This window comes from Aulonocara sp. 'chitande type north' Nkhata Bay, linkage group LG9 (genome assembly GCF_057382095.1).
Source record: "Aulonocara sp. 'chitande type north' Nkhata Bay isolate Kocher_YH1m ecotype deep benthic linkage group LG9, A_spYH_male_GT1.1, whole genome shotgun sequence".
NCBI classification, from domain to species: Eukaryota; Metazoa; Chordata; class Actinopteri; order Cichliformes; family Cichlidae; genus Aulonocara; species Aulonocara sp. 'chitande type north' Nkhata Bay.
The window spans coordinates 5,439,351-5,499,526 of NC_141352.1; the positions used below are offsets into that span (position 1 = coordinate 5,439,351).

At 41.5% G+C, this 60,176-nt stretch overlaps 2 protein-coding genes and 1 pseudogene across 2 annotated transcripts; 1 reads left to right on the forward strand and 2 right to left on the reverse strand.

Annotated features, from left to right (window-relative positions):
- Nucleotides 1–1,013: 1,013 nt before the first annotated feature.
- On the forward strand, nt 1,014–19,933 carry vopp1b (VOPP1 WW domain binding protein b). The gene is made up of 5 exons (XM_086305399.1): nt 1,014–1,283; nt 7,821–7,879; nt 10,223–10,300; nt 12,478–12,611; nt 15,773–19,933. The coding sequence occupies exons 1-5, from the start codon at nt 1,233–1,235 to the stop codon at nt 15,976–15,978; spliced, it is 528 nt and encodes a 175-aa protein (XP_086161525.1). The 5' UTR covers nt 1,014–1,232; the 3' UTR covers nt 15,979–19,933.
- Nucleotides 19,934–21,190: 1,257 nt separating this feature from the next.
- lancl2 (LanC lantibiotic synthetase component C-like 2 (bacterial)) lies at nt 21,191–58,013 on the reverse strand. Its single transcript, XM_086305400.1, has 11 exons — nt 57,720–58,013; nt 56,745–56,947; nt 53,531–53,648; nt 52,560–52,767; nt 50,338–50,485; nt 43,509–43,655; nt 41,023–41,205; nt 38,617–38,793; nt 37,543–37,615; nt 28,683–36,212; nt 21,191–23,057 (listed from the first exon to the last, which is right to left on the reverse strand). Exons 2-10 carry the CDS (start codon nt 56,907–56,909, stop codon nt 36,136–36,138), a joined length of 1,296 nt encoding a protein of 431 aa, XP_086161526.1. The 5' UTR covers nt 56,910–56,947; nt 57,720–58,013; the 3' UTR covers nt 21,191–23,057; nt 28,683–36,135.
- On the reverse strand, nt 23,051–28,687 carry LOC147321475 (histone H1 pseudogene; annotated as a pseudogene).
- Nucleotides 58,014–60,176: the final 2,163 nt, after the last annotated feature.

A 60,176-nucleotide genomic window follows, 5' to 3' on the forward strand; every position in this document is an offset into this window, starting at 1 on the left:
GGGAAACATGTAATAAGAAATAAGCAATCTATATGTTGGTCAACTATTAGTGAGGTATTTCAGTATAATTTTGAAAAAATTAGCTATTTTGAATACAGATGCAGATTGTCGGGGACAAAAAAAGCCACTGTGAATGGATCCAAAATCAGATCCTGATGGAAATGAACTGAATAGGACCTGGACCTGATCTGATCTGAGTCTTTTTAACCCTGTCCCACTGTGCAAGTGTGACCAGTAACTTTACAGCTTTGCTTTTATGCTCAGCTTTCTCCTCACTACAACAGATCAGTACAGTATTTACATGACTGTGGACACCATCCCAGTCCAGCTGTCAATCTCATGTTCCATTCAAGCCATACTAATAAACGCCACTTGAACTTCTCCACCTGGGGCAGTAACATCCCTAATCCGGAGTCGCACCCACCCTTTTCTGAAAATCAAATAGGTCCCAGAATAGAACCCTGTGAGACGCCTTTAGTTAGCTCAGGAGAAGATGTCGATCCTCCATGTAATCACTTCTGGAAGACAGACTTTGTTTTTCATCATGACGGTGATCCTAAACACACTGCCGGTGGAGTGAAAGACACACAACTGAACACCATCACTCATGCACTGCCCTAATCATTGTGTAAGTGTGGGATCATCTCGACAGAGAACAGAAAACAAGACAGCTCCAAAGAACTGTTCTTCAAGAAGCCTGGAGAACTGTTCCTGCTTAAAGAAATCACCAGAAAGCTTGCTCAAGACAGTTCCGGCTTTTGATGTATATTTGCAGATGTTTTAGAGTACTGCATCTATTTCTCTAGTAAAGTATGAAGGTGACTCGAAGCTTTTGCACTGTACTGTACATGTGTTGGATATGAAGTCATAGCCATTGTTCTAATATTCTCCGGGGAAGTGTAATGTCCTATGAAATGAGGAAACTGTGTGTGTGTGTGCGTGTGTGTTTGTGTGTGTGTTTGTAAGGCAGAGTAGGGGGTGGGGGGCTGGGAAAGGGGCGTGGAATAAACCAACATCACAGGCTAATGCAGCTTCCCATCATGCCATTTAATCTCCCTTTTTGGTCTGTTTGACCGTCGCCCGGTTTGCCTTCATCCGTCCTGTCAAACCGACTGGATCTGCTGTCTGTGTCCGCCAGCGGGATGAAACCGACATAGTGATAACGGAGCATCCCCCCCGCGTCCTCCTGTCCACGAGCGGAGCTTTGCTCCCACTCTCCTACCGACGGAGATATGAGACATCCACTGCTCGATGCAGCCCTGACATTGTGGCTATTTGTAGAGGTGAGGTGTCCTCCGGTGTTACTGTGGTATTAATAGAGCTGTGACGGACAGGCGCGGGTTCTGGGTGACGCCGCTGGCTGTACCTTTATAAGGCTTTCGCTCGTGCCTTGTTGTGCCGGGGCTGACTGTGATGTAGTTCCGATACAGACAGACCAGACCTAACAGAACCCGGCATGCCCGGCTCAGTGAGAAAGGACCTCCGCTGTACGTGCGGCACTCTTTGTCAACTTCATGAACGTCACAGCGAGAGACGCTCGAATATCTGTAAAAGCTCAACGTTAAGCTGGGATATGGCAACAAAATCAGAAATGTGGAGAAATGCGAAGCTGGTGGGATTGTGTTCGTGCAGAATAAAAGAGTGTGGAACAGTAATATGGCTTTTACCCCCACATGTGCAGTTTGAGTGGGTGAGCTACCTGTGATTCTGCCATCCTTTGTCTTTGTGCTCAGACCCCATAACTCCTCAGTAGGTTACTGGGCCTGTAGGACACACGGCAGCAGTCTGAATCAGTGTGCACGCAGTCACATTTCTTTTTTGTGGTGTTGGTCTTTTCCTCTGATGTACCCTTCTGCACTTGTTGGGGATATAATCATTTAAAAAGAGGTGAAAACGAGCTCCAGTTTAATTTTACAGCCTCTAAATGTAGCTCACTCTTTCTATCAGCCGTGCACTGCTGACACTCCTGTCTATTCATGTAATATTAACCCTCATCATTACTATTTTATTTCATTCAGCAGATGTAGTGAGCACACATTCATTTTGAATTCAAGCAGGCTGCCTAGAAGGAGTCAAGCCCTCAGACCTTGTGCTGCTCCTGCAGTGTCCGCTTTGAGGACGGGTCCTGACAGCTTAGATATTTAGTGTCACTTATAACAGTGTTGACTCACAGAAAGCACGCTTTAGACCCTGGGACATGCTTCCTCAGGGGGGAATAATAATCCTACAAACAGTGGTGCTGTTTAGTTTTCTTCACTTATGTACAAAGTGATAGCAGAGCTGTAACATTTTGGTTTTTACGAAATCCCTGAAAATGGAAACAAGCAAGCTAACTTCCTGCTGATTTCTAATTCAATAAAACGTCTTTTTCATGGATGCACGCATCATTAAGAAGAAGAAATTGGGCTGTTTTTAGCTCCCAGTGATGCCAGTGTTTGATTGACATTGGGAACCGGAAATGGCAGCATTGGGAAACATTTATAAAATAAATATTAGGCAGCAGTAAGCTATATTAAGTACTGTTTAGTGGGTTTGAAGCACTGTTTTGCAACAGAAGCAGCAACTAATGAATCCTGTTATCTTATCGGCTTTCTGTTAGATGAAAGCAGATTAGGAGGAGTCACCGTTTCACTGTTTGCTGGGCCTGAAAACACTAGTAAAACACAGACTCACACAGTGTGAGACTCACACTTTGACACTGTGTAAATTCACCTGAAGAGATATTAAAATGTCCTTAAAGCGGAAACGAATTCATTCTCTCATCGTGGCCTGTGGGGCCTCACTCATGTGCTCTCTGTTGGATGGTAGCTCCTGATATATGCACACCAGATGACAACAGTTAAACAAGGCTCTGCTTCAGGGCTTTTTTCTCTTTTTTGCATGATCAGTGCTTGTAGGGGGTTTAAACTTTCTGTATGAGCTATGAAGCCTGCAATAAATTATATTTACCATTATCAGGGACATTATAGTGGTGCTTTGGCAGTCAAACCAGTTCTAACTGGTTCTTTATTATGACATTTTAATTTTTTTTACTTTAATAGAAAGGCCAGAGTGAAGGGTACGATGTACAGAATATGTTCCAGGGCAGACTCAAACCCAGTGAAGTGAATTATAGCAGTGCAAGTACCAAACTGATTTTAATGTGCCTTTTACTGACTATATCAAGATTAACAAATAGTCAGATTAAAGCTGATTAGTGGACCCATCAGAGGCTTGTTCAAGCAAATTAACTGCTCAGTTTTCCTGTCTAGTTGTCATATATTGCCTTAAGTTTCCAAGAGGACATTACTTACTGACAATGGAAAACATGTCTTCAGAAATGTGATTGAAGCAATCGTCAAATCATGGCTACACTTAAAATTTCTAGAGAGGCATTGCATAGTACTCTAAAACACTTTGTGGGAACTGGACCTGTTGTATTCTTGACACCAAACGTGAGGACACCATCCAACAACACAATGGGCTATGTGACATTTCCTCCATCTCTGAGCTGACTCCATCATGGGCAGAGACCCCATTCTTCCTAAACATGCTCCATCTTCTGGTTTGCATATTTGTGGAGAAAGATTCATTATTTCAGTGCATGCCCTTTCATGGAAGTACTTGAAGTCTGGCAAAGCTCAAATTTCTGACTTTACAGTAAGCTCTTTCTATGTAAATGAATTACACTAATTGGCAGTTTAGAATCACTAATGAATTTAGTTTAGAAACCAAGACAGGAAGAGAAGCCTCAGTGTACACACAGGCAGGCCTCAGCTAACCAAGTGATCCAGCCCGAGAACCCTCTGAAGTGAGTGTTCCAGCCTCTACACCGTGGTGTCAGTGTAGCACAAATGTTAAGTTGGCATTAAAACGGCAGCAAACCAAACGCTGAGTTAATTAATTAAAAACACAGAGCTTCTCAAAGTCCTATGACTGAGGTTTTCAATAATATCACATGCAGTACTATGCATGACAGACAATTTGATAGTGGCCTCAGGGTAAATATAAAGAGGTTGGTATTTTGTATGGTTCATCTGGTTTAAAATGTTTGGCATGATACTCAGAGGCAATAGAGCAATAAAATAGAAGCTACAGTTTGTCTTTGAGGTTAATTGATAAGTGCTGTTGTCTCCTTAAATGCTAACAGGGTGGGGTTTGGGGGCATATTCTTAAATCTGAAAGCTCACTTTGAATGTTGTTTTCTCTATTAAAATTAATATATTATGGGTTTCCAGTAATATTACACATTTGTTTTATTTGTTGTCTCGAGTCTGGGTTTTCTCATCAGGTTGGTAGTTACTGACTGTGTAACGTGGAAGTTCTGTGTGTTCATCTGCCACCCTTTGATTGATATTGCTGTGATTTGCTTGCAGTAGAATAATCTGTCCACAGTTCTTCAAATTATTATTACTGTAACTGTGGTGCCATCAGGTAAACAGCTGGTTAGATACAGCACCTTCTTCACACATCTGGAATCTGTCGATGCAGCAAAAACATCCCTGAGACTATCAGCTTTTTAAGAACTACAGCAGCAGGGTAATAATAAGTAAGCAAAAGCCTGGTCATCACTTTTTTTCTTTTCATACTCCTGTAGTTAAGCTCAGTATTACCTAACGGATTGAAAACTTCTTGCTTTGAGTTGAGTTTGTTTTGTGGATTTCTGGGAAAACCTCGAGCTCCAAATAGACTATATTAGTCTATGTAGAGTATTTGGACCGTAGAAGTTTCCTCATGTTGCCCTTGTAAACCATCAACAATATTGCAAGTCATACAAATAATTGTAGAAACTAACATACTGTAATTTCTTGCCAAACTCAAAAGTTTATGGATGCAAAAATTCTCCATATTCCCATTATGGCTCATAGCTTAACTTCTTTGGCCATGTGTTTACTCATACCTCAGTTTTATTTGGTGGGGCGACATAAGCATCGTCTTTAACAAAAAACTGACAATTCTGCTCGTGTCTCCATATCTCTGCCTATCCTGGAGCATCTCTACACCATCTAGTTTTTCAATTAATAGGCAAATTTCCAAGTTTGTTTTAGAAAGAGACCACGTGTTGATCAGAAAAGGATTTATCTGTGGCTATAATAACAATATGAAGGCACTGCCACTCAGTTGTGTGACACATGGTAATTTCACTTTTCTTCTACAGGAAATGCTTAGAAACTAATTGTGACCTCTATTGTTGTATGATGTTCAGATTTGAGTGGGCTTCACGGCCTTTATTGACATAAACATAAAGAAGAAGTTAAACAGGTGTTAGGTATGAGCAGTTGTTGGAATTTGGGAACAACCAAATGGGTGGTACCAGGTTCTGCAAATATCAACTTTGAACTGGCACAGTTAAGGAAACACCCGTGGGGTCAATACTGTTGATTGATGTAATAGGACTGCAACCAGATCCTAGACTTAGCGTTCTGATTGTTGCTAGTTGTTCACAATAAACTGACAAAGATAAGTACTTCAACCCCAGGTTTGCTAACCTGGCACTTTTAGGCACACTTTAATAGTAGTTAGTTGGAGCCCCCTTTTTGTCTTTAGAATTGGCTTCATAGCATAGATTTAAAAAGATTCCTCAGAGATTTTACTTTATATGACATGATAGTATCACTCAGTTGCTCCAAATTTGTTGACATGTTGAGTTTCATGTTGGTTGGGTGCATTGGATTAGGGAACAGTTCAACTGGTGTACCTAATAAAGTGGTTAGTGAGTGTAGAAATGATGGCTCCTTATAGTTTTGGGTATATGATGGAGATGGGTGCAAAGAGCTTAGTACAGACTAAAACAGTAAAAGTCCTCAAGTGTGTCATGCGGTGAATGATATGTGGACCCCAATGTGAAGTGGCGCTGGAAAAGGTGAAGTTTGAAATGTTCTTTTTCTACATTTCACATGGAAACCATCTCAGCTTTAATCTTCCTGGTTCCCTGACTTCATCGGACTTCAGTATCTCGTGTCCTTGTGGAGTTTTCTGCTTTCCCATGTGCTCTGAATAAATGCTTTGGATGGCTGACAAGCTTGACTTAGTATCCTGTGTATATACAGGAAAAGTTGTGCAGAGTAATATAGAAATTTAGGTTTATCAAAACCTAGTAAAAGGTCTGGTTCCACAAAGAAGCCTGGGTCTGGACCATGACCGAGGACATAGAGGATTAGAAGAGATGGAACAAAATATTAGATTTAATTAAATAGTTGAAAAACTGAAGACAAGTATGACTATTGCAACAACATTCATAAGCTCTCTGTGGCTATTTTCATATCAGTACTGGAAGAAAGTTTTTCTTGCTTTATGTCTAATCAGGAAATTTTTGCAACACAGTCCGAGTGAGCAAAATTCAAATGAGATTGATGGCTCTGTGTTGGAGCAAAGTGGTGTTCTCGGATGTCCGACTGTTGCAGAGCTCTTCCCTTCCTGATCATCCCGAACACTTTCGCTGCTTCTAAAAGCTTTCAGTGCAGCATACAACCATTTGAACTATTCATCCTTCCCGGCGTCCTCAATCCAAAAGCCATCTGAGCTGCTTTTAAAGCAAGAAAACACATCCTCTGGTTGCGTAATGGTCATTTTTGTCCTGTGGGAGCACAGAGGGACTCTTTTCTCCACTGTCAGCTTTTCCAACCAGCTCTAATTAGAGAAAGACAATGAACAGAGCTGGATTGTATTCATGGCTGGCAGAGGGTTGAAGACAGGATGAGAATTAGGTCCAAATACAAGTGAATAGATGGTAACAAAGTTAAAAATTGTGAAATTGCGCATTTCCTTTTCCAGCAATATCTTAAATACACTTTCAGATTGATAATGTCATAAATTGTACTGTAGTTTTCTCCTGTTTCTTCCATTGTACAGGATATAACAGTGGAATAGTTCTGTTATTTCACACTCATATCCCTCATGCCAGAGGTGACTGACATTGCTTACTGAGTCATAAAGGCTTATGTTGTCTAGATGAATGTGAGATAAGAGACAGTTTTATTTATATGACACCAAATCACAACAACAATTGCATCAAGGCACTTTGTATTGTAAGGTAATAACCATACAATGATACAGAGAATACAGAAAAAACAACAATCATCCTGTGAGCAAGCATTTTGGCGACAGTGGGAAGGAAAAAATCCCTTTTAACAGGTCCGACCGATCTCAGCCATACTTCCTCCCACCCGCCCCTCCCAGTGAGCCAAGCTGGCGCCCGTGTTTCAGGTTTTTAGTCACAGTGAAAATGTCTCTGCATCTTTCATCCACAATGTGTATACACAGAGTGACTTTCTTAAGCTGTTTTTGAGAAGCAGTTTCCTGGACTCTATTTGAGGTTTTCTTTGGACGGGATATGCAAAGGCTAAAGATATTTTTAAAACCCTCCGAGGCTCTCTCTTTCCACTACAATTTAAAATGGTTTTATTCTCATGGGAAGAGCAGGAAATGAGTCCATGAACACACTGGATCTTTTCTAGGGGTAAGAAGTTTTACCCTAGCATGAGAGTGGAATATTCCACGAGTAAAGCACCAGTCAGTGAATCTGTATACTAGAACCCATTTTACTTTGCAGTAAATGGAGTTCATTATAAATCATTTTATTACCTTTTGATTTTTTATGTTACTAAGCCCTCATTTGTCAGCTATTGGCTGGAATGTCCCAGCTACAAACTTCTTTGTACTGCTCAGGCAACATTAATTACCCCCCTGCTCGACACCACACATAATACACTCCCGATCAAAGGTTTAAGACCATTTGAAAAATTGAGAACCCAGCAAGAGCTGCTGCTGCTAACTGAGCTTCATTTTGTGAGTTGGAAAGAGTTGCAAGTTTTTAATCATCACCTTTTTCTCTTTTACAGTGTGTAGAGGCGAAAAAGTACTGCTGGTATTTCGAAGGTGGATACCCCATCTACTTCATGTAAGTTTTTAAACCAATGAGCTCAACCCTTGGATGTCCACTGTGGTCACTGACCATCCTTTTCATGTGTAAACGTTTTGTAGGTCTGAGATGTTTGTAAAAGAATGAGATGAAAACATGTTAGTAGATTAAATGTGTTACCCTAAAATGAGTTTCTCATGCATTACTGTTTTTATATAATAAAAAATGAAAATGACTTTGGGAGAATATTTGACAATTAGGACTTCAAAACTAAAACTCCACTTTTACATCACAAGTCATGGCGTGCATGGAGAAGCATGAGGCAGAGGCGTGGCATGTGGTGACTAGTTCTTGCTGATGTCCTAAAAACTGTGGAAATCCAAGCGATTTGACTGTTCAGCAGAGAAGCAGTAACGGCTGCAGTGGCTGTGCATGCAGCCCGAGCACCTCGCTGCAGCTTTGCAATCATTTATTACCTGGGCTGTTCACTCCATTAATTTCTGTTCATCGAATGCTATCTTATTATGTTTAATGATGTACTGTCATCGTTTAACAGCCACTAATTTCTATACAGTGGGATTAATTGTAAATGAACTGCCTCTCTCAGACCGGCTCTGGCCTACAGATTTGATCCTGATGTTATGTTTCCTGTTCGCACCTCTTAAATCTTTGTGGAAACTGTAATATCCCTCAAACCTTAACAGAATGATAACTGAAGTGTCAACAATAATAATAATAATTAGAATATTTTGATGTGATGGAATCAGTATTTTTGTAAGTAGTGATGCAAAAACCCTTTTTTAGGTAAAATGTTTTGTGCCAATGCATAGAGAGTATAAATATTATGCTACCTACACACAAGGAGTGTGACAGAAACTGGCATCAACTTTATCTGGTGTGATGCAAACACTGCTCGCTGCATGCTTTGCAGCACCTGCGGACATTGATTAGCCTCCCAGCTCTAGCGCTGAAATGCTAGAAGGGCTAGGAATGGGAGAGCCCAGCATGAGAAGTCATGCTGATTTGTCCATAGTCATCTATCGCACACACACATGCACACACACGCACTGCAGACAACTTTTTTTTTTCCAGCTGCATTAATTCCAGTTTCCTGCTGCACTTCTCAGACTGGTCAACCACAGTTGGCCTCTGTCCTGACTGTTCCCAGGCTGCTGGGTTGTCAGTTAAAGGGAAACTTCTTTAAATTTTGTTTACCAAGCAGAAAGTGTGATTAATGCAAAAATACACCTGTGTGTATTGCAAATTATGGTGGAAATGTCAGGGAACTGTAGCGAGACTCTCTGTACTGCAATAAAAAAAGTATGTTACTGTACATACAGACTAATGTAATTTACTGTGTGTGGCAGGACAGTTTTTCCTCAGCTCTGTAGTACACTGAGGTAAAAACAGTGTTTAACTGTCTTGCAGTTGAACAACTAAAATATCTGGCACAGATGTTTTTTCTCTGGAGTTATATGGAGTTTCTCTGATGTCCTAATTACTGGAGACAATAAGCTCAAAAACACACAAGTTCAACACAAAACCATTACAATAAAAAGGAAGACATTCCATCCATCATCAACTTCCTTCTGTACTTGCAGAGCTTTTACCCTTGAAAGCAACTGCTTGGCTTCTAAGTCTGAATAAATAATTGATTTCAAAGAGGTGAAATCTGTCTGTAAGAGGAGACTTTTCTTTTTTGCTGATGGGCTCCACCAGTGTCAGACTGAAAACTATGGACTCACTCACCTGTTGAGAAGAAAGAATGTGAGCTGGCTAAATCGTATTTATCTTATAACTCGAGTTGTTGTTCATGACGCCAAAATATGTATCGGAGCGATCTCTTCTTCCTGTTAAAAGGAAGATTTTCCTTCCCACTGTCACCAAGTTCTTGCTCATAGGAGGTCCTTGGATTGTTGGGGCATTCTCTGTATTATTGTAAGGTCTTTACCTAACGGTTGAGGCAACTGTTGTTGTAATCTGTTGCTATATAAAAAAAATTGACTGGAAGTTAATAATAAGTTAAGAATGATATTTCCATCTGTAGTAATTTATATTTGGTGGCATGGTTCTACACTCTACCGAGGCCATAAATGAAATGTAGAGTTCTTCTTCTCACCCTTCCATGGAAAGCCAGAGTCTGGGAGAGCTGCAGTAAAATCCTGGAACAGATGACAGCAGATATATATCTGAGGTCAGATACAGCAAGAAAGAAAGAGGTGGGTTGCAAAGCAGCTCGCAGGTGCAGAAAAGAAGGAATAGGATAATGTTCTTAAAACGTTAACAATAATTCACCACTCCCAAGTAGCTAAACAGTAAAACAATAACAGAGGCTAACTGCTCCATGCTGTTGCTGACTCATTGCCGTGTGACTTGCTGCAGATGCCGTTCCTACGAGGACTGCTGTGGGACTCGCTGCTGTGTGAGAGCCCTGTCCATCCAAAGACTATGGTACTTCTGGTGAGTTACTGTGTGTTGGGTTTACTATGTGTGCACAGCTGTGAAAACGAGCAAAGACCAAACAAACAAATAACACAATCATAAACTTGTGCACATTTTTACCATTTTGTTTTGCAGGTGTAGCTACATTAAAGAGCTTTACCCTGTGGTTACACTGAATGTGCAGCATATGTGGACTGAGCTTTCTTTCAGTGGTGACTTCTGGCGCACACATTCGACATAGGGCTGACTGAATTACAGGCAAAACAAGAGGCTGTAATTTGTTTTTAGCATCATTTTGTGTCCTCTGCTTTTATTGAGCACAGTGGGTAGAACTTCACACTGGGTTTGTGTCATTTACAGACTACAGTAGACTGTGTAGTTATTTAATTATCAAGCAAAATTCAGCAGGTACTCATCACTGTTAGAGTAATTTCTTCTACACTGGTAAAAAAAAAGTCTGTTTTTAACTTTTGCACATATAAACACCACTTATGTGTACAAATATACTGCATGCTGGTCTCATTCAGCAACCATTTCAGTGGCTATTCTGTTAGCATAATGTTGCAGCAACTGCTTTGCAAAGATGTGTTTAGCTCCAAGGTTTTTGAAAATGAGAAAAGATCAAAGGTCTCGCTACAAACTTTTTAGGAGAAAGAAATCATTTTTTAAATAAAAGTTAAAAATAGCTTCCCATTCTGAAATTTGACTTCTTAACATCCGCCTGATTGCTGGCGAGCTGTTTAGACTTCCATCTATTAACTCTATCCCTAAGTGATTGGTGGATGCTAAGAGACTTAACTAGATGTTTTTCCAGTGGCTAAAAAAATCTGGCTATTATAAAACAGCTCTTAGTTCATAGGATCAGTTTCCTCAGTTTTACTGACAAATTTATGGTGTTTTCTTATTAAATACAACATGATAATTGTTTACATTATGACCCCCTTAATGTCCACAGTGATAATAGTTACAGTTCCTAAATTCATGGCTCGAAAGGACCTAACACACAAGATGCCAAAATGCTGTTCTGGTTCAACAAACTTTTATTCATGAAAGTGTGATTACTTATAAAGAACGAACATAAGTAACAGAGTTGGGAGGCCCAGCAACAACAAAGCAAACAGAAAAAGGACCAGCCGCACTTTCCGTATTACTCTGTCGGGTGTGGAGAGTCCACTTTGAGGATCTCCTTAATCCCACTTCCATACCTTCTGTAATGGAAGCAGAGACTGGGGATGAGGGGGATGACTTGCCTGTCACTGGGGGTGAGGTCACTAATGTAGTTAAAAACTGCTTGGTGGCAGACACCCCGGGGTGGGGGAGGTGGTTCTCCCTTAGTCCCTTGAGGCTTTGGGTGTTGTGGCTTTATTTTGGCTGACAAGTCTCAGCACCTCTGGTTTGGCAGACTGAGGTGGTGCCCCCCCTTATTAGAAGGGGGGATGGAAGGTGTGCTCTATCTATAGGGGGAGTCGCACTTCTCAGCCTCTCTGGTCTGTGCCAGGATACAGGAGAGGAGAGTCCATGAGTTAATTGAACGTAGGAGTCAGGAGGACTGGACCAGCTCAAGGATATTTGAGGGTGTTTTCCTAACCAGTCTGCCTGTGTTTTGTGTTCCTAGTGCCTCTATGATTTTGGACCTTTAGTGGTTATTTAAATATTCTGTCTCCTAGCCTCCGAATATCTATTTGCTAGTGTCTCTATTGTTTTTTTTTTCATTATAGATTTCTGTTAGTGAAGTTATTGTTTCCTTTGTATTTTGGAGTTATTTTGTATCCTTGCATCAGCCTTTATTTGTCTCCTGTTTAATCTTGTCTGCCTGTGGGAGTCTGTGAGTCTGCTCGTGGGTCCTAATCGCCACCATCAGCTAAATCACGACAGTAAACAACTCGATGTCCCCCCCGGATGAGCTGCAAGAGGTGGGTGGGGTGAAGGGAGTCTGGGTTTGTCTACTCAGACTCCAGCCTCCAACCCGAATCAGCAGAAAGTGAATAAATGGAATGATGACCGACAACATATTCATAACATCAGAGATGTCTTTTAGAAACAGCAAATGTAGCTTTCATGCTTAATAACATTTTTTGGTAGCAAAGTCATGTCAGTGTTGACATGCTAGCTGGATAGTTTGCCACATAACGTCATCATTCTGATTTTAGCCGGAACTCCTGTAGTTACAGTGATATGTTTTGTTTTCTTCTCAGGGTGCTGCTGATGATGGGAGTGTTGTTCTGCTGTGGTGCAGGCTTCTTCATTCGCAGAAGGATGTACCCGTCTCCTTTGAGAGACGAGCCAGCCTTCAATGTCTCCTTCACTAGGCACCCTGTTACCACACCAGGTACAGTAGGCTGTGACAGGTGCACAGACAAGAGTGACAAACTAAGATGCAGTAAAACTTCATATTAAATAAAAAGAAAAATTAAAACAGTGTGAGATTTGTGTTTACCATGGAAAACCGTTGAGTTGAACAGTGTAAGAAAGTGAAGTCAGAAGAAGAAGACATGGTTGCATCAAACGTACTCCAAAGTACAAGGCCCACGTTTTGAGGACCAGCACACTTAACTCAAACATTCTGCATATGTTTCTTTTATTAAAGTTTGGCAGCCGTGTGGCTCTGTTTATGAACGCGGTGGTGTGACTAACATGTACTTATGCTAACATGTAACTGTATTACTCTATGAGCTCTAAAGGCCATCGTAGATAAAAGCCATCTGGACTGCCGAAGTATGCTTTATAGTCCGATATGAGGGAAGTGGATATGACAGGCACCCTAAGAACTGAATGTTTGCATAAGAGACAAACAGGCACAAACATGGTTTCCTTTTTAAAAGCTATTCAGGCAGACATCACACAGTATGTTATTATTATTATTGTCATTATTAATAAAATAATAATAACAAGATATAGAGAAATTCATTTGTATGTGGAATATTTTAAAAATCAACAAAGTAAAGTAGAAATAAAATGTTAACACTGATGTGCTGCACAGTGGAGGAACGTTTCTGATATCTGTCCTTATCTTGTCCAGAATCACTCTGTTAGAAAACGTGCCGTGGGTGGTCAAGCTTGTCCAAGCTAACAGTTTTGCCCTCCTCACCACCGTTTACAGCGAATCATCCTTCCTGATTAGTTCATTCAGTCTCTGGGTGCTGCCAGCTGTGATGCTAGACACAACAGACTGATAGAAAATCTCCAACATTTTTACTGCACATGTTGAAGTACCTCAGCTTCCTTAGCAAAGAGAGTCTGCTGATCTCCTTCTTGTATGCAGTCTGCGCTGGTCTTCCAGTGAGCGTCCAGGTACTTGTACTCACTCCTTCACCACATCGGCATGGTGTTCAAGGATGCATGCTAGCTGGCCTCTTACGCATCTCTTTGAAGCATCTTTTTGGTCTCCTTTACATCGAAAGAAGATCAATCCGGGACCAGGTCGAGGGGGCAACAGCCTAAGCAGAGAAGCCCAGACCTCCCTCTCCCCAGCCACCTTCTCCAGCTTGTCCGGGGGAATACCAAGGCATTCCCAGGCCAGCTGAGAGATATAATCTCTCCAGCGTGTCCTGGATCTGCTCCGGGGCCTCCTCCCGGTGGCACATGCCCAGAACACCTCACCCAGGAGGCGCCCTGGAGGCATCCTTGTCAGATGCCCAAATCACCTTAACTGGCTCCTTTTGATGTGGAGGTGCAGCGGCTTTACTCTGAGCCCTCCTGGATGGCCGAACTCCTCACCCTATCTCTAAGAGATCATGCTGTGATCGAAAGGAGATTTCTCCTGGAACACTTCATGAAATCACTTTGGTCCATCAAATCCAACCACTGCAGAAACAAACCCTGGCGTGTCCCATTTATGTCCCCTAAACTTTTCTAAGTCTGTTCATTATGCTCAACATTATGTCCATTATGTAGTTCAGACATGAGACTTTGGTTGAGAGCAGAGCAGCTGTTAAAACTCTTGTCATAATTTTACATGGATGGAAATTTACTTTCCATCCATGTATGGATCCATGTCCCTTATGGACAGGATTTCTAGGCTTCATCGGGTGAGGGCCTCCAGCTCGCACTGGAACGGTTCGCAGCCGAGTGTGAAGCAGCGGGAATGAGGATCAGCACCTCCAAATCTGAGGCCATGGTTCTCAGCCGGAAAAGGGTTGAGTGCCCACTCCGGGTCGGGGATGAGTTCCTGCCCCAAGTGGAGGAGTTCAAGTATCTCGGGGTCTTGTTCGCGAGTGATGGGAGAAGGGAGCCGGAGATCGACAGACGGATTGGGGCTGCAGCTGCAGTGATGCGGACGCTGCACCGGTCCGTCGTGGTGAAGAGGGAGCTGAGTGTAAAAGCGAAGCTCTCAATTTACCGGTCGATCTACGTCCCTACCCTCACCTATGGCCACGAGCTGTGGGTAGTGACCGAAAGAACGAGATCGCGGATACAAGCGGCAGAAATGAGCTTCCTCCGAAGGGTGGCTGGCCTCTCCCTTAGAGATAGGGTGAGAAGTTCGGCCATCCAGGAGGGGCTCAGAGTAGAGCAGCTGCTGCTCCACATCGAAAGGAGCCAGCTGAGGTGGTTCGGGCATCTGACAAGGATGCCCCCTGGGCGCCTCCTGGGTGAGGTGTTCCAGGCATGTCCCACCGGGAGGAGGCCCCGGGGCAGACCCAGGACACGCTGGAGAGATTATATCTCTCGGCTGGCCTGGGAACGCCTTGGTATTCCCCCGGATAAGCTGGAGGAGGTGGCTGGGGAGAGGGAGGTCTGGGCCTCTTTGCTTAGGCTGCTGCCCCCGCGACCCGGCCCCGGACAAAGCGGATGAAGATGGATGGATGGATGGATGGAAATTTACTTTGTGTGAGTCAACCAAGCAGAAACTTAAGTGGAACATTCCAATAATAGCACAGCGTCAAACTCTCTGAAAAGGTGACCCGGAGGAGGACGTTTTTACTCGTTTTTCTCTCTGATGAACTCCAAAGTAAAGTCAGCATCTCAGCCTGCTTGTTCTAATCTTCTCTGACACCCTGTTTGTTTAAGGCTTTGGGTTGAAGGCAGAAAGATAAATAAGGAATCAGTGATGTAACTGTGGTAGTGAAAAACGATCGATGGAGAGGATTTCTGCTCAGTGAGTAATAAAGTGGTATTCAGAGGTACTGGCAGTCTATCCTTACTGATTATCAGAGAGTTTTAGGAATAACAATAACACTGAAGATTTTTACTATAAACATGAGACCAGTTTATGTACTTGTACCTGTTATATTTTAGTTTTGATTTTTAACAAATTTTCAAGAATTTCAAAAAAAAAAAAAGTCACTTTCTTACCATGATTATGGGGCATGGATAGATGCACTGTGTTCTTTGATGGCTGAGCTCTACTGTTTATAGTAAATGTGAAAAAGGTTTTGAATATTTAACATATGAATACCAGAATGAAATCGAATGCCGTCGTAACAGCCTATTTTTAAACTTGAGATTTTAAAGGAAAAGCATTTGAATCATTTCTTTTCTCTTTTCCTGCAGTTTCCCAGCAGCCAGGGAGCATGCAGGGCTTCGGGGTGAATGGATTGGCAGGAGGTGACCCAGGGGTTACCATGACACACCCGCCGTACCCGCCACAGCCTGGCTCCACCCACATGATGATGGGTTCCTATCCGCCACCTCCGTCGTACTGCAACCATCCTCCACCATCCTACGAACAAATATTTAAAAACAGCGACAAGAAGTGATGTCTGCAAGGACTCGAGGATGAAACGAAATAAGGGAATGTGGCACTGAGGCTGAATCATCAGGATGTTTAGACACACAGGGACACGTGCCAGTGGACAGCGGTTTTTTGATGTAAAAACTGGAAGACACACACTCTCCTCCCATGTGGAAAAGACTGAAAAAGCACAGTAACCAGTCACTCATTCACCATTTCCTTTCTAGCTCACACTACACACAAACACATTCATCTGAGGCCTCCTTTTTCTGAATCCACATGTATGTACCAGCTTTCTGAACTGACGATAAGTGAGGATGGACGGAGTAAGTCGGAGGTTTCATTCAGTATCTCGCTCAGAAAAAGAAACTGCCATGTGATTTTTAAAGGTTCTTCTTCTATTAGGAAAACTGAAAATACTGACAGCGAGCTCCATAATTATAAAAAGGTCAGTTAGAAAATGCCTTCTGTAGCCAGCATTGTAGTGCAACAGCTCTTTACATAACGATGAGATCACGATCCATTTTATGTTACAGATGTTTTTCCCAGTCATGTAAAGACATAACGAGCAGGCAGTGGCTCATTTTCCTGAAAGCAGTGACCGTTTCGCCTCAACACAATTTATATTGTCACTCTTTTCATCAGCGTCAGATTTTGATTCTTAGTGCGAGGACAAACGAGAGGGCGTGTCACTTCTCTGAGTTTTACTGAGATGAGCTCTTTGGGTACATGTGTGTGCCTGAGAGGCAGCACATGTGTAAGAACAGGAACACCTACTGTTGTTTTGGGAGCAGTGTTTGTGTACTCATTCAAAAAAGTCATGCATCACATCATTTGTCATGCTACTCGCTACATTAATTTTGCATTACTCACCAACATGGCCTGTAGTACACCATTAAGTTAACATATATACCTTTATACCTATATATATACCTTAGCCCGCAGTCCCACTGACACAAGAACACACAAGGTGTTTTTTTGTTGTGTCTGACTGCTCGTCTGTGCTTTTGTCGAAGTCAAAAGTCAAGCTTGGTTGGGGTCAGTATGCGTTCAGTTTTACATCATTCTGGGTTCTGTTGTTTTGACTACATTTATTGGCCTTTCTTTGTCAGGTAATTAAAACAGTTACATCCCAGTTTAAAGTAAAAGTACTGTGTGTGTCTGTGGGACAGCAGTGATATGTCTTTTCCATCCTCGTAAAATTCAGTCTAGCCTGATTTCTTACAGACTGTCAGGTTGTCAGACAACACAAAGGCAGATTTAACAGTGTATCAGTGAAAGCAGAAAAACTTATTCAGAAGACACAGCAGCACACCAGAACACTAACATAACCACTGCAACAACATATGCCAGTTCAGAACTGCTGAATGCAGGATGTGGATGGTAGCATTTTCCATGGCTGTGTGACGGATGGTGCAGCGTCGGAGATGCAGCAGCGATGCTCTTCTATCCTCTGTCAGACCTGCTGAGTCACTGTGTGTGCAGAGCACAGGCACATCTAGGAAACCATCACTTGCATTCATCTTATTTGAGGATGTTAATGGTCCATATACTCTGCAAATGTGACCTTCCTCTATTTAACAAGCTTTTTGCTACGATGCTCATTTTTCCATAACATTGCTGCAACATGCATCAATCCTTAGTTTGCACATTTTTATTAAAACCCCTAAAATTAGAGCTGCAGATTTATAAAATACATGGACCTAAATTATTATTTAGCAATTCTTGATTATTTATGCGCAGTAAAATTTGATTTGATGCTTGTTCAAATGATTTATTCTTGCACAACCTCTGGTACCTGATGATGAAGATAAATGGAATTATGTATTATTGATGCTGTGGTTTTAATTTATTTACTGGCTCAGTGTGTTTGCATGAGAGTGGCGGGCAGATCTCAGGCTGTCTCTGAGTGTTAAATAGTTAAATGCTGCTGAATGTCCATCAGTCCTACATGTTGAAGCATGCATGCCCTGCTAGTGTTATATTTTTTTAATCAGGCAGGGGATCTGGACACTGTGTTTCATCTGGTTATTTCACACTGAGTGATGTTCCTTTAAAGGTTGTATGTGACAGTAAGTGCACGCTAAAATGGGACGTTAGCAGTATTGGGGCACAGTGTACAGGAACCATGCAACATTATATGCTGTAGAATGCATCGAGCTAAAACCACGATGGTCAGTAAACCTCAGAGCCAGCAGCAGCACAATCTGCACACAAAGAACATAAAACAAGTGATGCTCTAAGTAGTGTTTTGAACACTGGGACATGCTCATTAGTTCACATGAACCTGTCTGTGAGCATAATATGGTTTGCCCATCAGTGTCAGCACTGAGCAGGGCACCACGATTTGATCTACAATATTATCTGTCCAAAGTCATGTTCAGTGTAACACACAGTGTCACAGCACTAATTCATGATTTGTGATGACATCAAAGACATATTGTACATTTACAAGGATAAGAACCTTTCCTTATTGCCTTTTGTCAAACCATTCACTGTTCGGTATGCTAATGATATTCCAGACTCACTGTATACATATTCTGACACATACTCTGAGTAATTATGGCTGAATATAACGAAAATTTGGAAAAGGTGATTTTTTTCCCCCCCCTTTTTGGTATTGTAGGTACTCTCAGCAGAGTATGTACTGAGGCTGTAGCTCATTCACTGCTGAAGAAGCAGGAAACCCACAAGCACAGCAAAAACTGCAGTAATCTACTTTAGGTTGTTTCAGGTAGCGACACACATTTGATTTGGTGGGCCCCAAACAGTTTTGTGTATTTTCTCCCAGGATCAAACTTTTGCTTGACAGACAGATGCGTAAACCACTTTGACATGGAGCCACTGTAACTGGTTATAGTGGAACTAGAATTCTGAAAAAAGTCAGAATTCTGTCCTCAAACTCGAAATTCTGAGTTTAAACTCAAAAAGTCAGAATTCTACGAGTTAGAGTTGTTCGTGGAATTTTTAAGAGGGAAGACATTTCACAAACTGACTTGTTGCGCTGGCATCCCATTGCAGTACAATGCTTGAATTCGGGAGCTCTTTAGATCAACCTGTTCTTTCACCTGAATTCAAACGTTAACAGGTGTGGCCTATTTTGGACCAGGTACTGAATCTAGTGTTTAAGCGATTCAGCTTCTCAAAATTATGATAGTTGCTACAAAATCTGAAAGTTCATGCATGTGGAATTACAAATAAAGCGAGGAGAGGCACAGATCCACAGGACTTGCTTGCTTTAATGTAAAATTGTCCTTAAAGATATAATAAATATCAATCGATGACGATAAGTGATGTGTGGCCCACCAGGTGAAAAATATGACATGAAACTAAAGTGAATCACTGTGATTTTACTGTGTTTATTGTCATGCTACACTCTCACTTTTACAATGTGGATCCTTTGTTATTTGTGATGACTGATAAAAATTGTAGTGTGGGATCTTTCTTTAGCTTCTGAAGGGGGGCAGGTCTGAGAACAAAATTACTGCAGTACAGTAAGTACTCGTAGCTGCTGATATTTTGTCCCCCTCCTAGATAATCATACCAGCATAAGGTAGCAAGGTTTGATCCCTAGACAGGCGTTACCAGTCCTTGCTGTTTATGAAATTGGTCAAAAATCTGCACATAAAGACATTTTTAAACATGGTTAACCAGCAACTCATCACTTGAATAAAGCATTGTATGTTTGTGCGAAATTAGAAACCATGTGTGATTCTGGGAGTGTTGGGCTCCCACAGGTAACCAGGAGCAGGTTTTAGATTGACTCTGGGTTGTTTCTGGTGTCAAGCAGTTGGGCTGGGAATAGGGAGCACAATATTAGAAAGGTATTCAGTTCAATCATCTCAAACTATGCAATAGATACTGAAATAGGTGAAGCATTTTGATCCTGCTTTTCTCCTCCCACATTTACCTCTTTTTCATCTGCTTTCAGACGTACATTGTACATTGTGAAATATGTAAATAAAGGTCACTTCTAATGAGATGGTATACTGACCTGTTTCTTTGAATCTTTCTTGTTATATACCACAGTGACATCGCTGAAGGTGATGACTCCAATAACAGAATATATACAGTTATGTGCAAAATAATAGCAGTGTGTTAAAGCAACAGATGTTACTAATAGCACCTATTTCCATATATACTGTTAAATAATCCAATTCTTTGATCTTTGGGCTAAAGGATGAGCAACACTCGGTGTATAAATGCTCAATCAACAATTACTTTCATTCATACAATTCTTATTATTCCATACAAACACTTTTGAGCATTAACCATCTGGAGGGGAAATGAGCACGGTGTCCGCCTGATCTCAACGTGTCTGACCGTTTCTCACATTCTTATAGCTTCAGCCCCCCTCCAAACTAAGCATCCACATGCTTTCTCTATTATGGCGCCTAAGTGACGGCCTTCTCCTGATGAGATGGGGCAGAAAACCTCTACGGTATGTTCTGTTCTCTTTGTAATCAGAAAAATAAGGCCATGATTCTCTGAAAACAGTATTTCTTATAACTCAGCAGTATCATGCATCATAAAACAATATCATTCATTCACCATAAACCAGCAGTCTAATATAATACAAATCAGTCTAATAAATCTAATAGTTATCACCTCTTCAGTAAAATAATGCGAACTAAAACTACATAATAATTTCACAATCTTTAATTAGGGGTATAACGTGGCATAAGATAATATAATAATCTCACAGTACAAAGGCACTGGGAGCTGTGCACATTCAATCCCAAATGTAAACATGAACTGTTTTTCCTTTCTGGAACATTTACAGTATAAACTGAAAATGAAATGAGGCACTTTGCTGTTTCCAATCAACCTTTTGATCAAAGTTCTTCTTCCCTCAGTGCAACTGGAACGACCCATTTTACTCACTGAGCAAAGGGCTAAAACCAGCAGGTACAGCATCTGCTGCCTTCCTTTCTTAAATAAGGGCCATAACTGACACCCATTTCTTCACAGATTGAATGACCTCCCTAACTTAGCTCCACACTGCTATTAATTTGAATACATCCCCAATTAGCAGCATGCATGCCATGTGCGTTAAGTCTGTTGGTTGGCTATTACTCTGCTACACCTAGTCATGAATTTGTTCCCATGTTGTTTCATCATTTCTGCCAAAATCAGTGCTTAAACACATTAGTAATGTTAAACTGCTATAATTTTGCACATAACTGTACATATAAAAGATGGGCAACCACTGTGCAATCACTAGGGTTTTCCCTATGTTAGGTTTGTAGCATAAACCTATTCGCTGGAACGTTAAGACAATATAATTACACTGCAAGCAAGACGCAAGTAGGCAAACTTCTTCATGTTACTCGTGCACGGGAGAGAACCGGACAACCGCTTGACTCCAGTTGGTCTCGTCCGTTCTCCCATACACTGTCCTTTTATTGAGGTTACATGAATATGCATAGGTTCATTAACATACGACGTCTACATACAAACAAAGAGTACCTTGCCTGTGGCCTGTGTGTGTGTGTGTGTGTGTGTGTGTGTGTGTGTGTGTGTGTGTGGGGACTGCTGATCAAAGGGTCAAACATCCTTGGTCAGGAAGAGGGTAGCCTCCCCCTCACCCTAGATGGTTCATCCTAGATAACACGGTGAGGAAGTCCTGCAGTTCATCTAAACAAAGAGCACCTAGACTAGAACAGACGTAGCTACGTTAATCCTACCATAAAACAATAAGACACGGTATGACCTCTCATGCTCCCAAAGTGCTGTCTAATACACACAAAGTTTGCAGACTATCAAGGATCAAAACCTCTACCAATCTACAACTAATTACAAAACTCTAAGCATATATAAGTAAATATTTCTAAGCATAAATGACAATCAACAATACAAATCTAACATTTCCCCCCTTTTTGACCTTTATGCCTGAAAAGTTCCCAGGTATGAATACGTCATGTCTGACAGTTTCAATGCAAACCTTTTTATACTCAGCATATGTCAAATCACCCTAAATTACTGAAAGGTACACAGTTTAATAAATGTATTAGCAATTACCCCATTCATTGAGCTCATCTCATGGCAAACTGCATCTTACGAGCAACCAAAGAAATTGTTAATTTAATAGTGAAACTAAAAAAGTAACATTTTCAAAAACATCTCAACTTGGTGGTGCTTCCTCCGGGTGTGCACATCACATGTCTCTCTGCAGAGTGGTTTAAGCTCTGCAGGGCGTCATGAATGTCTCTTCCAGTTGTTTCCATCACTGTCCATAGGACCAGAGTCCAAATGTATGTAGAATAGACATTCAAACATACTAGTTGGTTTTGTGGTTCGTCAACATGGGTCTCAGCTATTTCCAAGCTGCAGACCTCTCAGCACTCTAGTTTTATGGCCTCTTACCAGCCCCCATCACCTGACTTCAGACCTTCGTCTTGTGAGGGGGATATTTATGACTCCTTAATTGTCCACGCTCTGCAGAGAAACACCTCTGTGGAAAGGGTGCAGGGTTCAGTTGTCTTACTGCTGTTATGATCCCAGCAGCCTTCAGAGTGTCATCGTATGCACAGTATAGTGGCACAGCATTAGGTGATGTTCATAGGAAACTGCTGTCATCACCACCATAGCTTCTGGTTCCTGTGCTTTCACAGAATCATGATGTCATCCTCGAACTCCTTCTGCGCTGTCGATGGAGCTTGGCACGCTCCCCTCATCCCACGAGTTTTCATGTTCCAACGCTGCTGAAGGTTTAAGGCAGAGCACGTCGTACACCTTAGTTGTCTTCCTCAGCGTCAATATTGAATCTTTCATTTTATTTAAAATCTTGCTGTGGGAAGTCTCCTCTTGATTTCCTGGAAGCTTAGTAGCACAGCTCTCTGTGTGATGTCTGCTGTGCTGAAGATGATCTCTGATCCTCCTGAAGCCTCTCTCCCATCTTGTGGACGATCCTCTCCTCTATTTTGCAGGCAGTTTCATGGTCCTTGCTGTGGCTCCAAGGTCTGATTTCATGATGGGCCCCAACCAGCTTGACCTTTGACCTCAACCACTGCCTGGCTGTCAGCTATGCCTGGAATGGTTCACGCTTCTCACTGGGCCTCTGAAGATTTCTCAGGAGATTACTGCTGCACCTGTATTTCCTTGCTAAGAAGAAAAACTTCTATTTGGAGGGCATGTCAACAATCATCAAACCACATTCTTTAGTTCAGTGAACTTCACTTATAGGCCATCAAAGCCTCATCTGAACATGGATGCACCACTTGCATAGGTTTAATATTTGTAAATAAACGGCTAATCACACAAATCACTGCAACAATAATAAAAAACATTGTTTAATGTTAATCCTTGGACCCCTCCTCTTGACGCATGGACACACCCATGCGTCAACTCACCAAACCTGGATTCCAGTCTTAAAGAAAAAGATTAGCTAGATCATATCCCAGGCAACATCAGGGCATCTCCTCCCCTGGAGCAACACCACCCTGGACCTATAATCCTGCAATGAAAATGTTAGTGTGCTTTGCATATTAAGTTTGCTTAACACCTGGCTCTCCCAGGAGCCTGCATACACACCATCATGGCCTGGAAAACAAAATCTGGAAGTAAAATCAAACTTCATACCTGTAAACAATTGTATCATAAGAGTAATAAGCATTCAACATCAGCAAGACAAGTGTCATGTGCAGGTTTTCTCAAAGCAGTAACTACAACTATTTTCATAAGTCGCCTCAGACATGGATCATCCCATGTACTCAGGCAACATTAATGTAATCGGTGACTGCTCTTAAGCAAAGTCACTCCACTTATATATTACTATGGGCTCAAAAGTGGCCAGCTAATGAGCCCATATCAAACTATCCCAGAAACACTGTATCTCTTATTTGTTTTACTCATGTCACTTGTCCGTTTCAGCTGAACCTTCCACAGCATTCTCAAAGAAATTAACATTAGCAATACACATTGACTGTAGTCAGACAGAGGTCAGACACAGGTCAACAGGTTCCAGAGGTGCCATAAAAACACCATAAAGTCAACCCTAGCTGTGGAAAGAAGTAACACCAGTTCTCAACACAGGAAATTTCACACAGGTTATTCACATTATCAAAGTAACCTTCACATTTTCCCATCAACACAATGCAACAGCATCACCACTCATAACCTGTAAACACAGTTTTCCTCACACATAAACCCAGAAATCCTGTAGTAGGAAAAAACATCAACCAGTTGTCCTGGTATAAATCGCATCATCAATTCACATGAAGAACTGGCACGCTGTAAGAAAAGAAAATGCAAATATTAGCGCTTGCGCAGGCGTATGCATACTTTGTCACAGATATCTCTGTGAGCAACTCAAGCCTATGAATAACACACCTGATAAATGCACAGACACAGAAAATGGCATTTAAAAGGTTAAATCATCATGCAACCTCGAGTGTTGCTGTCATCTTTCTGCTCCTGTAAAAGGAAACACATGGGTTCATCTGCACCTTTGTCAGGTGGGGGTTAGCTTCACACAATCATGTTCAGTCAGTCAGTCAGTTATTTTAAAATTCTTACTCATTCACTCAGTGGTTCCTTCTTTTGCTAATTGTGGAAATTATCATCGCATTCGTTTCCACGCTCAGCAAAACGACGTTATTTCAAAAAGAAAAATAATTTAGACTGGATTTCCTCGTTGAATCCTTTTTGGGGGGGACTCTCATTTCCTAATTGTCCCAAATAAGTGGCTTTCTCCTGAACCCATTTTAAATGTGGAGAAACTCACTTGCAACAATTTTCTTGACGACGTGTAACGCTTTTAATTCCCGACTTGCAGATCTGCTCAAAGAAAAGAAATTCACAAGCAAAAATCAGTGCTTGTTCAAAAATGAAAAATAAAAAATAACAGAGATTATCAAACCAAACTCTCAGTGCACTGTGAAAGTATCAAAATAAAAAGGCCTTGTTAAGTCATGACACAAGCTCCTCATCTCAGGAGGGTAAATCATACCATTAGCATGGTTTATCATACCATCATACTAATCGGCAGGCTCAACTTCACAACAAAAGAAAAATCATCAGCTAGATTCACTCCAAATCAACCATCAGCTGCACAACACACAACATAACCCTAATGTCATATTAGCTATGAGTTTAATCACCCGGTCTGTGCTCTTCACTCATTTAAGCCACAGATCTATTTTATTCAATTTTTCCTTTTTCCCTTCATCATAAAACATGTGACATGCTGTCATGCACTTCACAAAACAGTCTGTTCTGACGTATTCAGAGTTGTGTATCTAAATACAGGATTCACTCGCACATCAAAGCAGGAAACTCAGTGTTTTAGAGTCTCTACTCAACACACAACAAACTCCAACACATCTCATTCACTCGTGCTAGAATTCAGTCACCTTTCATTAATCTAAAACCGATCAACTAATTTGCATATCAGCTATTAACCCACTAAGTTGACAGGACGACAGAAAAGCATGTTCAAAATAGTATCACAAAAGACAATTTCCCTCATACAGTAAATTACTTATGCTGCCTCAATCAAGCAGGAAGCTTCTCCCAATTTACCATTTTAACAACTAAATTTATTGTCTGATCACTGGTTGGTCAAACCAGGATCTTTTTTTTTTTTTTTTTCCCACAAAAGTTAAATTGTTGTCCTGCAACTTGGAGAGTCAATTTTTTTTCTTTAGGATAAATTCAGCATTTGATAACAAGTGTCTGCTAAATTGACACTATTGTAACACTGATGAAAGATAACAAGCTAATTTTCATTACATGTGTTTGTGTTATTAGGCAGGTCTAATGCATGTCTGTGGAGCTGCATCTCCAGCAGAGCATGTTCTTAAAGCTGCCTTTCCTACACACTTCTCTGCTATTATTTAATCATTTCTTAACTAATGTGCTATGAGTCTTCATGAGTCATTTTGTGTTTGGAATTGTTAGTAGGGTTAATGCATGTTCTGCTTGTGTGTGTGTGTGATTTTGTATATGTTTCTATTTTCGCAATGTTTCAGACTCCGTCTCAATTTTCCAACTTAAGCAGTCAGTTTTCTTTTCCCCAGGTTTGCTAACCCAAATTTTGATTTCCCACATTAAATAATTCCTATGTGTTCTCACCTAGTCTTCTCACTCTGTTGTCCTCTCACTCTGTTGTCCTCTCACTCTTTTGTCCTCTCCCTCTTCAACAGTCCCGGCAGTTCTCCTTCAGCTTTGTCCTGTCTAGTAGCTGAAGTGCTGCTGCTGCCTTCTTGGGCGACTTCTTAGCAGCTGCTGCCGATTTCTTGGCTTTGGCCGCGGCGGGCTTCTTGGCTTTGCTCTCAGTAGCCTTGTTCATCTTGAAGGATCCGGAGGTCCTGGTGCCCTTGGTCTGCACCAGAGTGCCCTTCGCCACCAGGCTCTTGATGGCGGTCTTGACACGGGCCTTGTTCTTGTCCACATCGTAGCCTCCGGCAGCCAGAGCCTTCTTGAGGGCGGCCACGGACAGGCCGTTGCGCTCCTTGGAAGCGGCCACGGCTTTCACAATCAGCTCGCCCACGCTGAGGCTGACCTTCTTGGGCTTGGAAGTCATCGTCTTCTTCTTCTTGGCCTGAACCTCGGTGCAGGGCGCAGGGCGTGTTTATGATGGAGCCTTTCCCACCACAGCGCTGGCACGTTGAACGCATCATGAAGGGTCCATTTCTTTCATGTCGCTAGCCAGCATGCTAGCTGCATGTGGCTTGCCCGAGTCACTCAGTCCTTTTTGAGCATTTCAACATGCTGCCACCGCCATCTTGCTCGCCCCTCCGTGGAATTCATCCAATCAGACAGGAAGATGGGTTTGCTTTCTTCTGCTGCTGTTTGTCCACATTGCTGCTGCTTTGCTGGGACTTTTTGTGCTCAGGACTTGCTGCTGTCTCTTTATCATGGAGCTGCATTCCTTATCTTCAGGGAGGAGTGAGCTCGCTTGTGAGGTTGAGAAACACATGGCACTGTAAATAAGTCAGCCAGAAACTTGGCCTGCATGTTTCCAATGATGTTAAACTATAACTTTCTTCCGACCGCTGCATGTGGAAAATTGATTCAGGTCTGCTTTTCACCTGAAAGTGACAAACTAAAACATGTTCATTATTATCATCACTGCTTAATCAACACACATCTCTCTCTCTCTCTCTCTCTGTCTGTGTTTGTGTGAACAATCCTTTCTTAAAAGCAGAAAATGACATTGTAGTTGTTTTTCGGCTGATCAACACAAAACCTTTTTCCTATGATTATTTCTCTTCGTCTACAATGTAATTTGTCTCTTTTTCACTCTTTTTTTTTTTCTTCACAATAGCTGGTGGTCTGCAAAATCACCGCTCTCACTCACAATCAGAGGCAATCACTTTTGCACAGTGCACAAAAACACTGTGATGTCAGACACATTCACACTCACTTTTTCATCTGCATAAATAAATCATATGGCTGGAGATATGTGCCATGGTGATCCATAAGCATGATCACCAGTTTATTTAATTATTTTTAATCCAACAAAACAAATAAACAAAAACATGATGCTGATGCTACACACACACACGAGTCAAGGAGCAGAAAAACTGCTCATGGAAACGCTGCACACTCTCTGTTTCCCTCTCTTTGAGTAGTTCTCAGACAGCTCTTGATCTGATAATGTGTAGTTTGCTCATCAGCTCAAAAAACAAAAACAAAACTGCAACGCGACATCACACAGTAGTTGCATGCTCTGCCCACAGTGGCAAAGTCTTACACTTACATATTCAACACAGCTTCTCCATCATGTATTTTTAGATGTTTCATACAGGGTTGAGCATATTAGTTGTTTTCACAGATGTGCTCTATATCTCAACAATGGCTCATAATAAGACGACAGTCTTCCACACAGGTCAAGTGCCTCTATGCACTTCATGAGTTTAAATATTTATCTATATCCCTTCACCTCACATGTCATTGTACTGAATTTAAGCAACCACAAGCTTAATGTAGATTACTTTTAACAACTATCCACCTCAATTAAATCTATGGTCTGGCACACAGGCTGCTGTCGATCAGGGCAAGCTAAAGAATAAACATTGTGTCAGCAAGGGGTGGGGGGAAAGCCATTCACCAGAGCATATCTTAAGTGCTGCTGATGTGGGCTGGCCTTCTCCACAGCTCTCCAAGGCTGGTGTGTTTTCTGAAAACTTCTAACATTTGAATCTCTTCCATTTATAAGCCTGCGATTAACCGCACGGCTCAGGTCCGCGTGACCGCGCTCGCGTGAACCCGCGCAGCTGTGGAGCCGTCGCTCTCTCTCTTTTTTACATAAATACTTTGTGCTGCCAGGAGCAAAGTCCAGCACAAACGTCTGTCTCCCTCCGACTCACTCTTGGTTGCTTAGAAACCCATGATAACAACAACAGTCGGTGTCACAGACCACATGTTCTGCTCCGCACACACAACAACAACAACAACGACGACGACAATGACAACAACACAAAATAGGCCTACTGTCCAGCACAATCTGGACCCCGCGGAACTTCTCAACACCCCACTGAGCGGTGGAGAACTCACTACAGTACCCCACACAGCGGTCTGTATTTCGCCCCACTAAGACGGCGAACCAAAAAAAGTTCGAACTGCGCAACTCTGCGACTTAATGCTTCTGTACAAAAAACCCCACTGAGCGGCTTTGTACATCGCCCCACTTAGACGGCGAATTTTAGCCCCACTAAGCGGCCACGGACAACGCCCCACTGAGCGGCGAAGACGTACAGTTATAGAGTTGGACTCTAAACTTACTCGGTGTTGCTTAGCGTGTAATATCAGCCTCGAATCCCGCCAATCGCCATTCATCGAGGAGAAAAGACATACAGCGAATCCACAGGAACTTCCTGGCTGACGTCAGTCTTTCAGCGTGTCCCTCCTCCCCTCGGTGAATGCGATTCCAGGGCTCTGGCATCGAAGGACCAATTAATGTTAGGTTTGTAGCATAAACCTATTCGCTGGAACGTTAAGACAATATAATTACACTGCAAGCAAGACGCAAGTAGGCAAACTTCTTCATGTTACTCGTGCACGGGAGAGAACCGGACAACCGCTTGACTCCAGTTGGTCTCGTCCGTTCTCCCATACACTGTCCTTTTATTGAGGTTACATGAATATGCATAGGTTCATTAACATACGACGTCTACATACAAACAAAGAGTACCTTGCCTGTGGCCTGTGTGTGTGTGTGTGTGTGTGTGTGTGTGTGTGGGGACTGCTGATCAAAGGGTCAAACATCCTTGGTCAGGAAGAGGGTAGCCTCCCCCTCACCCTAGATGGTTCATCCTAGATAACACGGTGAGGAAGTCCTGCAGTTCATCTAAACAAAGAGCACCTAGACTAGAACAGACGTAGCTACGTTAATCCTACCATAAAACAATAAGACACGGTATGACCTCTCATGCTCCCAAAGTGCTGTCTAATACACACAAAGTTTGCAGACTATCAAGGATCAAAACCTCTACCAATCTACAACTAATTACAAAACTCTAAGCATATATAAGTAAATATTTCTAAGCATAAATGACAATCAACAATACAAATCTAACACCCTACATTTCCTACCCTCCACAGGAAATGCTCTCAGCTGTAGGCCACTCTCCTGGTGCCTTTATAAGTAGTGTATTATAAGGTTGCCAACACATGTGACACACATCTTTGTGTTGTGTCAGACTCTACATTTGAGCATTAGCACAGGCCTGTGGTACATAGCCGATTATTAGAGACAGGTTGATCATATTTAAGATTGAATCATTAATTAATGGCAGGACTTCTTTGAGCATTCTTGCAGGAACGGGGTCTAAAAGACACGTTGATGGTTTGGAGGAATTACTGAAGTTAACTCAGAAAGATCAATTGGAGAAAAAGACAAAAGAAAAAATGAATATCAATGGTACTGAAAGTAGCTGTAGATAATGTTACATCTGTGAGATGATTGAGCATTTTTTTCTCTAATGGTTAAAAATTATTCGTGAAAAAGTTCATGAAGTCATTACTAGCTAAAGTGTAATGTAAATTTCTCCCTTTATCAGATCCAAAATATATATACATATATATGACTAAATGTGTAAAAAAAACCAAGGAAAATTTTAAAAAGGAGGTACACAAGCTCTATTCAGCTTTATTTTAAACAAAATCACAGACAATTCTGTCACTTTGTAAGCAATAACCTTAAGCAGATTAAAACATTTAAGACATTTGACTTGCTGCTAAGTCACTGAAGTCCAGGAGTTTAATGAGGAAAAATAAACACAGACACTCATATGAACACTAATTAGAACGAGGGCAAATAAATCACAAACACGTGTCTAAAACTTTGTCTCTTTCAATGTCCAGTCTTCAGCACACACATAATGAGCCTAGACATAGGAGCCAGCGAGTGCAGACACACACTGACACATCAACACAAACATTGTTACAAGTCAGATTTTCATGCAATGACATTCATTTACAGATCTCTGCGAAAAATGAGGCATTTTATGTGCATTCATGTGCTGTCGGGATCACTGGATGCCTTATTCCAAAATTAATTCAGTTCATTTTTTACCTCAGGTTTACACACAATAACCCATATTGACAAATGAAAAAATTTGTCAATTTGTCAAAAAAGTATCAGTGTAACTCCATGTTGGTACCACACAGCCCGAGACTTAAAGAACGGTGAGGAAAACAAAAAACCTGAGCTCGTTAAGGACTTTAGAGACAAAGTTAGAGATCTACATCACTTTTATCCAGATATATTTAAAAAAATATTAATTTCCAATGTTCATTTTTAAGTACACATATTCACTGATTTGTGGGCTGGGAGATGCAGGCCTCAGTCTGATCTCAACACTTGATGTGCAACGTTTTGTTTTCTACTTTTGTGACATGATGTAGATCAAGTTGTAATGAAAGATTTTTAATACACTGGGAATCACTACGGACCCATATATTCAACTTCTTGGATATTTAGTGATTGTGCGGGTATTCATGTTTCAATTTCATAATTCTGCTGTTTTTATAAAACGTACAAATATAAACCACCTCAGCCTGGGTTCCTGACATTCCTCAATCAGACCACTGATGTGGGTCTGATTGACCCACATCAGTGGTCTGATTGAGGAATGTCAGGAATTGTGGGGCGACCGTGGCTCAGGGGGTTGGGAAGCGTATCTGTAACCGGAAGGTCGCCGGTTCGATCCCCGGGCTCTCTGTCCTGGTCGTTGTGTCCTTGGGCAAGACACTTTCCCCTACCGCCTACTGGTGTTGGCCAGAGGGGCCGATGGCGCGATATGGCAGCCTGGCTTCTATCAGTCTGCCCCAGGGCAGCTGTGGCTACAACCGTAGCTGCCTCCACCAGTGTGTGAATGTGAGAGTGAATGAATAGTGGCATTGTAAAGCGCTTTGGGTGCCTTGAAAAGCGCTATAGAAATCCAATCCATTATTATGATCACCACACTTTACTGGTACTTAACAACTTTGTTGCTTGAATGACGACTTTTTCCCCCCTGCAGTCTTTGTTCTTGTTGTCCCATACGAACACCTCAGGGCAAGCCACACCCTTCTCTCTCTCGTTGTACTTCAGAACTGCAGCACCTACAGTGCATTGGGAAAGTGTTCACGGCACTTCACTTGTTCCACATTTTGTCATGTTACAGCCTTATTCTGTAACATGACATACCATACCATCTGAGAGATGATCAGAGGAAACAGGATGTACCTGAGCTCAGTTCTGAGTGTCATGGCAAATGTTGTGAAAAGTTATGTTAAATTTTAGTTTTTTATTTTAAATACATTTGCAAGAATTTCAAGAAAACTTTTTTCATTTGTCAATATGGGTTATTGTGTGTAAACCTGAGGTAAAAAATGAACTGAATTAATTTTGGAATAAGGCTATCAAATCACAAAATGTGGACAAAGTAAATACTTCCCGGATGCACTGTAGATTGTTTACTAGAGGGTTTAAGGCATGAGACTTTCAGAAGAAGTCTCATGCCTTACTCCTGCAAATATGCAAATATGTGATGTCTTGATAAATCGAGCAGATATTTGAAGTTTACACAGCACCATTCTGGCATGAAAATATCTTAAAAGTTTGTTTTGTGACCCAGAAAGAATAATATTTCAAACTCCGCCACTCTGTGTTCCTCCGCCACTGCCTCGTTTGAGTTTTGGACGAAATGGATTCCGAAATGGAGACCAGAACAGCCAATCAGATTGTGCCACAAAACCAGCGTAGAGAAAGAGTTGAGCGCGCACGGGCAGAAATGTTGAGAGCGCGAGCAACAGCAAGCGCAAATGCAAAACCAGAGCGAGAGGGGCTGCTATTGTGTGTGTGTGTGTGTGTGTGTGTGTGTGTGTGTGTGTGTGTGTGTGTGTATAATAGCAAACACTGAAATACAGTTTTTGCATGCAGCAATGAATTTTGTTCAAATTTTTCTTTTCTTCGCTCAAAATAAATTTCTCCTCAAAGTGCAACACTTGCACCTACAATATTTTTTTTTTACGTGCGCTCAGAATAGCGGCACAAAAATAACGCCATAGACACACCAACACCAACCCTATCCCGGGCAGGGTGAACTGTTCCCTTGATTTTATACTTATAGGGGTCTTCTGAATCGCTCTTTGTCTGGTCCTTCACCCAGGACCAATATGTTATGCGAGACCCTACCAGGGAGCAAAAGCCCCCCGACAACATAGCCCCTAGGATCCCTGGGACACACCCCTCCACCACGATAAAGTAGTGGTTCACTGGACCAGCTCTTTGCCCTCTAGAGGACACTTGAGGGTTCATGGGAGTTTGCCCAACCAGTCTACATGTGTTTTGATGACCTGGAGAAGGCACTCAACCGTGTCCCTCAGAGTGTCCTGTGGGAGGTGCTTTGGGAGTATGGGGAGTCTGGCCCACTCCTACGGGCCATTTGAGCCTTATACAACTGCTGCTTGGTCTGCATAGCGAGCAATAATTCGGACTTGGTTCTGGTGGGTGATGGACTCCGCCAGGGCTGCCTTTTGTCAACGATTCTGTTCATAATTTTTATGGACAGAATTTCTAGGAGTAGCCAAGTGGCGAAAGGCTTTCACTTGGGTGGTCTCAGAATCTCATTTCTGCTTTTCGCAGATTATGTGGCTCTGTTGGCTTCATCGGGTGATGGCCTCCAGCTAGCACTTGAATGGTTTGCAGCTGTGAAGCAGTGGGAATGAGAATCAGCACCTCCAAATCTGAGGCCATGTGTCCTCAGCTGGAAAAGGGTGGAGTGCCCACTCCAGGTCAGGGATGAGTTCTTATCCCAAGTGGAGGAGTTTAACTATTTCGTGGGTCTTGTTCACGTCACTTGTTCACAAGTGACGGGAAGGGAGCGGGAGATCGACAGACGGATTGGAGCTGCGGTTGCAGTGATGCAGACGGCGCACTGGTCCGTTGTGGTGAAGAGAGAGTTGAGTGTAAAAGTGAAGCCCTCGATTTACCGGTTGGTCTACGTCTCTACCTTCACCTACGGCCAGGAGCTGTAGATAGTGACCAAAAGAACAAGAACGCGTTACAAGTGGCGGAAACGAGGTTTCTCTGAAGGGTAGCTGACCTCTCCCTTAGAGATAGGTTGAGAAGTACGGCCATTTGGGAGGGATTCAGAGTAGAGCCGCTGCACCTCCACATCAAAAGGAGCCAGTTGAGGTGATTCGGGCATCTGACAAGGATGCCTCGAGGGCGCCTCCTAGGTGAGGTGTTCTGGGCATGTGCCACCGGGAGGAGGCCCCAGGACAGACCCAGGACACGCTGGAGAGATTATATCTCTCAGCTGGCCTGAGAGCGCCTTGGTGTTCCCCCAACAAGTTGGAGGAGGTGGCCGGGGAGAGGGAGGTCTGGGCTTCTCTGCTTTAGCACAACCCTGGATCAGCAGAAGAAGATGGACTGAATTATATGGTGTTCAACTTTCAACCATTTGAACCTTATAGTCATGCTTCTTCCAACAGATCCATTACCAAAATGAAACCAGTGCTGAAAGAATTGTGACCAGGAACTGCAAATCATTTTTTCTTGTATAAATGAAGAAGTAATTTTCATCCGCAATTGGTTCAAAATGCAAAAAAAAAAAAAAAAAGAAAGGTTTTTAAGACCATAGCAAAGTGGATGTGATGTAGTCCAATTGTTTGAGCTGATTTTTGAATCTATAGTTCTTTAATAAATATACCTGACTTGTATAACTCAGATCCGAAATACACTTTTTCCTGAACACAGACTACTAAGTTGTTCAGTGGTGTCAAACAAAACCAGACAAAAAGAAGAAACCACATACAGCCAGTCGCTAAGAGGAATTGAAGAGGTTTTGACACTTTCATTAGCACTGGGCTGAATAATCCAAGCAGATGTTTGAACATTTTCGAGCCAGTACATACAAGTTTGACCCTGTTTTTATTTCACAAAAACCAAATTGATTCAGTTTTGCACTTGGCTCATGTTTTTTCCCTCTTTGAGATGTATGCTAGGCAATTATTCAGCCTTTAAAAAGATCGAAATTAGTCAAAGCCCAGTATTGCCGAAATATACAGTACATGTTATGACATCTATAATTGGAACATGTATTTTTATAACAGAAAAGCTGCAGACAGACTTTACAGCTGACGGTCAGCTTGAGAGCACGGAGCTACTTTATACTTGTTAATAAAATAAAAGAGGGCAAAGAAACATGTTGCCTACTATGCGATCAACACATGAAGAACTGAAACAGCACACCTAAATACAGGAAGAATAACTACTACACTGACACACAATGAGGCACCAAAAGCCAATAACAGTGAGCATGCCACAACAGCTTTAGTTCATTTGACAGAGATGCACATCTTCACACATACACACACACCCACACTTGCTCTCTTGGCCTAAGTGCTACAATATTAAAGGCTGAGTGCTTAGAATGTGCTCCTGTGACCAAGCCCAGCTGGCAATAATGTGTTGATGGGGAGCCATGAGGTCCATGTCTTTTTCTCAGCACATTATAGGCGAGTTCTGACAGCGTTCCAACATCAGATCCAGTGTCTATCTTCAGCAAGAGAAAAAGAGGCAATACGATGGTCGCGCTCCATCGATCTACTGCTTCTTTTATTTTTACTACACCTCCATAAATGAATGTGTAGTTTTGTCCAAAAACATTCTCTGTACATTTTTAATCACAGAAAAGCTAACCATGTCTTTAATCCAACAAATAATTAATCAGTTGCACTTATTTCCAGTTTGAATGTCTAATATTGGTCACTACTTACGCATGACCAAGGCTGAAAGTTTTATCAAAATACACTGCTCAAAAAATTAGGGGAACACTTTATGATCTCAGAATAAAACAGTCAATTAAGCTTCAAGGATTCTTGGAAGCATAAACTATGGTCAACTAATTTCACCTGTTTTGGTGCCATGAATGTGGCAACAATGGAAAAGCAACAAGAAGACAACTCCCAAATGGGAATGGTTTTGCAGGTTGCAGCCACAGACCAATGCTCTCCTCTTAATCCTCATGACTGATTTTTCTCAGATACCACCGAAACTGGGAGGTCTCACACTAGTGCCCTATGATGACAGCATGTTCACATGGGAAATAGTGAAACAGACCTGCATGTTTGGTATCAGGATGAAATCCACATATCTAATGTCAGACTTCATGCTGGAGCAAGCCCTGGGATCCTCTTGGTGCACAACAATGTCTGTCCTCCGCTGGCGAGAATGAAGGCAGTTCCTGGATGATGAAGGCACTGACGCCAGTTATGAAGATATGAAGATTCTCAGGAAAATTATGCACTGGTCCATCGAAACCCACCAAACAGTGCCACACACTGTCCAGAAGTTTACTGGTGCCTTGATCCAAGTCCAGAACAAGATTTAAAGACATCAGCTAAGAGCGCATGTAGGGTCATGGGGACCACACATACTGCTGAGCCACACTATGATGCAGGTCAGACGAGCCTATTTTTAACTTGGATTTTTGGTGTGGTTTCTAAATTCAAACCCTTAAAGGGTGGATGATATTGGTTCTCACTGTTAGTAGATCATTTTGTTCTCAAGATAATTACAAAATTTATGACACTAAAGATTTTCAGAGTGAGTATTTCATTTATCAAGATCCAATGTGTGATTTAAACGTTCCCCTCATTTTTTTTGAGCAGCGTACTTTTAAAGGAAAGTTAACTTGAAAATATTAAGCCTCCCCTTCGTAATCCAAAGTCAGGGGCTGTCAGGTCAAAGTTCAAAGGCAGGGAAACACGAAGCTTCGGGGTTTTCCATCTCTGATATGTAGTGGAGGGCTCCTGCCATACCTAAGTGGAGAAACAGTCATTACTGCTGGATACACATTTCACCGTATGCCTTTTTTTTTTTTCCTTTTCTTTCTTTTTTTTCTTCTCTTTATCTCTTTTTCTCTTCTTTGCTCTCTACCAAAAATCCACAAGGGCAATGCCCGGCCATCAGTCCGTTCCCCTGAGCTCAAGCTCACTCGACTTATGCGGCAATCCAAAACACACCAGCAAGTTGAAGTGACCAATCAAGTGACTTAAATCAGGTCGAGATGCTTTGACTTGACCTTAAACATACTGTTCATGCTTGAAAACCGTCCGATGTAGCTGAATTAAAAATCTTCTGCTAAGAAGAGTGAGCTGAAATTGCCATTTTTGCTGTTTAAGTGAAAGGTGAAAAGCAATCTGCTGAAGTTACTGAAAAAGCCGTGTCCTCTACACCTATTTTTGGTTGGAGAGCAAAGGAGTGCTCTTCTGCCTTCAGACCTCTGAAAGCTCCACAGACAGCCAACAGATTAAAACCTTTTGTTATAATGCAGCTGTGCTAACACGCTGCAATAGATCACAGTAACTTCTGATCGACCAGAGGCTCGTAGAAATAAGCTTAACATGCAACACACGATGAGACAGAGTTTAATGAGAAGCATCATATACTGTACATCACCTGGTACCTAGAGTGGATGTTGTGATCTAATCATAACTGTTTCACAACCAAATAACCAACCAACTGCATGTGGCTACGTGTCAGACATCTACTAAATTACAGACCTCCAAGCAACAGAAAATGTTTATTAGGTAAACACAAAGGCTTATCTACTGAGGAACTTTTATTCATATACTGCATTTATTCTTTTCTATTCTTACTGACTATGCAAAGCACTTCAGATTACAAGTCACATTTAAGCATAATTCATAATATTGAATTTATTTATATTTTTATTTATATACTTTATATTATTTATTTTATATGTATTTTATATTTATTTTATCTACTTTAAGCACTTCATCTACCTCTCATCCATGGGCAGTTTAGATTCACAAATAAAACCACTGTCTTTGGACTGTGGGATGAATCTATAGCACCTGTGCAGGCACAGGAAGAAGCACCACATCTCCACACAGGAACCTTTTTGATATGAGGCCATAGTGCTAACCACTTCCACACTGTGCTACAGGGGTGAATGGTTGAAATAAAGTCATATTCCATCATTCCTGATGTAACATTACACATGTGTGGAAATGTAAGGAAAATTTCACCCATTACAGCTGAGTAGTTGCTACACAGACAGAAGAAGATGCAGACGAATATGACACAGACAATATGTGAAATATTAAATCAATACGAATTAAGTACCTTCAAAAAGGGAGTATGGTCTGTCTGGGATACGACACCCATGTGTCCCGTAGTCCAAACACCACTCAGCAAACTGTTAGAATATAAAAACAGAGCACACGTGAACATCATTCTTTCTTAAAAACAACAAAATAGACTTCCTTTTATAAGTCTTCAGTGTTCAACCTTCTGCCAAATGTGAGGGGCACACATGAATCATGTAATAAAATTGGCTCATTAAGTTGGTTGTCAACAAGTCACTTTAAAAACATGTCAAAAAGCCCAACTTTCACAGTGCAAACAAACATGTTTACAGTCTGGTTGCTATAGTAATGACAGATGCACTGAGCTAACCAAGCTAGGTAAGAGTGGAAAGACTACATGATAAATCCCATGCTGGATCTCTGTTAGAAAAAGCTCACGTGAGACAAAGACAGTGCAGTATGACCAAAAATCTGTATGGTAACATTTCCATGGCATTGTTAAAGAGTCCTGTAGTTCCCCAGTACATCATGACATATAGTGAGCCGTAATATAAGAAACCAGGAATAAAAAAACTCAATTTGGACTTGTTTTTTCAAAGATAGTGGCACAAGATTTCCTTTTAAGGCAAAACATGTCAGCTTGAGGCCACCCAGTTCCCTCTTATTTTTAAGAAACCAAAACCTCCAGAAAGGAGACGCAGCTCGTCTCTTAGCCACAGATCAGCTGTTAACAGTCTATTATACCACCATGCTGCCTGCTGTGTACTTTTTTACATTTGCAGTTACTGGTGTTTCAAAGCGTATACGTTTACCACAACTACACACATTGAAAAGCTGCTGTGTCATATGATTAGAAACACGAGTAAGAAGACTGTACATTACAGGTCTCCTCTCAACAGGCTTCACGGTGCTCTGGTGTCCAATACGAACATACATTTAATGCCATGACCAACGTTATGTCTGTTAAACAGGGCAGCTTAAATTATTCAGAAAAAATCATATCATGCATGAATCCACAACAGTTTTAACCACGGCATCTTTAGAGCCACTTCTTGCTTGTGCATATTTAGTCTACTACTGAGAATCTTGTTTTGTTTACCCTCGGTCTTACCTTGCAGGCGCGGTGCAGGTATTTCTTCTCCTTGGTGAGTTTGTAGAGAGACAGGAAGGCGTATCCGTTGCCAGCGGTTCCATGGCAAATACCGTAGCCTTTTCTGAGCAGGCCCCGCTGCCATATCACCTCGCCGCAGTCTACAGCCTCCTTCAGGTACTTTTCTTCTTTAAAAATCTGGCAAGGCACAGGATGAAGCCGACAGGATAGTCAAACCTTGTCAGCCATTCAACAGCTACTGCCAACTCGTAACAGATGCAGTCAGCATTTTGACATTTTTTGTTAAATATCGTAGCAATTAAAGAAAAACAAAACCCAAACTGCATTCTGTATGTGAAAACACTTCATAAGCTGAAAGCATCGTCAACTCAAGGCAACCAGCAGTAAATGTAACCCCTGTATCAGACAGCCCATATAATATCTACAAACCTGACGCTGTATGGTCCTCGCAGAAGAGATAAAGACTCTGCCTACATGAAAACTAAACCACTCATCCAGATCTCATTTCAAAGAAATAAATTAATCTAAAGCGAAGCGACTTGAACTCATAACTGAGGTGACAGACGACCTATCAGACAGGTATGAAGCTGACAGGACACAGTAGGAGTACAGTGCAGACCTGACAGTGTGCCTGATTGGATGTGATTATATAAGCCAGTCTCCCACAGCTGTGTGAGGTCCGTGATGGCGTCAAGCAGGGAGCGCTTTGAAAAGCTGCATTCTACAGAGCTGCCATGTAATGTAGAAGAAATTGTATCCGGCCCCACCTCTCTCTATTATTATTATTAGCTTTTAGCTGTAACACAGAAACATCAGCTACAGGAAAGGAGCAGGAAAGAAACAATCCACTATTAAGAACCTGCGCTTTTTAAAAACCCGTCCCAGTGACAGTTCCTTCTGTTTCCACCTGAATACACGGAACCAGCCAATCTTATAAACTGCTGCTGCGCTCTCATTTCAAACACACCAGCAGCTCACGTTCTGTTTCAGAATTCTCCTTTTCCTTTGAAAGCAGAACCATGTACCCTCGCCTTTCCTACTTATCCCGAGAATTCCTCTCACACAGCAAGGCACAAGTCACCTATTACAGCTACCAACTAGATCCACTCCTACAACCCGACCATATATGACATGCAGACGAATCCTTAGCTACATGGTTAAAGTAACTTCAGCCATGTTGATTTTATACGAGCTCATGTCTCTGTGGTGAACTCTGATGCTGCTAAAATTAACTCATGATGTATTCTTCCACTGTAACCTGCAGGGGTGCTCACCAACACTCCACTAGGGGTGATAACAAGCTGGAAAATACCGGCTATTTTAGGAAGCAGTGACCCCTGACTGTCTGAAAACAACTTAATGTCTGTATGGATTTAGTGATATCAGTTGATATCATCGAATATGGAAGGCTGTCCATGAACACGATGTTTTCTGTATGGCAGCATCTGTTCCTTTAAAAGCCGCTGATGGTGGCTTGCCAACGTGCCGGTTCCATAGGCGCTAACGCAGCCCTCCATCAGAGGCAGTGATGCATGTCGGAGGTACCTCTCTTCTTTAGTCTAAAGGATGTGACATCCATTTTTTTCAGTCATCAGACTGCAGAACAAAGCAGTGTTTTCTGGATCATTTTGATGTATGGCTGCTTCTTTGCATTCAAGCAACACTGTCAGAGCCATAAAATAATGTAATAGGTCTTGGTTGAGACTATGAATATGACACAGTATGCCTACTGTTGTCAAATAATTGCGAAATTAGTCCAAACATCACATTTATGGAGATCCAGCACAGTGAAAGAGAACTTCAAGCCCTAATAATGGAGCATCCCTCTGTGATAATACATCACCATTATTCTGCCTCATGAACAGGATCGTATTTTCTGAAATCATTCAACTTGCCGTCCATTATTGTAAAAACACAACTCCATCAGTGGGAGCACAACGTGTGCATGCAGCATAGTTTCAACAGCCGACCTGAAATCTGCCACTAACAAAACATGTGGCAGTTTAAATGTTTAAACGCGTGACACAAACGGCACAGTTGTTGTGTTCTGTTAATAGCGGAACATTGTTAAGTGCAGTGCTTTGTTCACTGTGCCAAAACAACAGCAAAAAATAAAAAGCAGAGTCTCATTAGTAAGAGCAAAATGCCAGAATGGCAGCATGTTGGCTGTGATGTAGCTTCCTAATGGACCAAGAAAAAAAACGAAATCAGCCAAAGTGTTAGACGCCAGGCGAAACAACATCCCATCAACAACATGATTTTTCTTTGACGTGTCAAATAATACATGCTTCACAAATATGTTTAACACAATAAACTGTTCATGCAGTGTAGAGCTGTGCCACAAGGTGACAGTGTTGTTTGTGCGTGTTAGACAGAGAGGGTGGCTGCTGACCGCAGAACTCTCACCTTATGGGCCATGATAAGCATATGGATAACACCGGGCGCTCCGTGGCACCAGTGGACCAGCCGGTCGCTCTCGTTGCTCAGGGATGAAGGGAAGTTTCCTGAACGAAACCTCTTGTGGCGGACGTAGTCGATGCTGGGGCGAACCAACTCTGACAGGATGTCTGGATGGACTTTTGCTCCAGACTGAAAGGGACAGTGTTTAATTTCAATTGTACTGTTCAGCTCTACATTTACAGAATTCTCTTTAAATGCCCCAAAAGGAGGTGACTATCACCTTTCCTAATGGCAGCAGAAAAGCTGGTGAAACACAGCTTTTCAGAGCAGATGTTTCAGAGCAGATGTTTATAAGATCTAAATGGACTCAACACATACTTTGATTGCTACAGTCATGAATTATTCATACAGAGAAAGATGGATTCTCATGTGTTAATGAGAACATCAGTGAACAGCAGAGAAAACACAAAAGTCTGTGGACAGATTTCAGTGAGCTACTTTAAATCAGGCTTTTGTTGTTGTTATAAATCACAAGATGAATAATGAAATCATCTTTGTTGCCATGGCGATCTGCTGTGTTGCCACCCATCTTTTTGTATTCTTACTGAGTCAGATTTTGCTACTTACAGTTTTTTCTGATTTATTTTGGCCAAATGAAATGTTTTGCCTTTATCTGACAGTGAAAGCAAAGAGTGACAGAAAAACTGGAAGAGGGAGAGGGGGGCAAAGCGCTGCTCCCCTGCCAAACGGCACATGGCTCACCCCTTGAGCTAAACTGGCACCCCACAGGTACAAACAATTACATTGTAAGGGAAACAATTTGAGGTAAAGGTGAGTGTACAGCAATGAATTTTCAAACAACAGCACGTCCAATAGATTTATATAACTAGCTGGAACAGTTTATACCTTCACTACAAGGACATGTTAGTGTGCGGCCGTCAGGGTGCGTACGACTTTTTGTCGGTGTGTGCCAATCCCTGGCCAGCACCAGAAATGCTGAAAATCATGTGATTCCAGTCCCTGGCTGGTCGCTCATGTCTCTCTACGGTCCAGACCTTATCTGTATCTTTGACCTTTTATTGTGCTGACATTAGTGTCAACTTTTATCATAATTAGAGTATGAATTCTTGTCTTCTGGTCAAACATGTTTCATTAGGTTACTTTAAACTTCTGACTGCCAACGTCTAATAAGTCTAATAAGTCTAATAAGTCAAGGTTTAAGTAAGCATTTATAGCCCATACACACACACACACACACACACAATACAATCTCAAGACACATCTGAACTGAGCAGTGTGGCTGCCCTGTTAAGTAATGTATTTGTTGTGACTATTTTCAGAATTACATTGCTTGAAAATTGATAAATGATGACTTTTCCCATAATGGTACATGCACACAGTAACATACTGTATGCATGTGACAGCTGGGATAAGCTCGAGTCCTTCTGTGACCATGAATTTGACATGCGTGCATATATGAATATATCTAAAACACATTTCTAGCTGCTAACAATACCCAGTAGCATTTGAATGCACAGTGGGAACACTTTGGTCGTTCTTTGTAGGCCATGCTTCAGCAGGATTTCACACAAAACTGCTTCATCTTAGCCGCCAACAACACTTACAGGATGTCTGCCTGCAGAAAGTCTCAGCTCCTCTACTGGCTTTAAGCCCAGAACAGTAAGAAACAACAGACATTAAGCAAACCTTAAATCAATGACTTACTGATTGCCAACACCACTAATCAAACAGTTCTTCTTCCAAATGCCGAATACTGATAAAGAGTCTATCTGCCCAAATCTATAATCAATAACAGATTTCAGCCCATTCTGATATAACAGCACTAAGGAAAACATAATCCTCCAGCTAATAATCCTTCATTCTTTCAGGTAAAGTAAAATTCATACTTGGTGCTTTTATTATATATTTTTTTCAGTAAACATATACATAAAAAATGAGTACAGAGAAATCTGGATCCAGTCTCTGGCCTCTCTTCATTGTTTTTTCCTCAATAATTAGATTGCAGTGCTCACAAAGAAGGTGGCAGGTGGCTTGCAGCACGGGCTGCAGGCGAGAGCTGTCAGCAAAAATACAGATTCAACAACGCTGACACTGCAAGCACATTACCTGGATTCACTTACATGGATGTCACTTTGTGCATTTATGCGTGTGTGTTTGTGGCTACAGTATATAAATGCGTGATCTTATATACAAGTGATATTAAATGTTACTCTAGAATGAAAGTCAGTCTATTTGGAAAAAAACATCAATAAGAAATACTTTCATTTCTCTGATGTAGCAAAATGACACAATTTATTGTGCATCATCAACCAGAAGATCAGAAGCTTCGAGTGTTTCTCCATAAATAACTACATGACAGATAACATTAGCTTTAGCAATACTTTCGAACTTATTTATATAGAGGAATAAAATAATCTTTCGTTTTTAAAAACCCACTGACTTTAAACAGACCGCGTTCTGTTTTCTCCTACCTGCATCAGCATGTAATAGATGCCGGCCAGGCCGTGGGCAGCACCGATGTACTGCTTCTTGTGCCACTCATAGAGGAGTGGACAGCGATCAGTCTTCTTCTGCTCTGCTGACATGTTCTTACCAGATTCCACAATGGCTGTGACCACCTGACGTTTGGAGAGAGAAAGAGTGGGAAAAATAAAGGAACCTTTGAGCTCACATTTGAATCCAAACACACAGTTTGGCAGAAACTGATATAACATCTTTACTACAGAGCTGAGAGAGTGGAGTGTTAGCATTCAGTTCAAAATGACAAAGTGAGAAACCTACAGTTTCATTATAAAACTATAAGAACAACATGACCTGGGAGACACCATTTCTACTGGTGCAAAACTATACTTTTGCTTTATTATTTGTCTGACAGCCTCATGGATAGAACGACGGCAGAGAGAGGGCACAGTAGGCGACTGGATGAATGTATCGACTATGAACGATAGGCTGAGCCTTTTACCGATCGTTTTTACAAGAGTGATTCATTTTTTTGCCCCTGGGTAAGTTTGCTAATAATGTTGGTTGAAGAAAGAGAAGTGGTCAACGGAAAAATAATAGCGCTGTTTTAATGACACCCTCCTCACAGTGCAGCGATTTGTTTTCTCAAACTCATAACAGAAAGAAAGAAAGGCAGCAGCCTACATTCAGGAAAAAACGAAAACATTTTATTTAAATAAAATAAATTTAAAAAAATAATGGTGGGGAGGGAAACAGAGACACTGGCTTCTTTTTCCCACCGTGTTTACAGGCTGTTCCAGTGTTTATCTGTCTTAAACACTCGACAAAACAACAAATACATAATTGAACAAAAAGTAAGTTTAAAATCAAACTTTCTCTTCCAGCGAACGTTAAAAACCCCAAAACAAAACAAAAGAAAAACTCTGATGTAATGTTGTTTTTTGTGCGATTTGGCACATCTCAAATAAATAAATGATTAATCCACAAAAAGTAGCTATATTAATAATGAAACAAACAAGACAAGAAGCTCAAATATTCCCTCCAAAAAAACTGTATAAATTCTAAACCCGCAAATCAGTCTGTGGATGATCACATTGCTCCGCCCATCAAAGGGTCACCTGCGTGGATATATCACCTGTCGTCAGTTGGAAAATTTTTACATGTCTCCCATGTGAGATGGTAGGCAGGTTAAACTTCAGGCAAACCTCTCATCTTCATTTCTAATCAAACGTAGGAAACAAACATGACTAAATTCTCTCGATTTTAAATGCTTTGATCACAGAGCCTCCCATATGATAAAAATCTAGATAAATGTGGTCTAATTTACACTGTGCCAATTTACAACAACCATCTCACGTCACTTAACAAAATTCCCTTTTATTAGACGATTAGCCTCCTTCACAATAAAGTACGGATCCATTTAAAATCATTTGATGCATATAGGACAATCTTTCATCACAATAAAACATAACACAAAATAATACTTTAAATAGGACAAGCAAAAAGCAGACAGACATACAAAACGACACACACATCAGCCTACAGGGCACAGATGAGGATGGGCAATGGATGGCTAAATGATTCCGATGACAGGAAGCTTTTTACTGCTATTTCTTGTCAGAGTGTCTTGTCAAGAGAAAAGAGAGGATAAAAGAATAAAAATCACAGTCTGAAAATAGAAAATCGTAGAACACAACAAGCCTTTGTTAGCTTCTTATTTTAGAATATTAGGATCACTTTTTTGGAAACGTGCGTTTGTGCGTTAGTGGTGTCAGTTACACTACACAATCAGAAACCCTGGAATATTTCATCTAACTATGCTTGTATAACTAATTCTGGCCACCGCTCTCAGTGTGTCTATGACAACAACATTGCATGCCTGACATTATGACTGTGGGTGTTGCATCTTATGTCTTGTCTGCAAATACTTCCTTCTGAACAGAAAGACAACATCATTTATCAGCTCACTAATATGACACAAACCTCTGAGAGCTAAAGAATTATCCATAACATTAAATCTGGGTTAGATTAAGAGGTTGAGGGATTTAAATTCAATGAGACTGCTGCACACCAGCTACTAAGGTTTATGTGCAGCAGGGTGTTATACGAGGGATTTCTTTATGCTCTTCCATTTAGGAACAGCTATAAGCTGGAACACTTTCTCCAAAGCCAAACAACCTGGATTAAACTGAGGCGTTGCCATGTGGAAGGAGCAGAAGTTTGTCTTCCACTGATTGGTCGAGCAGGTGATTAGGATGACACGTGGCTGCTCGATCAGCCTCAGATATGTTTCTGTTTACTTTCTTTAAAGGAGAGAAGACACATTTACACTAACATGAACACCTATGTGTTAATCTTCCACCTTTAGGTGTACTGGCTCTTTTTTTTTTACGTCTGGACACCCTGGCAGAGGAAGAGTTACAATTTAAAACAGCATGCTGTGATTTGCAAAGCTCATAAAGCCTTGTTTAATTCACTACCAAACATAGAAACCATATCAAATGTTTAAACTGAGACAACTGGGACTTATTGTTTATGTTCCTCAACATAAAACTGTGAAGACTGAATATGTCAGTAGCTACGGTGCATAATATCATCAAAACAGCAACATTTCTGCAGAGGAGGCTGAAATCAGTACTGGTTGCTTGCGATCTCTGGAACTTCAGGTGGTCTGCCTAAAAACAAGCATGATCCTGTCATGGAGATCACTCCATTGTGTATGAAACACAGAAACACAGCCACCTCCTCGGGGCCAAAGCTCATTTAAAATGGACTGAGACAAAGTAGACGACAATCCCAAATCTGAAGTTCTTTTTGAAAACATGGACACAACATCCTCTGTAGTGCATCCCATCCAGATGATGTGTTTTTCAGGGAAGCGCTTCCATATTTAGAATTGAAGATGGATCCCAAGTTAGCTACACTTCTGCTTGATAGGACGAAAACAGCAAAAAAGCATGGGGAAGGAACCTGGAGCTTGTACTCAAACTTCACAGTTCAAAATTGCAGCTTTATCATAACCATCGTAATATTCAAATGCCTGCACCAAGCTGCACCAACACAAATGGTCTAAACTGCTTAGAGATGACGATTTCTCCTCATGGTAATAATCACATCCCAAAATTGTGCTGAGGATATTTGACAAGCTACTGTGTTTTTCTATAGTCATGTTTTCTGGACATTCTGCTTAGATATATGCAGTAATACACAGTAGCCTATATGTGGAACTGAAGGGGCTCGGGGTTCTGAGTCAGCAGTATATCATGTCCCCAAGCAAGACAGAGTGAAGAAAAACAGTTCTGCAGCAGCAGCACTGCCTCCATCATGGCAGGACAGATTTACATCCCCTGTTCATTACACAGGGAATGTGTTATACATTACACAGATCTATGAAGCTCCATGAAGATCTATACCACTCATGTGTGTCATGTCTGCAGCTGTCCATTTCCCTGTGGCAGAATCCTTCCTATTATGGAGCTGACCTTACGACTGACTGGTTTAGCTTAATAATTTACCACTGCTACTCTAACAGGGTTCTCAACCCATCTTGTAATTTAAATTATTTTAACATCGCACTATAAAGAACAGAAAACCCTGACAGGCTGGCATTTGAAACACAAACACATGCACACTGTTGGGTATTCATATCTTGTGGGGACATAATGCTTTCCCTAGCTGCTTACCCTAACCCAGAAAAATGAATGCCTAACCCTTACCATAACCCAACTGTAACCCTGTCACTAAAAACACATTTTGAGTCTTAAAAATGCCTTCAAACTTGTGGGGACCAGGATTCTGGTCCCCATAAGGGCTGCTGGTCCACACAAGTATAGTAAACTTTGAACTTTGGTCCCCACAAAGATATGAATACATGCTCGCTCACACACACACACACACACATTTACTCAGGGAATCAGTAAGGGGGAAAAAACGCATAACTAGCAAACCACAGAGACCTCTCTAATAACTGATACACACAGAGACAACAATGCAGCAGAACAAGATTGAAAACAGAGAGCAAAGATCTGAGCACGAGAAAAAGAAATAAAAGCATCTATAAAGCGGGTCCTGGAGGAGAGCCACTGTTTGGTAAAGCCTCCAGAGTGCTGAGTGTTGTTGTGTGGTGACAGGTATACGAGCACAGCTGACAATGAGATGAACAGCAGTGCAGCACTGCAGGAAACTGGGTGCTTTGGGGCATCCGATTTCTATTCCTTATTTGGCCATGAAAGTACTTTTATCTACCGGTTCTGAAAACAACGATAGCTTGTGTGCGTCCGCTACTGCCCACTCTCTCACCCCTTTCCTCACTTTGTGTGTGTATTTTAGGGCTGAACGATATATCGCATTTGCGATAATATCGCGACATGATCAAGTGCAATTTTCTAACCGCAAAGGCTGCGATTATACTCTGGACATGTCCAAATTCGTGGGCTGCATCCTCCTGAGGCCGCATTTGTAGACCGATTACGTCACAGCGACGCGCCGAAGGCTGTCCAAATTACTACCATATCCCAGAATTCATAGCGCGGCCCAGCCAAACTCCAGTTTCCAGCAATGGCGGCCGCTACTAAGTTTTAAAATTACTCATACTAATCTTTCAGGGTCACAAAATAAACTTTTAACATATTTTCAGGCGAGAAAGTAGTTGTGTAAACATCAAATATCTGCTCGGTTTATCAAGATATCCCATATTTGCAAAAGTGCTTCGACGTTTTCAGAGGCGTCTGCTACCCACCAGCTCGACAGCTAGCCGGGAGCTCGAGGGTTACTGATGCGGCCGAGAACGGCACAACTCCCGGCACATCATTTTCAGATCACCGCGGAGTTTCGCTGCTCGGGTTAAACGTAATATATAAGTCACTTAGACAACCTAAAAATGTTATTGTTGGGCTTTTTTCAGTGTTTTGTTTGTTCGTGAGTAAATCGGTTTGGCTGAGATTAAAGTTATTAGATTAGATAAAATAAAACTTTATTAATCCCCCGGGTGGGTTCCTCCTTGGTTTTCACACAGCTGACTAAACGTCAAACAGAAAACTTATTAAACAGAAGTATGAGACAGTCGAGAATTTACACCAGTGTCTGGTTATATTTTAGATAGCAAGAAGCAGACGGCCGAGTTTATTAAACTCCACCGAGACAGCGGTGACGCTAATCAGAACTAGCCTTCTGATTGGCTAGACCGTCCAATTTCACGCCTTTAAACTTTAAAGGCGTGTTTGTGTGTGTGTTTATACAATTGCTATTATGTTTGCACTTTATGTGTAATGTTACTGACTGCAGAGATCAGTAAGATGTGTGTATTTTTTATTTATTAGTTTTATTTATTTAATATTATTTTTTAATTGAATGACTGTCTAGTAGTTCACAGATGTCGAAAAACTGAGTGTGGTAAAGCCACTGATTTTGTTTATGTATATTTCTGCAATCTGCACATTGTACTGACTTTCATTTTAATGTTTACACCAGGGTTCCTTGTCAGCACTTTATGCTCAGATGTTTGTAAGCTAAAAATAAACTATTGTGTATGTTCAAATATACTGTTGTGATTGAAGAAGTTAAATAAAAATGTCAGTCATCAATTCATGCATCACCTCATGTCATCATAACAGAGGTCTGTCTTCCAGGAAAGAACAGTTTAAAATTAATGTAATATAGTATTGGCCATACTATATGATGTATTGCTTGTCTTTGTTTAATAATACAGAAGACAAAGACCTTAAAAAAATAATCGCATCGCAATCGCAATATTGGGGCAAAAAAATCGCAATTAGATTATTTTCCATAATCGTTCAGCCCTAGTGTATTTGTAAGAAAGCGAGTGAGAAATCGGGCACAGTATATGTATTTCAGTCTGGCGCTACACCAAATGGTGACAGCTGGTCCTGCAGTGACTGTGTGTTCCTAAATAAATAACCAAAAAATATGAGAGATTATTAGTCACAGTGTGTTTGAGTTTGCATGTTGTGTTTTTGGGTCCCATGTCCTCTGTGCTCTGATACCGTCCACTGCCAACCCTCTCCAAGAAGTCTTTGCTAATAAGAAGGTCAGAGTCAGGAACAACTTCCAAAGTATTATTATTTTTACCTTATCCTGAACTGCACCTCACCACTTTGTTTGAGACATCACCTTTGTTGCATAGAGTAAAAGGTGGCATGGCTGTCATTAAATACTTATACTAACTTAATGTAACGGCAACAATACTAGGCTACTCTGCAACTATCCTAACACTTCAGTATCAGTCTTGTCACACTACGATTTGAATGATCTGCTACGGTGTCAGTGTTTTAAAGGAGTTGAAGTAATTGAGTTGACCATTTTTGTTCTGGTATTAAACCCTCTGTTGGGAATCATTTAATTCTACAGGTGTTGGTACATCACTGGTCAAACTGATAACTCAGTACTTCACCTTTCAGTCTAACTATGGTTACTTGTGGCTCCAAAAATTCAACAGGCCAGTAACTAAAGGGTTGTGTGCGACCTAAGTGACAGCATGGTGACTACGTTTATGTGGCGTAAACAAAATGCAGCATTATGAAGATTTCTGTCTCAAAATGAAGTTTAAGGACAAATAAGGAATTTATCCTGATTTGCATAGATCAGGTATCTGGAGCATTAATATGAATCCTATCCTCCCTCAAAAAGCTGGATCAGATATTGGTGACAATGAGCCAATTCAGGGCTGAACACTTCAGTACAGTGTTGCTTACAACACCATACACGAGCAGAATACCCTCGCAAAACATGGAGAATGTTAACAAACAACGTGACATAACATTGTCAGACATGTCTTTATCATTATTAATCTGAAAAAGCACATATGACATGTGCAAGTCTCACCTTTGTAATGGTGTCCTCATCCACAGCGTCAGTGCCGATCTCTTTGTTAACGTACAGCAAAGCATAAAGGTATCCAGCACGACCATACAGCAGCTCATCTGGTATATCAGAGTCTGGGCTCAGCACAGACCGCTGAAGCTGAAGAAGCCTGATGGAGAAACACAACAATCACTGCATGAGGCTGGGGTACGGATCAAGCACAGATTTGTTTTCCACCTGAGCCATGGGGGATAATATTCATTCACTATCCTGACCGCAAATACTGCAGCTCCTCACAGCACCAGCAAATGTGGATTAATACACTGGTTGAGGAATTTTAAAAACCCCGTATTATTCTTACTGACACACTCATTATTTTATCTTGGTGGTCTTCTAGTATCCATGATATCGGATTTTACCTCAGGATTACAATTTCAACATAGCTCTCCAATGTGAGCATACGATCAAAGATGAAATATCCTAAGTGCAGTTAAGATTTAGCCTTCTTGGAGGTTTTTCATGCCATGACCAAGACCGTGGGGGGAGGCTCAGCTGGCGGCTCTCAGCTTGCCTGCGACGGCACGGGGCCATTTTGTGGATGTCCGGCATATAATTGTAGATCGGATGAAGCTCGCCTTGGAGGACCACCATCAAAGCTTCATAGGGGATCGGATGACTAGCCGTTCGCCTATGCAAGGCAGTGACACGGTGTCCAGGTGGCTGTGGCCCAGCCCTGAGGAGGGGAAGGAGCGCCTGGTGGAGGCGGTTGGTGCTTAAGCAGTTTGTGAAGGGGCTCCCAGCCAGAATGGCAGAGTGGATGCGTCGCCACCAGCCCACAAGATTGGAGGCAGCAGTGACACTAGCGGAGTATCAACTGTCGTGTGTGCATGCGGACATACGCAAAAATCCCATGCCTGACGCATCCCTTAATTCAAGTCAATTCAATTTTATTACAGTGCCAAATCACAACAACAGTCGCACCACTTGTGCAACAGAAGGGCTAGACTCAATTTCCACCAGCAGATAAAGGGCCTGTATCACTCCCTCCTTCGCGGTGAGCGGGGGACGCTGACTATGAGGTGGTACAATCAGACAGGGGAGGAGCCCCACAGATATATCACCTCAAACTCCTCCAAGCATGGAGAGAGGCTGAAACTGCTACAATGGTGAGCCTGGTGAACAAAAGAGATGAGTTGGGGCTGGAGGTGCCAAATTCCAACATTTCCGCCTCAAAAAATAGCCATCGTATCCTGGTGAGACAGTTCTTGGGGCTGGCTGGTTACTACCATCGGTTTGTGCCTGGCTTTGTGGACCCGATCATTTCCTTGATTGATCTCACCCGAAAGGAAGCCCCAGAACTGGTCCAGTGGCTATAGCAGCGCGAGGGGGTGGTCGTACAGATAAACAAACCCCTGCTTCACACTCCTAACTTGTCTCTCCCTTTTATTCAGCTTCAAACGGAGAGCTGGGGGTAGTTTTGTCCCAGTAGGTAAAGAAGGGCCCGACCGCCCAGTTGTATACATCACCAGGAAACGGAACAGGAGGCCAAGTACAGCACGGTGGAGAAGGAGTGCCTGAGGAGGGTCGACTCCCTCTTCAAAGGCTAAGCTGGATGGCGCCCTGAGTCGGGCAATGGGGGTATGAGGTGGCAGGAGTAAAGAAGTAGGTTCAGGTTGTTGTGTCAGGGGAGGCTGGCCCACAAAGCTGTTCTCCATCACCTGACCATGCCTGCCCTACTTCAGTAGGATACTGGGACCTGATGGGAGAGCTGTGCCGCATGGAATGAGGCAGCTGGAAGAGCAGCTGCATGAGTAAGAAACAAATCGTAAATAAAGTCAGTCAGGTGTCCATAACACTGTGGGCTTCAGGTCCTTTCTACCACACGGGCCTTTCAGGGAATGTGCTGTCAATTAAAAAAAAATACTGGCAGCTTCCATTGCTTCTTTATTGCTTCGTTCTGAAGTCATTGCCTTCACAAACTTGCTTGTTCACACTGCCCGCCCAGTGGGGTGACCCAAAAACAAACACACTCCAAAGCAAAACTGGAAATAGCCTACCATCAAAGCCTACATGGGGCTGGGAAAGCTATCCTGTCTGTATGGATGCCAAATTACACTTATGTCACTGACTAAATCTTCATTGTATATATGGGGTTTATATAGTGCACAGTAGCAGTACGATTTCACCAGAGACTCTGCTACTCTTTCAGATAAAGATCGAGCATCTCAAGCAATCCGTCTAACCTGGACAGACACTCTTTGCTGTCAGTCGTGTTATTCAGTTTGTGGTGGACCACCGCACCCACTGCCAGAGGCCCCGCATCACCACATAGAAATGTCACTTTGCGCCCATTCAGGATCCTCATGGTCCTCTTTACGTAGTCTAGGGCTCTATGCAGGTAGGAGGCCTCATTTGAGACCCGGTGCAGTTGAAGGTACAGCAATGCAATGCCTGCAGTGAAAAGAAAAGACACAGTTAGGTCTATAAGTATTTGGACAATGACTGCACACCACCACTGTGGATTTTAAATCAAACAGTCTAGATGTGACTGAGTAGCAACTTTGAGTTTTAATTCAGATGTATTCCACTAACCACAGACATTTTTGTACGTAGTCCCTAATTTTCAGTTACAGGACAAATGTAAGCCCTGTTCTTAACGCTTGGATGATTTTATTTTTTTTTGCAGCCAGTGACTGCCCGAAGTCTAGAAATCACCAAACGTGCCACCAAACACTGCAGCACATCCTCTCTCTGGCTCCAGTTTTATCTTCATTAACTAAAACGCTCTCTCTACTGTAAATCATGTAAACCATAGATAAGGTCAATGATTTACATCTGGTAATTACTGATTTTTTTTATTTGCCTTAATAAACTCTTGGGTTGCTTTTGAAACATATTTTGTGTCATTATTAATTTGAACTTTAGACTAAACCTCTAAACTTTTCTCTGTAAATGGGGGACTATGTACAAAAAATATCTGCAATTCCTTTATTGCAATACTTTTGTTAAATCCCTAAATCAAAGTTCAAGGTCTGCATTTCAGTTCAGTGTTAACTGTTAATTTAATATCTATTAATTGTGTACAGAGAGAACATTAGTGTTTGTCGTTGTCCAAATACTTATGGACCTAAGCGTATAAAATAGAGAATATTTTTGGGTGGATGGATAACAGAACTGTGCTCTCTTCACATTTTTAGAGTAGTCAGGGACACACCTGTCCAGCCGGTGTAGGTGGAGAAGTCATGGGGGTCGGCTGTCTTTAGGCCTTCCTCCATCTGCTGGAGGAGATCTTTGATCTTACTCTGGACCTTCTTCTGAAAGGATGTGCTAACCTGAAGAGAGAATACATTTATAAACTCCAAGTTGTCAGACTCAAGAGCTGCACTATCCATCAGCTATAAAGCTAAATGCTGATTCTGTGGTAGCACAGATGGAACAACAGAGGAGGGAGGGAGCAGCAGGAAGTTAAGTAACATGCACTGGGAGACAGAATCATATTTAAGCTTGTTTATACACAGCAATGAATGAGTTAGGCTGTCTTGAGTCAAGGACATAAATGTATGGGTATCGGCTTTTGCTGAGTACTGATTTGATACGAATCGCAGAGACTGGGACAGTAAAGAAACATTAGGCTGGACATAAACATTGCTTTCCTGATGCTGTAAAAGAAAATGGAACAAATAAATGTACCAAGATCATACATTTACATTTACTGAATTTGAATGTCTTGGTAAAATAAATAAAATGAGAAGTGAAAAAATACCAGTATGTTGTTCAGCTTAGTTTCATTTCAGATGAGTAACTTTTTATTTTGAATATGCTCACAGTCGTGCCATTTTCTCCTTTCTCTGCTGTTGACACCAAGTCGAATCGATCACAAACACCCAATTCAGTTTCCCAAGTCAGGATTAGAACAATATCTAATGTTTTCATCCACATAGGTTGAGCAAGCTCAATGTCTATATGTGATCTGCTAATAGCAGCAGTGGCAAATCTAATAAATGCTCAGATATAAGTTCATGGTCCAATCTTCTTATCATTAGGAATCATTTAAGCAAATGTTAATTAGGTTGTTTTCCACAAGGCCCAATTTTTTACTAATTTAACATCATGGGTCAGGCCATGCTTTAAAGGCTGATTTGCTTGTGGATGTGAAATGAACTAATTCTCTACAGAATCCATTCACACAGAATCACCTACAGCGTGAATGCGCTGAAAAGTAGGGCAGGGCAAAATTCTGAATCAAACTGCTTTTTCACACAAGGCCATGTAGGTTTGGATTTTTCCCCCCTTAATAACAAACACCTTCATTTAGAAACTATATTTTATGTTTATTCGTGTTATCTTTGTCTAACATTTAAATTTGTTTGATGAACTGAAACATTTAAGTGCAACAAAAAAGATTGAAAGTCAATATTTGGTGAGGCTTTGAGCGTCAGAGCCTGACCAGAGAGGACTGTGACCAAGGCTGTCTGTTCTCTCTGCTCTGCAACAGTTCGACGAGGAGCTCGATGGTGAAGGAAAAGAACACAGTGACAGACACATGAATAGATGGTGCTGTTCTGCATAACAATGAAATCTTCAGAACAGCCAAAGAGGAGAATGAGGCCTTTAATGACGGTGACACAAAAATCTACAGCTCTGACTTCAACACAATATAACAGTGTTTACAATTCATTAGCAAACATCTGTAATGGATCCACTTTAGCAAATATTTGTAAATTTCTATATCTGGAGATTTTTTGGCAAATGCCATTAAATTCAAAAAAAATACTTGAGCATATTTAAGCCTGCCTGATGAGCTTCTTCCTGTTGTTGAATTTCAATGAACACGAAGCGCATTCCAACTGCTGCAGTCCACGATGCTGGACTTGAATTTTTGTCTTATTGTGGGTCAAAATACTTACTGAGGAGACAGCTGAATGATATCATGGACCACAACATGAGTAAAGGTAGGAAACACAAGGAGCGAGTGCACCTGGTGTTAGCAGTGAATATTCAATTCAATTCACTTTTATTTATATAACGCCAAATCACAACAACAGTCGCCTTGGAGACTGTTGTTGTGATTTGTATTGATTTGGCGAATAAACTTTCAATACAATAAAAGAAAAGAAGGGGGGCTGCTGATATACCTCAACAGCCAACAATTATACAGTGCTATAGTGTTAGCTCCTGAGCTTTCCATCTAATTTCAGGCACTGCCAGTCAGCAAACGGCTGTGTACAGCGTCTCAGCCAATCCTGTGCGAGTATGTTCATGCACATATTCTGAACATAGTTTCACAATTACCGCAACAAATTGATAAGTTGCTACGTTCTTGATCTTCTGGAGCTGTTAAATTCTGTTTCACAGAATCATAAAGTCTTTGGGCAGTCTTTGGGTATCTAATAAGTCTTACTGAATTCATGACATGGTTGCGAAATAATACAACAACATTACAGATGCAAAATACAGAGAGAGAAATGTGTTATAACAGGTCAACTATATGTCTGTAATGGTGAATACAGTCTTCAAAATGCCAATACACATTTACAGCAGCCAAGCTTTGTGTGAAAATACAAAAAGCTCAACATAACAGCAAACGAGCCTTCTTGAAAATTCATTGACGACCAGAAAATTGAAATCCAGGTATTTTCCGAAGCTCCTCTCTCTCTCTTTTTGTAACCAACTCCAAACTCTTAATATTTTTCTTGTTTTTAAAAGACAGGAATAAGAGTGCAGAGGTAAATTATATTAAAGGTATAAATTTAATAAAATGTATAAAGATGTAAAGATATTAACTTGAATAACTTAAAAACAGACGACGTAACGTTGAATGTTCTATATTCTGTTCTATGACCTTCCTAAAAACACTGGAGATGAGTTATTTTGTTGGGTAAAACCATCTTCATATGAGCCAATGAAAAAATTAGTTACTTTCACTTGCAGGATTCAAAAACAGCCTAAAATTAGACTTTGACTACCAAACTTACGATACGATTATATTTGGTGAAGCATACCTGTCAGTGGGAAAAAATATGTGGAATTTAATTGCAGATTTATTTATTTTTTGTTTATGTGAAAGAAACCTCCAAGATCTGACTGTCATTTCAGACCATAACACCAGCTTCACCGATTATTACTGTACTGTAATATGTGTACCCAGAGGACCCAGACGCGGAAACTAAAAAAAACAAACAAAAAACAACTGTATTTTTTACTTACTTTGACAAAACGTGACTAGCTTTGTAATATTATTGCATTTAGACTGATGACAGACGCAAACCACAGCTAAGAAATTATATGCGCTAACATAAACGAACCCCTTTCAATGTCAGGTACTCCCACACCGTAACAGTCCCGTAGTATCAACAACAAGCCTGGGCTACGCTAGCTTTACTTTCTGTTAGCAGATGTGAAAACCAAAGTGAGGGAAAACATCTCACCTTTCCTTCCGAATCAAGGGAGTCATTGCAAACTACATCCGCTCCAGAGTTGGAGGTGAGGACTCCTTGGTCCCAGTCGGGATATGGGTTTGAAAAAGAGCGCTCCTCCATCTCTGCGTCTGTAGCCGAGATCAGCTTCAGTCGCTTGGACATGTTATCTCCCATCTCTACGGCGGCTCGGCAAGGCCAAATATCTCAGTACGCTGTAGAGCCAATATAGTGGAAATAAAAAATCGCCTTACAGAAATATTGTTTTAAACCACACTAAAGTGACATGAAATAATATGTAAATGGAATGTAATCATTAAAAGGATCGAGTAGTGTATTTATGTTTTGTCTAATGCCATTGACATACAAAAGAAGCCACAGGACAACATGCCTTTATTAATCGAAATTAAAAAAGCATGCAAAGCTACCCTTTAAAAGTTATTTTGATTCACACAAAATGACATTTAAAGCTTGGAGTTACTCATTTTACATTAAAAGTCCTCGTTTTTCATTCAGTCTCGGTTTCCTTGAGTACTTTTAAAGGCATATTCTTCACTGCTGTTTCTGTTATTCCCCAGAAATATATTTTGCTTTGCATCGCACAGACCAAAAGAATACTGAATGTAACTTCAGCTGAAAGTTAGAAATAGAGCACAAACAAATTGAACACGTTCAAAATCAAGTTTTACAAACACGAAGTATTGCATTTAACATCCGAGGGTAAAAAAAAAAAACTTTAATGAATGTCACCTTGGACTGTTGTTAAATTGAGAGATTAATAAATAATGCCATGAGTAATACACCTTCTTTGGAACCAAGTGTGACGCTTAAGTTTGCGCAATGAGACGTCTGAATGGAAAAGGAGAACAATTGTTGCTACACTGGCATTACTGTGGTAGCCCAAACAGCAGGTCGTTATATTAGCAACAGCAGCTGCGATGCTAAAATGCTGCAGGTACTGCCAGGTGGAGCCAAAATTGGGCTTACCAAAGGGATCAGCAGGCTGTCCGATCAGCAGTGTGCGGGGCTTCCACAGCTCGTTTGTCGGTTGCGGCAGCCTCCAGCCTCCGAGCAGCGTCTCTAGGCAACCCGGAGTCCAGCCTCTCCTATTTTTCGGTGAATGGAAAGAAGTGTGAGCCGCAGTCTAAGTGCACCGGCAGGCAGCCATGTGTCACCGCATCACTGTGTCTCGCCCTGCCTCTCCTTCCTCAGCATCCTCCTCACTGAGCGCACATCGGATTGCTGCCGATGCCAAATCAGTAACACTCACCCCCCACCCCTACACACACACGCACACCCCGACGGTTTGTACACAGACCACGGGCGTAACCACCTCACTGACACAGACTTCCCCTCCAGCAGCCGCCCGGTGCCCGTCAGTACCCAGCAGCCCAGTTCGGTAGCTGACTCCTATGTAAATGGTGACAGATGGTGTTAGTGTGTGATACCGTGCTGCCCGGATTAAGCAATATAACAAACCACCACCCCTCCCTTTCTCCCTCCTAACAAATTCCACACACAACCCTCTTTCGTCTATTCATCCTGTTTCCTCTTTCCTTTTTCTTTTTTTTAAGATTTGAAAGGAAACACATTAGAGAAAAGGCTCTACCTCCAACAGAAGACAAAACTTTGTCGCTCTTCTAAGGATTCACATTTTATCTGCATCTCGGTTGCACTTTAAGAGATACAAATGCTTTTTGGATTCCATTTTTGAATTAGCTGACCACAAGCTATAACTATTAGTGCAATCAGAGCACTAATGGCTCTTTGATTCAGCTGTTTCCACATCTGTCTTTTCCCTTGTATCTCCAGAGCACCGCTTCATCCCAATATCCTGCAGGACCTCTAAAGCAGTTTGAAACTGCTTTCCAGGGAACCTTTCAGTCTCTTCAGCCAAAGAAACTGATGATCACTAAAAGATTTTTCTGAATAAGAGTCATCCATGGGAGTAAACGTCTTTTTGAGCACCATGGACAGGTTAAATTGAGTTTAGGAGAATTTTGAACGCTGGGTACTTTATTTCCTCTATTCTGGTGAATATACAAAGTGTAGCTTCTCAGTTTATGGTAGAAAACACACAATCAATGGTAGTAACAGTTCATCACACGGCAAGCATTCAGTGTCACCTACTACTAGTCATTCTCAGCGTTTTTTCATTTAATATTATTGCTGCTAAAACAACACACATAGTTATTGTAACACATTTGTCACATTTGCAGTTGTTAGCAAAGCATACAATCGGTCCTTTCCAATAGAACACAGAAAGTAGAATATCTAGACGAATCTAACCAGCTAACCTCAAACATCATCTCTGGTGTCTTTTCACCACTGGTTTGTTCACACATACAGAAAGACATTACTATGACATCTACTTCAAATGTATCATGTATCACAGCATCATCCTGTAGACCAATGATACATTATATTGAGACACACTATTCTAATCTGATATTACATTTTTAGCAAATTTATAGCAAATGAAACGAAGCACAAATTCAAAGCTTTTTTCATTTAATTTAATTTAATTTAATTTTGTGGTTTGGCGCTATTTCTTAACTTAAAATGTCCTGTTGTAATTGGACATTTTAAGTTAAGAAACAGCGCCAAACAACAACAACACTTCCTTTATATTGTGCTTTATATTGTAAGGTCAAGACCCTACAAAAATACACAAAAACTCCAACCCCCTAAGAGCAAGCACTTTGGTGACAGTGGGAAGGAAAAACTCCCTTTTAAAAGAGAGAAACCTCCGGCAGAATCAGGCTCTAGGACGGGGTGGCATCTGCCATGGCCACTTGGCGATGAGGAAAGGAAGATGGGAGAAGAAGAGTGGTTATTTTCAACCACTCTAGTTTTAAAATTCAATTTAGATGCACAATTTAAATTAATATTTTAAGCCAGTTTAAGAGTTTTGTCACATAATCGTGTGCCAGTTAAATTTTAGCGTGATCATATTTTGTCTCTTCAATTTTGTCAAGGCTCTGTGTGCGGGCAGGCAGAGATGAGGATCCAAATGCAGGACTCGGAAAATGGAATGTAACTCAAAAAACCTCAGCTTTATTGCTGGCAGGAAAACAAACATAAAGTGAGGACGGAACACTGAGACCAAGAACACACAGGCATAAACTGATGGTACGACGCGACACTGAGCATGGGAAAACACAGGGCTTATATACACAGGGTAGTAACGGGGAAATCGGCAACAGGAGGGAGACACAGCTGGGAGAGATCAGGGCTAACGAGACAGGGGGAACAAAGCTGCACATACTAACATCAGACAGGAACAAGAACCTTCAAAGTAAAACAGGAAACAAAACACACTTTACTAAGACACAGACTAGACAGAGACAGACTTGACACTGACCAAAGGCTACTAAATGATAATCATAATCACAACAGTATCAGATCATAAATCATAATATAGAAAAACACCAAGATAACTGA

What these genes read in the sequence shown, in the direction of transcription:
- vopp1b (XM_086305399.1), top strand. Translation starts at nt 1,233, where the DNA reads ATGAGACATCCACTGCTCGATGCAGCCCTGACATTGTGGCTATTTGTA. An exon ending in GGATACCCCATCTACTTCAT is followed by an intron (nt 7,880 to 10,222) that starts GTAAGTTTTTAA and finishes GACTTGCTGCAG; the next exon opens with ATGCCGTTCCTACGAGGACT. An exon ending in CAAAGACTATGGTACTTCTG is followed by an intron (nt 10,301 to 12,477) that starts GTGAGTTACTGT and finishes TTTTCTTCTCAG; the next exon opens with GGTGCTGCTGATGATGGGAG.
- lancl2 (XM_086305400.1), bottom strand. Translation starts at nt 56,909, where the DNA reads ATGGGAGATAACATGTCCAAGCGACTGAAGCTGATCTCGGCTACAGAC. An exon ending in CACCTACACCGGCTGGACAG is followed by an intron (nt 52,768 to 53,530) that starts GTGTGTCCCTGA and finishes TTTTCACTGCAG; the next exon opens with GCATTGCATTGCTGTACCTT. An exon ending in TCTATTACATGCTGATGCAG is followed by an intron (nt 41,206 to 43,508) that starts GTAGGAGAAAAC and finishes TGTCCCTTTCAG; the next exon opens with TCTGGAGCAAAAGTCCATCC.